At 44.9% G+C, this 72,089-nt stretch overlaps 1 protein-coding gene and 1 long non-coding RNA gene across 24 annotated transcripts; one reads left to right on the forward strand and one right to left on the reverse strand.

Annotated features, from left to right (window-relative positions):
- Positions 1–32,324: 32,324 nt before the first annotated feature.
- LOC125508602 (uncharacterized) lies at positions 32,325–36,070 on the reverse strand. Of its 18 annotated transcripts, none has more exons than XM_048673362.2 (5): positions 35,485–36,070; positions 34,217–34,322; positions 33,752–33,827; positions 32,852–32,920; positions 32,325–32,672 (listed from the first exon to the last, which is right to left on the reverse strand). In XM_048673362.2, exons 1-5 carry the CDS (start codon positions 35,693–35,695, stop codon positions 32,649–32,651), a joined length of 486 nt encoding a protein of 161 aa, XP_048529319.1. In that variant the 5' UTR covers positions 35,696–36,070; the 3' UTR covers positions 32,325–32,648. The 18 variants fall into 18 exon arrangements, 5 of the variants coding, with proteins under 5 accessions (XP_048529319.1, XP_048529316.1, XP_048529315.1 ...); XM_048673359.2 differs by having other exon boundaries at positions 33,752–33,855; positions 35,485–36,066; XM_048673358.2 differs by having other exon boundaries at positions 32,325–32,677; positions 35,485–36,065.
- A 102-nt stretch (positions 36,071–36,172) lies between these two features.
- Positions 36,173–41,139, forward strand: LOC147970628 (uncharacterized). Of its 6 annotated transcripts, XR_015604173.1 has the most exons (4): positions 36,173–38,629; positions 38,744–39,266; positions 40,189–40,221; positions 40,531–41,139. It is a non-coding gene; the product is annotated as an uncharacterized LOC147970628 (long non-coding RNA). The 6 variants fall into 6 exon arrangements; XR_015604171.1 differs by having other exon boundaries at positions 36,175–38,629; positions 40,189–41,139; XR_015604174.1 differs by having other exon boundaries at positions 36,192–37,239; positions 37,630–38,629; positions 38,744–41,139.
- The last annotated feature ends 30,950 nt before the right edge of the window (positions 41,140–72,089 follow it).

The following is a 72,089-nucleotide window of genomic DNA, read 5'->3' on the forward strand; positions in this document are numbered from 1 at the left end:
ATATGCAGATATGGCCTCGGAACGCTGAGACCGAAAGGTCGAGCGTGAATCATATAGTAGATATGATCAACATAGTGATGTTCACCATTGAAAACTACTCCATTTCATGTGATGATCGGTTATGGTTTAGTTGATTTGGATCACGTGATCACTTAGAAGATTAGAGGGATGTCTTTCTAAGTGGGAGTTCTTAAGTAATATGATTAATTGAACTTAAATTTATCATGAACTTAGTACCTGATAGTATCTTGCTTGTCTATGTTTGATTGTAGATAGATGGCCCGTGCTGTTGTTCCGTTGAATTTTAATGCGTTCCTTGAGAAAGCAAAGTTGAAAGATGATGGTAGCAATTATGCGGACTGGGTCCATAACTTGAGGATTATCCTCATTGCTGCACAAAAGAGTTACGTCCTGAAGCACCGCTGGGTGAACCACCTGCACCAGCAACTGCAGACATTGTGAATGCCTGGCAGTCGCGTGTTGATGACTACTCGATAGTTCAGTGTGCCATGCTTTACGGCTTAGAACCGGGACTTCAACGACATTTTGAACGTCATGGAGCATATGAGATGTTCCAGGAGTTGAAGTTAATATTTCAAAAGAATGCCCGGATTGAGAGATATGAAGTCTCCAATAAGTTCTTTAGTTGCAAGATGGAGGAGAATAGTTCTGTGAGTGAGCATATACTCAAGATGTCTGGGTACTGCAATCACTTGATTCAACTGGGAGTTAATCTTCTAGATGATAGCGTCATTGAAAGAATTCTCCAATCACTTCCACCAAGCTACAGGAGCTTCATGATGAACTATAATATTCAAGGGATGGATAAGACAATTCCCGAGCTCTTCGCAATGCTAAAAGCTGCGGAGGTAGAAATCAAGAAGGAGCATCAAGTGTTGATGGTCAGTAAGACCACCAGTTTCAAGAAGGGCAAAGGGAAGAAGAAGGGGAACTTCAAGAAGAACAACAAGCAAGTTGCTGCTCAGGAGAAGAAACCCAAGTCTGGACCTAAGCCTGAGACTGAGTGCTTCTACTTCAAGCAGACTGGTCACTAGAAGCGGAACTGCCCCAAGTATTTGGCGGATAAGAAGGATGGCAAGGTGAACAAAGGTATATGTGATATACATGTTATTGATGTGTACCTTACTAGAGCTCGCAGTAGCACCTGGGTATTTGATACTGGTTCTGTTGCTAATATTTGCAACTCAAAATAGGGACTACGGATTAAGCGAACACTGGCAAAGGACGAGGTGACGATGCGCGTGAGAAATGGTTTCACAGTCGATGTGATCGCGGTTGGCACGCTACCTCTACATCTACCTTCAGGATTAGTATTAGACCTAAATAATTGTTATTTGGTGCCAGCGTTGAGCATGGACATTATATCTGGATCTTGTTTGATGTGAGACGGTTATTCATTTAAATCAGAGAATAATGGTTGTTCTATTTATATGAGTAATATCTTTTATGGTCATGCACCCTTGAAGAGTGGTCTATTTTTGATGAATCTCGATAGTAGTGATACACATATTCATAATGTTGAAGCCAAAAGATGCAGAGTTGATTATGATAGTGCAACTTATTTGTGGCACTACCGTTTAGGTCATATCGGTATAAAGCGCATGAAGAAACTCCATACTGATGGACTTTTGGAACCACTTGATTATGAATCACTTGGTACTTGCGAACCGTGCCTCATGGGCAAGATGACTAAAACGCCGTTCTCCGGTACTATGGAGAGAGGAACATATTTGTTGGAAATCATACATACAGATGTATGTGGTCCGATGAATGTTGAGGCTCATGGCGGATATCGTTATTTTCCCACCTTCACAGATGATTTAAGCAGATATGGGTATATCTACTTAATGAAGCATAAGTCTGAAACATTTGAAAAGTTCAAAGAATTTCATAGTGAAGTTGAAAATCATCATAACAAGAAAATAAAGTTTCTACGATCTGATCGTGGAGGAGAATATTTGAGTTACGAGTTTGGTCTACATTTGAAACAATGTGGAATAGTTTCGCAACTCACGCCACCCGGAACACCACAGCGTAATGGTGTGTCCGAACGTCGTAATCGTACTTTACTAGATATGGTGCGATCTATGATGTCTCTTACAGATTTACCGCTATCATTTTGGGGTCATGCTTTGCATTCACGTTAAATAGGGAACCATCGAAATCCATTGAGACGACGCCTTATGAACTGTGGTTTGGCAAGAAACCAAAGTTGTCGTTTCTGAAAGTTTGGGGCTGCGATGCTTATGTGAAAAAACTTCAACCTGATAAGCTCGAACCCAAATCGGAGAAATGTGTCTTCATAGGATACCCAAAGGAGACTGTTGGGTACACCTTCTATCACAGATCCGAAGGCAAGACATTCGTTGCTAAGAATGGATCCTTTCTAGAGAAGGAGTTTCTCTCGAAAGAAGTGAGTGGGAGGAAAGTGGAACTTGATGAGGTAACTATACCTGCTCCTCTATTGGAAAGTAGTTCATCACAGAAACCGGTTTCTGTGACGCCTACACCAATTAGTGAGGAAGTTAATGATGATGATCATGGAACTTCAGATCAAGTTACTACTGAACCTCGTAGATCAACCAGAGTAAGATCCACACCAGAGTGGTACGGTAATCCTGTTCTGGAAGTCATGCTACTAGATCATGATGAACCTACGAACTATGAAGAAGCGATGGTGAGCCCAGATTCCGCAAAATGGCTTGAGGCCATGAAATCTGAGATGGGATCCATGTATGAGAACAAAGTATGGACTTTGGTTGACTTGCCCGATGATCGGCAAGCAATTGAGAATAAATGGATCTTCAAGAAGAAGACTGACACTGACGGTAATGTTACTGTCTATAAAGCTTGACTTGTTGCAAAAGGTTTTCGACAAGTTCAAGGGATTGACTACGATGAGACCCTCTCACCTGTAGCGATGCTTAAGTCTGTCCGAATCATGTTAGCAATTGCCGCATTTTATGATTATGAAATTTGGCAAATGGATGTCAAAACTGCATTCCTGAATGGATTTCTAGAAGAAGAGTTGTATATGATGCAAGCGGAAGGTTTTGTTGATCCAAAGGGAGCTAACAAAGTGTGCAATGCTCCAGCAATCCATTTATGGACTGGTACAAGCCTCTTGGAGTTGGAATAAACGCTTTGATAGTGTGATCAAAGCATTTGGTTTTATACAGACTTTTGGAGAAGCCTGTATTTACAAGAAAGTGAGTGGGAGCTCTATAGCATTTCTGATATTATATGTGGATGACATATTGCTGATTGGAAATGATATAGAATTTCTAGATAGCATAAAGGGATACTTGAATAAGAGTTTTTCAATGAAAGACCTCGGTGAAGCTGCTTACATATTGAGCATCAAGATCTATAGAGATAGATCAATACGCTTAATTGGACTTTCACAAAGCACATACCTTGACAAAGTTTTGAAGAAGTTCAAAATGGATCAAGCAAAGAAAGGGTTCTTGCTTGTGTTACAAGGTGTGAAGTTGAGTAAGACTCAATGCCCGACCACTGCAGAAGATAGAGAGAAAATGAAAGATGTTCCCTATGCTTCAGCCATAGGTTCTATCATGTATGCAATGTTGTGTACCAGACCTGATGTGTGCCTTGCTATAAGTCTAGCAGGGAGGTGCCAAAGTAATCCAGGAGTGGATCACTGGATAGCGGTCAAGAACATCCTGAAATACCTGAAAAGGACCAAGGATATGCTTATCGTTTATGGAGGTGGCAAAGAGCTCATCGTAAACGGTTACGTTGATGCAAGATTTGACACTGATCCGAACGATTCTAAATCGCAAACCGGATACGTGTTTACATTAAACGGTGGAGCTGTCATTTGGTGTAGTTCTAAACAAAAAGCGTTGTGGCGGGATCTATATGTGAAGCGGAGTACATAGCTGCTTTGGAAGCAAAAAATGAAGGAGTTTGGATGAAGGAGTTCATATCCGATCTAGGTGTCATACCTAGTGCATCGGGTCCAACGAAAATCTTTTGTGACAATACTGGTGCAATTGCCTTGGTGAAGGAATCCAGATTTCACAAGAGAACCAAGCACATCAAGAGACGTTTCAATTCCATCCGGGATCTAGTCCAGGTGGGAGACATAGAAATTTGCAAGATACATACGGATCTAAATGTTGCAGACCCGTTGACTAAGCCTCTTCCACGAGCAAAACATGATCAACACCAAGGCTCCATGGGTGTTAGAATCATTACTATGTAATCTAGATTATTGACTCTAGTGCAAATGGGAGACTGAAGGAAATATGCCCTAGAGGCAATAATAAAGTTATTATTTATTTCCTTATATCATGATAAATGTTTATTATTCATGCTAGAATTGTATTAACCGGAAACATAATACATGTGTGAATACATAGACAAACAAATTGTCACTGTATGCCTCTACTTGACTAGCCCGTTGATCAAAGATGGTTATGTTTCCTGACCATAGACATGAGTTTTCATTTGATTAACGGGGTCACATCATTAGGAGAATGATGTGATTGACATGACCCATTCTGTTAGCTTAGCACCCGATCGTTTAGTATGTTGCTATTGCTTTCTTCATGACTTATACATGTTCCTATGACTATGAGATTATGCAACTCCCGTTTACCGGAGGAACACTTTGTGTTCTACCAAACGTCACAACGTAACCGGGTGATTATAGAGGTGCTCTACAGGTGTCTCCAAAGGTACTTGTTGGGTTGGCGTATTTCGAGATTAGGATTTGTCACTCCGATTGTCGGAGAGGTATCTCTGGGCCCTCTCGGTAATACACATCACTTAAGCCTTGCAAGCATTGCAACTAATGAGTTAGTTGCAGGATAGTGTATTACATAACGAGTAAAGAGACTTGCCGGTAACGAGATTGAACTAGGTATTGAGATACCGACGATCGAATCTCGGGCAAGTAACATACCGATGACAAAAGGGGACAACTTATGTTGTTGTGCGGTTTGACCGATAAAGATCTTCGTAGAATATGTGGGAGCCAATATGAGCATCCAGGTTCCGCTATTGGTTATTGACCGGAGACGTGTCTCGGTCATGTCTACATAGTTCTCGAACCCGTAGGGTCCGCACGCTTAACGTTACGATGACGGTTATATTATGAGTTTATATATTTTGATGTACTGAAGGTTGTTCGGAGTCCCGGATGTGATCAAGGACATGACGAGGAGTCTCAAAATGGTTGAGACATGAAGATTGATATATTGGAAGCCTATGTTTGGATGTCAGAAGTGTTCCGGGTGAAATCAGGATTTTACCGGAGTACCGGGAGGTTACCGGAACCCCCCGGGGGCTTAATGGGCCTACATGGGCCTTAGTGGAAATAGAGGGAAGCAAGGGGAGTGTGGGGCGCGCCCCCCAAGGCCCAAACCGAATTGGTTTAGGGCAAGGGGGGCCGGCCCCCTCTTTCCTTCTTCCCCTCTCTCTTTCCTTCTCCCGAATCCTATTCCAACTAGGAAAGAGGGGGAGTCCTACTCCCGGTGGGAGTAGGACTCCTCCTGGCGCGCCCTCTCCCTGGCCGGCCGCACCCCCTTGATCCTTTATATACGGGGGCAGGGGGCACCCCATAGACACAACAATTGATCGTTTGATCCTTTAGCCGTGTGCGGTGCCCCCCTCCACCATAGTCCACCTCGATATTACTGTAGCGGTGCTTAGGCGAAGCCCTGCATCGGTAGAACATCAACATCGTCACCACACCGTCGTGCTGACGAAACTCTCCCTCAACACTTGGCTGGATCAGAGTTCAAGGGACGTCATCGGGCTGAACGTGTGCTGAACTCGGAGGTGCCGTACGTTCGGTACTTGATCGGTCGGATCGTGAAGACGTACGACTACATCAACCGCGTTGTGCTAATGCTTCCGCTTTCGGTCTACGAGGGTACGTAGACAACACTCTCCCCTCTCGTTGCTATGCATCACCATGATCTTGCGTGTGCGTAGGAATTTTTTTGAAATTACTACGTTCCCCAACATAAATATCTAGCAATAATGTAATTAGCATAGTGAGCATACAAAGGATTACTATTAGGAACACTTATTGCAGCTAACTGCTCATCAGGACAACTATCATCAATAGGTAGTGGGTCATCAAGCACATTTTCAAGCCTAGGCGAATTATCAGCTACGGGGTTCTTAGCTCCTTTTCTATCAATGATATGTAATCAAATTCTTGTAACAAGAGAACCCAACAAATAACTCTAGGTTTAGCATCTTTCTTTTCCATAAGATATTTAATAGCAACATGGTCTATGTGAACAGTTACTTTGGAATCAACAATATAAGATCTAGATTTATCACAAGCAAACACCACCGCTAAGAATTCTTTTTTAGTAGTAGCATAATTTCTTTGAGCACTGTCTAGAGTTTTACTAGCATAATGAATAACATTAAGTTTCTTATAAACTCTTTGTCCTAGAACAGCACCGACCGCATAATCACTAGTATCACACATAATTTCAAAAAGGCAAGTTCCAATCAGGTGGTTGAACAATAGGTGCAGATATTAAGGCTTTCTTGAGTGTTTCAAAGGCTTCTAAACAATCATCATTAAAAACAAAAGGAATATCCTTTTGCAAAAGATTAGGAAGAGGCCTAGAAATTTTAGAAAAGTCTCTAATAAATCTCCTATAGAAACCAACATGACCTAGGAAACCACGAATACCTTTGATGTCCTTGGGACATGGCATTTTCTCAATTGCATCAACCTTAGCTTGGTCCACTTCAATACCTCTTTCAAAAATTTTATGACCCAAGACAATGCCTTCATTAACCATAAAGTGGCACTTCTCCCGATTCAAGACAAGATTTGTTTGTTCACATGTCTGCAAAACTCGCTCAAGATTGCTTAAACAATCATCAAAAGACTTCCCATAAACAGAAAATTCATCCATGAAAACCTCAAAAATCTTTTCACAAAATTCAGAGAATATAGTAGTCATACATCTTTGAAAGGTAGCAGGTGCATTACATAAACCAAAAGGCATCCGTCTGTAAGCATAAGTTCCAAAGGGACAAGTAAAAGTAGTCTTTTCTTGATCAGGTTGAGAAACAGGTATTTGTGAAAAGCCAGAGTATCCATCTAGGAAGCAAAAGTGTGTGTGCTTAGATAATATTTCAAGCATTTGATCAATAAAAGGCAAGGGGTAATGATCTTTTCTAGTTACTTTGTTTAATTTTCTGTAATCAATTACCATTCTATAGCCTGTAACAATTCTTTGCGGAATAAGTTCATTATTATCATTAGGAACAACAGTAATACCTCCTTTCTTAGGGACACAATGAATAGGACTTACCCATCTACTATCAGTTGTAGGATAGATTATACTTGCTTCCAAAAGTTTTAAGATTTCCGTTCTTACCACTTCCTTCATTTTTGGATTCAACCGACGTTGGTGATCAACAACGGGTTTAGCATCAGGTTCCATATTAATTTTGTGCTAACATAGAGTGGGACTGATGCCCTTTAAATAATCAAGAGTATATCCAATATCAGCCTGATGCTTCCTTAGAACTTTCAATAATCTTTCTTCTTCATGTTCTGAAAGGTTAGCACTAATAATAACAGGATATATCCTATTTTCATCGAGATAAGCATATTTCAAGGTGTCTGACAATTATTTTAATTCAAACACAGGATCACCTTTAGGTGGAGGAGGACCTCCTAGAGTTTCAATAGGCAAATTGTGTTTAAGCAGAGAACGTTGTTCAAAGAAAACCTTATATATTTCATTTCTTTTGATGCATATGTAAATCATTTTTATGGTCTAGCAAATATTGTTCTAAAGGATCAGTAGGTGGAACAGCAATAGAAGCAAGACCAATTAATTCATCCTTACTAGGCAATTCTTTTTCATGATGATTTCTACTAAAATTGGAAAAATTAAACTCATGAGACTCATCACCAAAGCTAAGACCAACAGTTTGTTTCTTACAATCTATCTTAGCATTAATTGTATTCAAGAAAGGTGTACCAAAGATAATGGGACACAAGTCATCTTGTGGGGAACCAAGAACAAGAAAATCAGCAGGGTATTTTATTTTCCCACACAAGACTTCAACATATCTAATAATCCCAAATGGTGATATGGTGTCTCCATTAGCAAGTTTAATAATAACATCTATTTCTTCTATCTCAGCAGGTGCTATGTCTTTCATGATTTCTTCATATAAAGTGTAAGGAATAGCACTCACACTAGCACCCATGTCACATAAACCATGATAACAGTGATCTCCTATTTTAACTAAAATAACAGGCATGCCAACAACAGGTCTATGTTTATCTCTTTTATTAGGTTTAGCAATTCTAGCAGCTTCTTCACAAAAGTAAATAACATGCCCATCCATATCTTCTTCCAAGAGGTCTTTAACCATAGCAATACTAGGTTCAACTTTAATTGTTCATCAGGTTTAGGTGTTCTAATATAACTTTTTTTAACCACAGTTGAAACTTTAGCATGTCCCTTTATCCTAATAGGGAAAGGTGGTTTCTCAATATAAGCAAAAGGAACAACTAGATCAACATTATAAAGTATAGTTTCTTCTTTAACTGGTATTGGTTCTTTAATTTCTTCTTTAATAGGTGGGTGATATTTAAACCACTTCTCCTTAGGGAGTACAACATGAGTAGCAAATGAGTCACAAAAGGAGGCTACTATCTCAGAGTCAAGTCCATATTTAGTGCTAAACTTTTGAAAAGCATCAGTATCCATAAAAGATTTAACACAATCATACTTAAGTTTAATACCTGACTCTTTACCTTCACCGAGTCCCCAATCTTCAGAGTTGCGTTTAATTCTTTCCAAAAGATCCCACCGGAATTCAATAGTCTTCTTCATAAATGAACCAGCACAAGAAGTATCAAGCATGGTTTGATCATTACGAGAAAGCCGAGCATAAAAATTCCTGATAATAATTTCTCTTGAGAGCTCATGATTGAGGCATGAATATAACATTGAATTAAGCCTCCCCCAAGCTAGAGCGATACTTTCTCCTTCACAAGGCCAAAAATTATATATATATATAATTCCGATCATGATGAAAAAGATGCATATGATATTTTTTTTGGTGGAACTCCAATTTCAAATGATTCCAATTCCATGATCCATATCATCACATAGCCTATACCATGCCAATGCTTTTCCCTTCAAAGATAAAGGAAAAACCTTTTTCATCACTTCATCCTTGGGTAAACCTGCAAGCTTAAACAATCCACAAAGTTGTTCCACATATATCAAGTGCATATTAGGATGTTTGGTTCCATCTCCTGCATAAGGATTAGCTAGCAGTTGTTCTATCATACCCGAAGGAATTTCATATTCAATATTTTCAGTAGGAGCAGTAGGTTGAGGGGTTGCTAATTGTGGTTCCGAATGAGTTGAAAATACCCCGAACAAACCCCTCAAAGGATTGTTTTCCATAGTAACAAGTGACAATAAATTTCAGCACACTATATAAATGTTTCCTTACCAAATTCCACTTACCAAAGGCGCTTCACTCCCCGACAACGGTGCCAGAAAATAGCCTTGATGCCCACAAGTATAGGGGATAAATTTTAGCTCTTTTAGATAAGTAAGAGTGTCGAGCCCAACGAGGAGTAGAAGGAAATGACAAGTAGTTTTTAGTAAGGTAATGTGTGCAATTGCTGAAATTGTAAGTAATGGAGTAGTTTGATAGCAAGATAATTTGTAACGAGCAAGTAATGGTAGTAGTAACAAAAGTGCAGCAAGGTATCCCAATCCTTTTGAGGCAAAGGACTAGCCAAAACGGTCTCTTATGATAAGTAAAGCGTTCTTGAGCGTACACAAGAATTTCATCTAGTCACTTTCATCATGTTGGTTTGATTTGTGTTCGCTACTTTGATAATTTGATATGTAGGTGGACCGGTGCTTATGTGCTGTTCTTACTTGAAAAAACCTCCTACTTATGATTAACCTTCCCGCAAGCGTCCGCAACTATGAGAAAAGTATTAAGAATAAATTCTAACCATAGCATTAAACTTTTGGATCCAATTGGTCCCTTACGAAATAGCATAAACTGGGGTTTAAGCTTATGTCACTCTTGCAACCCAGCATCTAATTGCTACTCCACAATGCATTCCCTTAGGCCCAAATATGGTGAAGTGTCGTGCAGTCGACGTTCACATGACACCACTAAGGGAATAACAACATATACTATCAAAATATCGAACACATCAAGTTCACATGATTACTTGCAACATGATTTCTCCGTGCTCCAGAACAAAAGTAAATACTCACAAATGATAAAAATGTTCATACTCAGAGGAGTATTAAATAGCATAATTGATCTGAACATATAATATTTCACCAAATAAACCATATAGTAATCAACTACAAGATGTAATCAACACTACTAGTCACCCACAAGCACCAATCTATAGTTCCGGTAACAAGATTGAACACAAGAGATGAACTAGGGTTTGAGAGGAGATGGTGCTATTGAATATGTTGTTGGAGATTGCCCTACCCAAGATGGGAGAGTTGTTTGTGATGATGATGACGATGATTTCCCACTCCGGGAGGGAAGTTCCCCCGGCGGAATCGCTCCGCCGGAGGGCAAAAGTGCCTTCCCAAGTTCCGCCTCGAGGCGGCGGTGCTTAGTCCCGAAAGTCTCCTCCTTTTTTCTGGGTCAAAATGACTTACACACCAGAAGATGGGCACCGGAGGTGGGCCGAGGAGGCCACAACCCACCAGGGCGCGCCCAGGTGGGTTGTGCCCACCTGGCGGCCCCCTCTGGTGTTTATTGGCTCTAGTATTTCTTAAATAATCCATAAAAAATCTCCGTGATGTTTCAGGTCATTTGGAGTTGTGCAGGATAGGTGGCCTGACGTAGCTTTTCCAGGTCCAGATTTCCAGCTGCCGAAATTCTCTCTCTTGGTGTGTTCCTTGCAAATTATGAGAGAAAAGGCATTAGAATTACTCCAAAAAGCATTATTATGGATAAAAACATTATAAATAACAGTAATAAAACATGATGCAAAATGGACGTATCAACTCCCCTAAGCTTAGACCTCGCTTGTCCTCAAGCGAAAACCGAAATCGAAAAACATGTCCACATGCTTTGAGGGAGAGGTGTCGATAAAAACAAAATACAGACATAGAAGCATCATGTTGATTATTATAACAACAATAAAATTAAACAGAGGACTTTTATTGTAGAAGTTTTATCATATGCTTCTCATGAATAAGTAATAGTTCATCACACAATCTAAGTATAAAGCACAAACTCTATTAGAAACCAACAAACTATGTTCTTAGTCAACTTTGCAACTACAATTCATCATGTTTTTAGGAAGGGTCATGTGTCAGAGCCTTTAGGAAAGTCCACATACTCAACCATCATATAATCTTCTATGATTGCTAACACTCACCTCGTACCCATGAGCAAAATGTTTCAACCGGGCACATAGGAAGATAGGGGATTATGGTTTTGCATCCCAACATACTCACCTCAAGGGTGATGTCAGCAATAATAACTCATGCTATCTATATTCAACTGGACATATGTGCCTAGATCTTTCCTCACCAGATGATGCTTGCCAAAGGAGAAAAATAAAAGGAATAGAGAGGGAAACCTCGCCATTGGTAGTGGGAATGCCACTCTTTTTTGGTTGGACCGGTGCTCGGGCGATCGTCCCTTTGCCATCTGATAACCCACAAGTATAGGGGATCGCAACAGTTTTCGAGGGTAGAGTATTAAACCCCAATTTATATATTCGACACAAGGGGAGCCAAAGAATATTTGAAGGTATTAGCAGCTGAGTTGTCAATTCAACCACACCTGGAGATTAATTATTTGCAACAACATGATCAGTAGCAAAGTAATATGATAGTTTTGATAGTAGTGATAGTAGCAATGGTAACGGTAACAGTGATAGCAATAGTTTTGTAACAAATGCAACGGTAACGACAGCAGTACACCGGTACACGTCGGTGCTATACAAACGGTTTTTAACCCCTTTCCGCGACGGCATTTACCGTCGCCTAGTGAGTGACGGTGATAGGGGGGTCCTTCCCACACGACCCAGAAACCGTCGGGGATAGGGAGCCTTGATGCATATAGTTATCCCTATATAACCGTTTCCAATATCTCGAATATCCCAAATGCTTCATCCTTGCTACTCGTGTGTGCTCGCATTGCCATCGCACTCGGAGTTTTGTGGTTTTACCTAAAACCAGGCAGATTCCAAGCATAGGAGTTTTCCAGGCAGATTCCAGGCACCAGAGTTTTACGATGCCTGGCACATCACAAACAGTTCATGATTATAAACCGTGTACGATAGGTAGGCGATCACACACACTTAGTTTTCCCGCACCGTATGTGATAGTGTCTAGCATCACACACACATTGCAAATGACAACTATGTGCATTGTTACACACATTTCCTCTCCGTAAACCGTGTCAGATTATGATGTATATCGCACACGCTGTGCTTTTATTAACAGTGTGCGCCGTAATGACCCGCACACTGTAATTTCACCCTAATTTAATTGCTGCTATTTAAAATTGTACCTAATTTAAACTTGAAAATAGGCTATAGCTTTATTCATATCCATCAGGTTCAGACAACCAATGCATTATTCGTTTCGCAGGTACATATGTTTAAGAATTACATAAGCACCAAATAAAGAATGATGAACCAAGGTTCTATACTTGTACTATTATAGATGGTAAAGAAAGAGGCAACAGACATTCCGGTTGCTAAACAAGGTGAAGCAGAATGGCCCTATTGTGCTCTCCTGGATGCAGAAGGCATGCAAGACTCTAGTCCAACCCCCCCTTTTTTGACACCTGAAACAGTAGGAGCGCCTCCTACTGTGTAATTAAATTAATGAATGAGAGGATTTACATATGGTTTTGTACATGTCATCCCCTTTGGGGATGGTTGGGGGGGGGTGGAGGTAAACAAATCAAAGAGTAGCTACAAAGGAGGTGAGAAAGGAGGTGTGTTTTTCTCCAACCCTATGAGTTAGGAGAGAAAGATCCTATTTTAGTCTTGAAATCCAGGATGATTTCGTGGGTGTTATTCTTCTGAAGACTTTAATTTTCCTTTCCTTCCAGATGCTCCATGCTGCTTGTAGAAATATTGCCATTAACATTGGCTTGTTCCATGCTGTTTTAGCTGTGCTTATCCAATCTAAACGTGAACATTGAGAACTCCAGCAGATGGCAATATGAGACCAGCAATCCTTGCTGAAGGAATAATCAAAGAAAAGATGTTCAAGTGTTTCTTCCACGTTGGACTACCAGAGGGGGCAAGTATAGTCATTGCCAATGTTGTAGTGTCTTCGCTTCAGCATGTTTCTGGTGTTGAGTCTATCAGACAGAAGGAGCCACCCAAAAACCTTTATTTTCATTGTAACCTTAGACTTCCATAGCCAGGTATAAGTTTGATGGGCCCGAACCTCCCTGAAGTAAAAGTTATAGTGTTTGCTGGCCGAGTACGTCTGAGTCGCCCAAGTATAGTTCCAGCTATCATTCCCCGAGAGGCTATCTTACAGTTGAATGTAACGTACCAGCCGTTGAAGATCTCTAGTCTCTGCATGCGCCTGGACCGAAAGCGACAGATGAAACATTTCGCGCAAAGTCATGGCCCCCAAGAAATCTCTAACAGAAATATCCTCCTGGGTGGCAAAAGAGAAAGCCCGCGGATGTGTTTCTGCCAGAATACCATCCGTCCAATGATCCTTCCAAAAGAGTATGTCCTTCCCCGTGTGTACTTGGGCTTTGGTAATCCCACGGTAAATTGGCATTAGTTTCATCACATCCTGCCACCAAAAAGACCCGCAGGGATCAGCTGCATGTGGGATCTTGTTGCTATAATACGTGTTCCATATAAGGTCCACCCAAGGCAGGTCCCATCGGTTATAGAATTTGTGGAGGTATTTTAGCAGAAGTGCATCACTTTGTACCTTGAGATTAATGACACCGAGGCCTCCCGAAACCTTGGGTTGACAGACCATGTCCCAAGCCACAAGAGAGTTGCAAGAATCCCCATTCTCCGTTTTTTTGGTCCATAAGCATTTGCGTCTGATTTTGTCTAGTAGTTCAATAATGCTAGCTGGCAACTTGAGAGTACAAAGTGCAAAGATGATTAGGGAGGTTATGACCGAGTTGAGAAGTGATAGTTTACCCCCATAAGAGATCATGTTGAGTGTAGCAGAAAGCCTTCGTTCCACCCGACAGACAAGAGGGAAAAGGTCTAGCACTGATGGCCTGGTCGTCCCCATAGGCAAACCGAGGTAGGTGAAAGGCATTTTACCAACCACACACCCGAAGATGGTAGCAAGGCAGTTGTACGTGTCTTCATGACAGTTTATGGGGATCAGAGTTGACTTGTGGAAGTTTATTTTTAGGCCAATAGAGGTTGCATAGTCTGAGAGAATATCTTTGATGATCACTGCTTGCGATGTGCATGCTGGCATGGCTAGAATGGTGTCGTCCGCGTATTGAATGACTGGGTAGTCCGTTTGATTGGTCGAGGGGAAAGGCAGCTGAATTGCTCCTCTAGAGTAGGCGTCATTGATTATTGCTTGCAAGAGATCAGCCGCCAATACAAACACCAGGAGCGAAAAGGGATCGCCTTGCCGGACCCGCATTTACAATGGAATTGTCGACCAGGTACCCCGTTCAAGAGAACCGCAGATTTACCAGACCCAAAGATGCATTTCACCCAACCGACCCATTTGTCATTAAAACCCATATTCTTCATTATTGTTAGCATGGCTTTATGATCAATAGTGTCGAACGCCTTGGCAAAGTCAAGCTTAAGTAGCACAATTTCTTTATAAGAGGCCTGCCATTGGTAAATGTATTCAAATGCCCAAGCAAGGCAATCTTTGATGGTGTGACCTTTGAGGAATCCATATTGGTTTCTATGAATTATACGAAGGATCACTCTTTGCAGACGTTTGGCAAGTAGTTTGGTTAGGACTTTGAGGCATCAGTTTAACAAAGTGATCGGTCGATAGTCATTGACTGATGATGGAGCATTATCTTTGGGTATTAACGTGATGAAACCATCATTTATGCTTTCAAGGTTGAGATTACCATCAAAAAATTGATTGCAGAGCTTATAGAAGTCGTGCTTGATAATGTGCCAACAAGATTTCAGAAACACACTGAGGGAGTCCTGGATTAGGGGGTGTTCGGATAGCCGAACTATACCTTCAGCCAGACTCCTGGACTATGAAGATACAAGATTGAAGACTTCGTCCCGTGTCCGGAAGGGACTTTCCTTGGCGTGGAAGGCAAGCTTGGCTATACGGATGTTCAGATCTCCTACCATTGTAACCGACTTTATGTAACCCTAACCCTCTCCGGTGTCTATATAAACCGGAGGGTTTTAGTCCGTAGGACAACATACACATCTACAATCATACCATAGGCTAGCTTCTAGGGTTTAGCCTCTCTGATCTCGTGGTAGATCCACTCTTGTACTACCCATATCATCAATATTAATCAAGCAGGACGTAGGGTTTTACCTACATCGAGAGGGCCCGAACCTGGGTAAAACTTCGTGTCCCTTGCCTCCTGTTACCATCCAGCCTAGACGCACAATTCGGGACCCCCTACCCGAGATCCGCCGGTTTTGACACCGACATTGGTGCTTTCATTGAGAGTTCCTCTGTGCCGTCGCCGTTAGGCCCGATGGCTCCTACGATCATCAATGGCGATGCAGTCCAGGGTGAGACCTGCCTCCCCGGATAGATCTTCGTCTTTGGTGGCTTCGCACTGCGGGCCAATTCACTTGGCCATCTAGAGCAGATCGAAAGCTACGCCCTTGGCCGTCAGGTCAGATTCGAAAGTTTAAACTACACGGCTGACATCCACGGGGACTTGATCTTCGACGGATTCGAACCACTGCCGAGCGCGCCGCACTGTCACGATGAGCATGATCTAGCTCTGCCGCCGAACAGTGCCCTAGAGGCCGCACCCGCATCGGCTCCGACACTTAGTTCGGAGCCAACCGCGCGCGATCGAGGATGGGTGGTTGGACGCCCCCTCGGGGGCTGTGATCCCAACGGCGAGGTTGAGCCGAACACCAGCCCCGTACTCTACAAGACTCGTGACTCCATGGAGCCGGATTCTTCTCCGGACTCCGAACCCTCCGCGCCCCTGCCGATCGAATCCGATTGGGCACCGATCATGGAGTTCATGACCGCGGACGTCTTTCAGCACTCGCCTTTCGGCGATATCCTGAAGTCACTGAAGTCTCTCTCTTTATCAGGAGAGCCCTGGCCGGACTACGGTCAGCAAGGTTGGGGTACGGACGATGAAGAAATTCAAAACCCACCCACCACCCACTTTGTAGCCACTGTCGACGACTTAACCGACATGCTCAACTTCGACTCCGAAGACATCGACGGTATGGACACCGATGAAGGAGATGATGAAGAACCAGCGCCTACTAGGCCCTGGAAAGCCACCTCGTCATATGAAATATACATGGTGGACACCCCAAAAGAGGGAGATGGCGATGGAATAGCGGAGGATGACCCCTCCAAGAAACAGCAAAAGCGCCGGCATCAGCGGCGCCGCTCAAAATCCCGCCAACACAAAAACGGTGATTCCAGCACGAGAGATAATAATACTTCGGAGAGTGCCGAAGAAAACCCCCTCCAGCAAGGTTTAGCACAGGAGGATGGAGAAACCAGCCCTCATGAGAGAGCGACAGACAGAGAGGTCGAGGACGATAATTATATGCCTCCCTCCGAAGACGAGGCAAGCCTCGACGACGACGAATTCGTCGTGCCAGAGGATCCCGTTGAGCAAAAGCGTTTCCAACGCAGGCTTATGGCCACGGCAAGAATCCTCAAGAAAAAACAGCAACAGCTCAGAGCTGATCAAGATTTGCTGGTTGACAGATGGACTGAAGTCCTTGCGGCCGAAGAGCATAAACTCGAGCGCCCCTCCAAGAGTTACCCAAAGCGCAGGTTGCTACCCCGATTAGAGGAGGAAGCACTTGATGCGGCCGAACGGCCACCTCGTGGCCGCGACAGAGAGGCCTCCTGGCCCTCCGCTCAAGCCACACCCCGTACCAAGGCACGGGAATATGCGCCGGACTTACGAGACATGTTGGAGGACAAGGCAAGGCAAACACGATCGATCTACGGATCGCGTGGGCACCCCACGGCTCAAGGCGGTAACCGTCACACCGGCCACAAATTCGGCAGGGCCGAACACAGTAGACAAAGCTCATTGGAGCTACGTCATGATATCGCCCAGTACAGAGGCGCCGCACACCCACTGTGCTTTACAGACGAAATACTGGATCATCAAATCCCCGAGGGTTTTAAACCCATAAACATCGAATCATATGATGGCACAACAGACCTGTGGTATGGATCGAGGACTATCTCCTTCATATCCACATGGCCCACGGCGACGATTTTCACGCCATCAAATACCTCCCACTCAAGCTTAAAGGACCAGCTCGGCATTGGCTTAACAGCTTGCCAACAGGATCAATCAGTTGTTGGGAGGACCTCGAAGCCGCATTCCTCGACAATTTCCAGGGCACTTATGTGCGACCCCCAGACGCCGATGACCTAAGTCACGTAATTCAACAGCCAGAGGAATCGGCCAGGCAATTCTGGACACGGTTCCTAACAAAGAAAAATCAAATAGTCGACTGTCCGGACGCTGAGGCCCTAGCCGCCTTCAAGCACAATATCCGTGACGAGTGGCTGGCCCGGCACCTCGGATAGGAAAAGCCGAAATCTATGGCAGCACTCACGACACTCATGACCCGCTTTTGCGCGGGAGAAGACAGCTGGCTTGCTCGTAGCAACAATATGACCAAGAACCCTGGTAGTTCGGACACCAGGGACATTAGTGGCATGTCGCGTCGCAACAAGCAGAAGCGCCGCATTAACGGCGACAATGCTAAGGACACGACAGTTAATGCCGGATTCAGAGGCTCTAAATCCAATCAGCGGAAAAAGCCATTCAAAAGGAATCCTAGGGGCCCGTCCAGCTTGGACCGAATACTCGACCGCTTGTGCCAAATACATGGCACCCCTGAAAGCCGGCCAATCACACCAACAGGGACTGTTGGGTGTTCAAGCAGGCAGGCAAGTTAAGCGCCGACAATGAAGACAAGGGGTTGCATAGCGATGACGACGAGGAGCCCCGGCCGCCGAACAACAATGGACAGAAGGGTTTTCCCCCACAAGTGCGGACGGTGAACATGATATACGCCACCCATGTCCCCAAAAGGGAGAGGAAGCGCGCGTTAAGGGACGTATACGCGGTAGAGCCAGTCGCCCCAAAGTTCAACCCATGGTCCTCCTGCCCGATCACCTTTGATCGAAGAGACCATCCCACTAGCATCCGTCATGGCGGATTTGCCGCATTGGTTATAGACCCAATTATTGACGGATTTCATCTCACTAGAGTCCTCATGGACGGCGGCAGCAGCCTGAACCTGCTTTACCAGGATACAGTGCGAAAAATGGGCATCGATCCCTCGAGGATTAAGCCCACCAAAACGACCTTTAAAGGCGTAATACCAGGTGTAGAGGCCAACTGTATAGGCTCAGTCACACTTGAAGTGGCCTTCGGATCCCCGGATAATTTTCGAAGCGAGGAATTGATCTTCGACATAGTCCCATTCCGCAGTGGCTATCATGCACTGCTCAGACGAACCGCATTCACCAAATCCAATGCGGTACCACACTACGCATACCTTAAGCTCAAGATGCCAGGCCCTCGTGGAGTAATTACGGTCAATGGAAACACCGAACGCTCCCTCCGAACGGAGGAGCACACGGCGGCCCTTGCAGCGGAAGTACAAAGCAGCCTCTCCAGGCAGTTCTCCAGTCCGGCCATTAAACGTCTGGAAACCGTCAAGCGCGCCCGGAGTAACCTACAACAAGACCGCCTGGCACATTCCGAGCAGGCGTAGCAATGCAGCCCCAACCCCAACCCTCGCAAAAAGGCGACGCCAGTACTTCGCGTACATAACTACGCTCTAGAAATACCATGGGCATAGGGGGAGGGGCACCATCACGGCACGCCCAAAACACGGCTTAAACCGCACCAGGGGCTGCTGATTTTTTTTACTTTTCTCTTACTTCCAGGACTCTATTCTTCGGAAGGCCTGTTCAGCAGTTCAATTACCGCACAAACGATGCAAGAACCAGGGAAGCAGACAAGCCATGCCGCATTACGGAAATCCCAGGTGGTCTCTATCACGAGCAGTATACCTGTTTCGCATACTATTCCGCAGCTTGCCCCTGGAGCAGACGTGTTACATAGTCCAACTTTTCGTTTATCGCATTACTTGTATCGTTCTGCTTTGATCGCAACTATTTTTAATAAACAAAGCATAGCTTTTGTCTATTTTTGCATTATCTTTTTTAAATAAATGTTCCTTAACGACATGTTGCACCCGTACAACTTGGTACGGCCAAAATACGCCAGGGGCTTTTAACACCCCTCAATATGGTGTGAGAAGTCCGAACACTTCCACAAGTGGGGCACCCCGAACTTATAGCATTATATGCATCGGCTCCGAATCATGTCTTGGGTCAATAGTTGGGTTTGCCCGGCTCCTATGTTTTGGTGCCTTACATTCCGCTATATCGGCTAAGGTAGCACTAGGAGAACCACTGCGATTGTGCCCCAGTTGAGCTGGGCCGAGCACCTCAGTGGAGAAAGCTAAAACTGACTGTCATGATGAAGCAAGAGCTAGTCGTTGTTCGAGAGGTTTTTTCGAGTCCCTAAAGACTTATGCCGCTTAGGGCGAGGAGTCGGCTCTGTCCGGCCAAGGCGTGGATAGCGCCCCGAACTCGGTCTTCCGAATACTAGGGGCTTCGCCGAAATTTAAAATTATAGAATTCTATGGCTAAGTGAGAGTGTTCATGCATTATAGTCCGATTGCCTCGTTCGTTGGTCTGAGCACCTCCCTCGAAGGACCCAAATATGGGAAAAAGAGCGCCCAGGTTTATCCCCGAACACCCCAGCACTAGCGGCAAGGGGGCAGAAGCCGACAACTCGCCATCTCTCCGTATTGATAAACAGCCGCACAAAAGGTAATATTTTAAATTCAAGCAGCATTCTTAGCGCATATGAACAAGTTTTCAGCGCACAGGACAAAAACGAGCGAGTTTTACTCAAATATTACATCCCTAGTACATTCATCCGCCACAAGGCGGGCACCCTTCAGAACATCCTTATAGTAATTTTCGGGCTTGCGATGCTCTTTCCCCGCTGGTGGCCCGTCCTTCACAAGCTTCTCCGCATCCAGCTTGCCCCAGTGCACCTTCGCACGGGCAAAGGCCCTACGGGCACCTTCAATACAGACGGAGCGCTTGATGACTTCGAGCCTTGGACCTGCCTCCACCAGCCGCCGCACCAGCCCGAAATAGCTCCCAGGCAGAGCCTCTCTAGGCCACATCTGAACTAGGAGGCCCTTCATGGCTGTTCGGCCGCCTTGTGGAGCTCGACCAGTTGCTTCAGCTGGTCGCTCAGGGGCACGGGGTGTCCGGCCTCAGCATACTGAGACCAGAACACCTTCTCCGTCGAGCCGCCCTCCTCGGCTCGATAGAATGCGGCGACATCGGATACACTCCGGGGAAGATCTGCAAATGCCCCTGGAGAGCTCCGGATTCGGGTAACTATCAAGTAACTCACGTTTATGTGTTTACTTTGCATAAAGAATGCCTTACCCGCCGCTATCTTTTTCACCTCATCCAACTCCTGGAGGGTCTTCTAGGATTCGGTCTTGGCAGACTTGGCATTTTCAATAGTCGCCGCGAGCTCGGACGCTCGCGTCTTCGAGTCAAGCTCCAAACTCTCATGTTTCATCATGAGAACCTGGAGCTCTTGCCGCACCTTGCCAACCTCGGCCTCATACCTCTCCCGCTCGGTGTGCTCCGCGGCCGCACTCTTCTCGGCCTCGAGCAGCGCTTGCTTAAGGGTCGCCACCTCAGATGTGGCGCCTACAATAGCCATGTTAATCCTGTCATTTCTTGCAATTGCACCTTTTTTATATATACACATTCAACCAAGGTATTTCTTACCTTCCTTCTCCTCGAGCTGCTTCTTCGCACGCCCGAGCTCTTGCTCGGACTTCTCGAGGCTCCGCTTCAGCGTGTCCACTTCCGCAGTCAGTACGGCAGACACCAGCAGAGAAGCCTGCGTATGCATATTGACTCATTTTGTTAGACTCCTGCGAATTCTTTGATCCTCTATTCGGCTTTTCTTCCCGAACGCCCAACAGAGCATCAGGGGCTACTGTCTATGCGGTAATATTATTTACACATTATTTACTTACCTCAAAGCCTGTCAAAAGGCTAGTACAAGCTTCAGTCAGTCTGCTCTTAGCGGACTGAACCTTCTGGACCACCGCACTCATAACAGCGCGGTGCTCCTCGTCGATGGAGGCGCCTTGGAGCGCCTCCAACATATTGTCTTGCGCGTCCGGTTGGACGGGGGCCGCCGGCATGGTGGACTTGCTCCTCTTGGAAGGAGGTCCCCCGCCGGACTCCGGAACCTTTGAAGGTTCTGGAGCGGTGTCCGGCCTAGAGCCGGACTTGGAGCCCCGGGGGGTTTCATCCCCTTTACTCCTGGAGCCCGGGAGGTCGCCTTGCGGCGCCTCAGGGACCACCTCCTCCCTGCTTGGAACCTATTGGGACAACACCTCGGTGTCATCCATAGGGCGGGGGGAGGAAGCCGTCGGAAGTGAGTTCACATCCGACGGGTCCAGTGAGCCGCTCGACGACGTGTCGAGCCGGTCTCTGGGTGGGCTGCATAAGCATCTTCGACATAAGGGAAAGCTGTGCAATAAACGAGTACTATGAATTACTCTGGTATCCAGATACTTACGATTTTGCCAGGAGCTTGGCCCGGGGCTGCCACTCCTCTCCGCCGTCGTCGGCGTCGGCGGAGTAGTCCGGGGGAAGGGTTTTCCCCTTCTTGGACCCTCCGACCTCCTCAAAGAGGGCGGCCTTCCTTTTCTTCTCTCCTCCCGCTGGAGGGGGAGAGGTTTCTTCTTCTTCCTCCTCGTCTTCACGAGAGGAAAGCGCTTCGGGACCGTCGGATGATGAGTCCGACACCTCCTGGCGCCGGGCGCTCTTTCGAGTCCCCGTGGCCCTTTGCGTGGCCTTCTTCTCCGGCACCACATAGGGCGCCGGAACCAGCAGCTTCGCCAAGCGAGCGTCCACTGGGCCTTCGGGCAAAGGAGCCGGACAGTTGATCTGTCCGGACGTCACCTCCCAATCCTGTCAAAGATAAGGGAGCTTAGATCCCGCATAGAGTCAAACTATGAAAAACCGATACAAAAACAGCTTACCGCATGAGCGCGATGCTGAGTACTGAATCCGTGATCCTCGACAGCGGATGCGGGAGCCTCTACGCCCTTGAAAAGCATCCTCCAGGCATCTTCGTACGTCGTGTCGAAGATCCTATTTAGAGTTCGATGTTGCGCCGGGTCGAACTCCCACAGGTTGAAGGCCCGTCGTTGACACGGGAGGATCAGGCGGATGAGCATAACCTGGACTACGTTGACAAGCTTGAGCTTCTTGTCCACCAGGGTTTGGATGCATGTTTGGAGTCCGGTCAGCTCTCCTTTTTTGCCCCAAGACAGGCCTGTCTCCTTCCAGGAGGTGAGCCACGTAGGGGGGCCGGATCGAAACTCAGGGGGTGCGACCCATTCGGCGTCGCGCGGCTCAGTGACGTAAAACCACCATGATTGCCACCCCTTCAGGGTCTCCACAAAGGAGCCCTCGAGCCACAAAACATTGGCCATCTTGCCAACCATGGCACCACCGCACTCTGCCTGGCTGCCGCGCACCACCTTCGGCTTGACGTTGAAAGTCTTAAGCCATAGGCCGAAATGGGGGCGGATGCGGAGGAAAGCCTCGCACACGACGATAAACGCCGAGATGTTGAGGACGAAGTTCGGGGCCAGATCGTGGAAATCCAGGCCATAGTAGAACATGAGCCCCCGGACAAATGGATGTAGAGGGAAGCCCAGTCCGCGGAGGAAATGGGGGAGGAATACCACCCTCTCATGGGGCCTAGGAGTGGGGATGAGCTGCCCCTTTTCGGGAAGCCGGTGCGCGATGTCGCTAGCCAGATATCCGGCCTTCCTCAGCTTTTTGATGTGTCCCTCCGTGACAGAGGAGACCATCCACTTGCCTCCCGCTCCGGACATGACTGGAGAAGGTTGAGGTGGTAGTGCGGACTTGGGCGCTGGAGCTCGAGTGCGCAAGAATGGATAGGCAAAGGAGGAATAAGGCGTGGGTGAAAAGGTGGATCCTTATCCCCTTATATGGGTGGACGCGACTACATGTCCCCACCAGCCTGGTAAAACTTGCTTATCTCCAAGCGTCGTAATCAAAGGCGCGGTTGGGTTACCCATGCCCGTATTGATGAGAATCCCGAAATAAGGGGGCACGATCTCTGCTTTGACAAGACGTGCCAAGGAAACCGCCTCGCATGACGCGCTGAGGTGGGATAATTAAATGACTCGGATAAAGGCTTGGCCGTGGTGTGTCGCACCACGGAATACGTCAGCAGATTAGATTTATGTAAATATTATTCTCTCTATGGCAATATGTGGAAACTTATTTTGCAGAGCCGGACACTATCTTTGTGTTTAAAATCTTCTATGAAGTACTTGGAGGAGGAACCCGCCTTGCAATGCCGAAGACAATTTGCGCGCTGGACTCGTCGTCATTGAAGCATGGTTCAGGGGCTACTGAGGGAGTCCTGGATTAGGGGGTGTTCGGATAGCCTAACTATACCTTCAGCCGGACTCCTGGACTATGAAGATACAAGATTGAAGACTCCGTCCCGTGTCCAGAAGGGACTTTCCTTGGCGTGGAAGGCAAGCTTGGCGATACGGATGTTCAGATCTCCTACCATTGTAACCGACTTTATGTAACCCTAACCCTCTACGGTGTCTATATAAACCAGAGGGTTTTAGTCCGTAGGACAACATACACATCAACAATCATACCATAGGCTAGCTTCTAGGGTTTAGCCTCTCTGATCTCGTGGTAGATACACTCGTGTACTACCCATATCATCAATATTAATCAAGCAGGACGTAGGGTTTTACCTCCATCGAGAGGGCCCGAACCTGGGTAAAACTTCGTGTCCCTTTCCTCATGTTACCATCCGGCCTAGACGCACAGTTCGGGACCCCCTACCCGAGATCCGCCGGTTTTGACACCGACACGCACCGTTGAAGCCATTCGGGCTAGGTGCACGATCGGCTGGCATGAGCTTAATAACATTATCGATCTCCTCCATGGTGAAAGGAACACTAAGATCATCTAACCCATCAACTTTTTTAATGATTCTATCAAGATTGAATTTCATATCATGATGTGATGCTGAGCCCAACCTTTGCTTGAAACATGATCCTCCACAATGGTGTCGTTGTCAGTTGTCAGGGAGGCAATGTTGTTAATTCTCATCCGCTCAAAGGCCATCGCTTGAAAGAACTTTGAATTCTCATCTCTGAATTTAACCCAACGTATAGTGCAACGTTTTTTCCAATATTGTTGTTGATAAGATAAGAGGCGAAGAATATGTGACTTTAGAATCCCCCTAAAGTTTGCTTCTGGTAATGATAGTGGGTGTTTGTTTTCCAACTCATCAAGTTCAAAAAGTGCCTTATTGGAATTTTCAATTGCAATAGAAAGTCTAGAAATCCCTTTGCTCCAAACCTTAAGGGCATGTCTGAGAGCCTTTAGCTTTCTGCAAAGAACCGTGGCCATATTGTTGGACCGAATCTGTCTGTCCCAAACTTGCTGGACAATATCAAAAAAGCCATGATGCTGGACCCAATAAGATTCAAAACGAAACACCTTTGATCTTGGTATGGATATCTCAATTGTTACAACACAAGGAATATGATCCGAAACTGGTCTCCCTAGGGGTTTAACATGGTCTTGGGGTAGGAAGTGGTCCAATTGGAGCTAGTAAAGAACCAATCTAGTTGCTCTAAAAGGGGGTCGGTTTGCATATTGCTCCACGTGAACGATCGACCTTTAATAGGTAATTCAATGAGGGCTTGTGAATGGATGAAATCATTAAAGGTTATCATGTCATTAAGATTACCACCTGGTTTATTGTGGCTGTCTGGGCTTATGATGAAATTAAAGTCGCCGACTAACAGCCAATCTTCATTATCAGGGATGTTTAATTGGATAAGCCATTGAATGAATGCTAGTCGCTAATCCCCCTGACAGGGTCCATATACATTCACAAGAGTCCAACGGTGAGTGGACTGCATTGATTTTAAATTAATGACCTGAGCGAAATCATCAGAAGAAACAATATCTGCATGAAAAATGGAGTTGTTCTAGATTGTAATGAGACCACCAGAGGCTCCCCGGGAGGGGACAAAATCGAATTTATCATAGCTTCGCGGGCAGCAGGATTTAATGAACGCATTATCAAAAGAGGCCATTTTAGTTTCCTGCAAGCAAATAACAACACAACCACTAGAGTTGATGGCGTTGGTTAGGGCTAGCTGCTTGGCATCAGAGTTCAAACCCCGGACGTTCCAGCAAAGAACGTTCCAATTAACTGACAAAACCATAATAAAAGGTAGCGAGAGCATAAATAAAAGGCTAGGCAGAGGCTGAAGATGGCCCCGCCTCCTTATCAGAAAGAAGAGCTTCCTCCGAGAGCTCCGTGGCTGGAATGGCGCAAAGGGTTGTACCAATATGCTGAATCACCTGAATTGGAGTAGGCGGTGGTGGTGCAGTAGTTGTTATGGCTTCATTGTTGTCGGAGATCTTGACAGAGGAGGCAGAAGGCACAGTCCTTGGCTTGACCTTGGAGTTTTTGGTTGACGTGTCCGCAACAGAAGGCACTTTGAAACCATCATATTTGTCAGAGTGAGTACTCCTGCGCAGAACAATGGAACAATCTGGAGCCACAGTATTTCCACGATGCCCAACCGAAGCAAAACCAGATGTCTCAGACAAATCCTCTGTTTATGTCAGAGCAAGGACGGTCATATCATCAGCAGATGGCACTGAAGAGCCCAAACTGACATTAGAAGTAGATGAGTTCTCAAGCACAAGTCCCAAGCCCACCGATTCAGAAGCTGCAACCGCAGGGACAATGCTTGAAGCCATGTCCAGCAGGGGCAGACCAGTAGCAACAATTTCCTAAGCCGAAAGCATCCAAGCCGACAAACCAGGCATCAGGTTTGTGCAAGAGACCGAGGAGACAAGGTGAGTGGTCATGGAAGCTTGGGAAACCACAAACGAGCCACTATCTTCAGAAAGAACCACTTTCATGTCAATGCTGTTGTTTCTAAAACCAAGCCCAGAGCTCCAGGGGCCATAACTAGTAATGATTGGCATTATAGCAGCTGTGAGGAAAGTGTTGATTCTGACAAAAGGAATTCCAGGATTCAGTAGCATGGAGGAGACAGTATCTCCCTGGGACGTCATCTCAATATGCAAGCCCGCTGTGGAGAGGGAGAGATCAATTGTCAGAGAGTTGACACGGGTTGGTGCGACAACAACTTCAGAGGTATCTTCAGCAGACAGAACATGTTCAGTCAGAGTGCTTTCTCCAGGTATCACAACAGGGGCAGTAGCAGAGCTAGTTCCAGTAACCATGGAGTGAAGAACATTTGCTGGCACAAGAACAAAGCTGTCAGACAGAGTGGCACTGGAGTCGGTGCTAGTATAGGCAGAAATAGAGTCATTCCAAGCCATTCCAGGGCTATCATGAAGATTGTTGGCAGGCAGCACACCATCTTGCACCTGTAATCCTTCTGCAGCAAGCCATTGCTGAAAATTGTACAAAACCGATGGTGTGTGAGGAGGGGAAGGAGGCCATTCCCCCCAGTTAACCTGAAAGTGTACATCATTGGCCTGAACATCCTGTTGTCCACCTTGTTGCTGCACATCATTAGTAGCAGCGTTCTGTGCCATCCAGTTATGCAGTTGGGCTTGATAAAGCTGTTCAGCAGTGAGTCCCTGCCCATATAGGGGGTGTGGGATACCATCCTCCGGCGGTGGATCCTCACCAGCCGGCGGGACCTCAGGCAGGTGGAAATTCCAGTCGCTGCTTCTTAACATTGTGACACAAACAGTCCAGTTATGCCTCTCTCCTCCCATCTGACGCATAACGAAGCTCTTTGGCACGAAACACAAGCTAATCACACGACACTTGATCAACACAATCTTTCTGTCCGCTCTCGGGTTATGCCAAGTAATCAACTCCCCAAACTTATCAACAGATTTATGAATATAATGAGATGTCTGATAGTCATGAGGAAAACCAACATAAAGTATCCAAATCCGAGGCCCATAACTAGTCATGCGCATGTTAATGGCAGCATCATGAGGGACAAAAGAGACTACTGTGTTCATATTTTCATCATCCTCATCAAGCTCAAAGGTTGTGCCCACAACAGTATATCTAACCATAGAATCCACAAACCCAAAAATGCCAATGCCAAGCAGATAGTCATCTACCTCAATTGGGAAGAAGTTGGATTCATGGAGCATGCCCTTAATGGTATGGCGCAGATCTGCCTTGCGGTGGAACGGGACGAACCTGTTAACCTCAGCAATGGCAAGGAAGTCATGCCGCATCGGCGGGTTGGGGCCGATCACCATGTCATCGCGCACCTTCCGATCAGCGGGGCTGAGTTCAATGGTCATACCCTGTGGGAGGTAAGGGACGACATTGACCGGATAGTTCGCCATTGGAGCAGAGAGGGGAGCTTGGTGCGAGATAGGGGAGGAGGCGGGCTGGGTGATGGAATGCGTATCGGCAGCGGTCTTGGGAACCCAAACTCCCCCTTTGTCCTTTGGTTGGCTGGGCAGGAGGTGGCAACATGCCCAGGGTCGCCACACGATGAACATCGAATGGTCCTGCTTGGTCTCCCAGTGGTCGTGACAAGTTTGGTCAGATAATTAGACGGTGACTGATTGATTGGATTGCTAGCAGGACTTGCCAATACTGACTCTGCATTAAAGATATTGCCATCCCCAAGATGATAAGGATCGGCATTAGCCAAATTCGAATGAATAAAAGCCGGAGATATTTTCCTGCCTAGGGAGGGGATATTTTCCAAGAGAAGAATCAGTATGACGTTTCCTTGTAATTTTGGGCTTCCATATGAAACAAGGGGCAGAACCACAGGCCCAAGAGGTGTGGCCCAATCTTCCACAAGAAGAGCACTTAAAATAGGTCGGGCAATCAAAAAAATAGTGGTGTGAGGAACCACAAGTAACAGACCCGAACAACAAAAATTTTAGTGGGCTCAGGAGGTCTGATGGGCTCAAGGGCCATGATCAAAACAGGATAGGATTGTGACCCATTAGATAAATCGGAGGTAGCACCATCATTAGAAGGGCAGTTACTGGCTAGGTGACCCGACATATTACAATTAGAACATTTATTAATCCTCTTGTAAATGTAGTCCAGTGGCGGAATGTGCTTCAAGTCCCAAATGGTAGCAATATGCTGAGGTGAATAGCCAAAGCGCAGTTGATCCAGAATATAAATGATAATGAAAGTGGGAATTGAATTCCAGTAGGCTAGCTTAAAGCTATTCCCAACAAAACACCGATAACCCCGAACGTTGGTGGACCAATTGAGAGAAAAACCACCAATTTGAATATTCTTCTGTGAACATTGATGATGATCAATAAATCCTTGATAGCCAATTTGTCCCTCATTAAATGCGAAATTGCCAATTATGAGGTCCGGTAATTCTTCATTGCATTGAATGGGCTTAACAGAGTTACCAAAATTGTCCAGAATCGGCGTGGTGTCAACACCGATCGCCGGAGTAAGGATCTCCGGCGAGCAACCATTATGGAGAAATGTAGAGCTCTGCCCTTGGTTATTCGCTAAAAATAATCCTTTGGAACTGATGGCCATAGAAGAACGTGGCGCAACCGCAACAATTCTTTCATCAGCATGCCAACACTCATCATCAATAGAGTAGTCATGGACATGAGGCCGGAAAAGTTGAAAATGACATACAAAGTCGGGCCAAATTCTGTCTTTGAGATGATAGATGAAGTGACCAACCTTGTTAGAGGCCAGAGAAAACCGAAATCTTCGATCACCCAGACAAAAGATATTGAAACCAGAGGCTAGGCCACCAATACAGCATTCAAGAGCAATGCTCACAGATTCATCCGACAAGATGAAGGAAGTAGAGGAAAAGTAGATGACCAAGAAGAATTCCTTGGATCACACCGAAGGAGAGAAGTGCACCGTGGTGCCAAAATGACAACGCACCCGAGCCGCGACCTTAAGGCCCGGGTTGAAATCCCAATGAATAAGACCCTCCATCTAGTGATGGCCGGCCGCCAATCATGTAGTTTGAGAGGTAATCTTGAGTAATCTGCTTCAGGATCCACTGGAAAAGAAAAAAGATTCAGACATTGTCATCTAACACAACTCATTATGGGCAGTAAAAAGAAGGCTACATGGTTCTTCCTTACCATCCTGCAGTTCTCTGTTGTCTAGCATAAAGTGTAAACAAATAGTTTGATTAACGTCTTTGGACCCATTTTAATAACAATATTTATCAGTTTCCTCACTTGATGTTGGTTCATGAATATCTCATTGCCTCAGAAAGGGTCAAAGTGTGGAACTTTGGCAATGATATATGTACCTAAAAGCACCAAGTTAATATTATAAGCTAAACAACAATGGAAAAATGATGTAGTACAACACTCCCTCCATCCCATTATATAAGATTTTATTACATGTATACCTAGACATCATCAGAACATTAAGGTAACACTCTTCCTTGTTGCTATGTAGCCCGGGATTGCATATTTAGTCATTTAGTACAATGCATGTTGCTATGTAGCCTCAGATATATTAAATATGGCCCTAGTTAACCTACTGATAAATGGGTTACAGATATATTCAGTGAAATGTCCGATTTGACGATTAATCCCTTATCAGCCCCAGGCTATATGGTACCAGCTACTGGTATCCTGAACAGTGAGTACATATAAGCAATGCGATGAAACTAACCTCGATGAAAAACAACACTGTTCTCAATATTGTCCTGCATGAGTACATATAAAGGCATGTTAAGCACAACAGGCTAAACATCAACCAAATATATCCATGATAGACAACATAATCTACAGATGATAGCTTCAGTGTGCAGGCTTAAGCACACTAGTTAAGCAAAATAAGAAGTGGAAAGGTGTGTTAACTGCATGAGGCATAACATTTAAAAACAAGCAAATAGTCGTTCAAACTGGTATTGTGCAGGTCTAAAGTACACTAGTTATTGTTAAAAAATGAAAAGGCATGTTAACTGCATTATCCTTAACAACAACCAAATATCGTAATTCATAGTGGTATTGTTGAAACTGTTATTGATGAAATTGAACTGCACAACAAATAGTTGCACATATAGAGTATCACATCGCGAAGAACTGAAATAAACAAGTCATAAGGCCATCTCTAGCCGATCTTTTAAAAGTTAAAGGACTAAAACCCTTAGTGGATATATATATATATATATATATATATATCTGGGCTATTCTGTTTCGCGTAACAGAACCCTACTTGAACTGATGGTTTTACGCGGTTGTACTGATGATTTTCATCTCATTGAACTGATCGTCTTTTCGTCGGAATGGGGCGTGTAATACATCTTTGGAAAGCTCTTGACATCTACACTACAAATATATAGTATTTTTTTGCAAAATCATCACAGTTTAAGAGCAGTTTTGAAAAAAAACCGTTTTTTTCAAACCCGAAAACGCGAATTGTATTTTGGACTCAATTTTCAAACGGTTTGTCGGAATTGAGCAAATAAGATGGCGTTGGAAAGCTGGTAAAAATCCGCATCTTCCATATATCTACTATTTTTTCAAATTATATACAATTTAAAAGTAATTTGAAAAACGGTGAAATTTTAGGCGAAACATATTTTCGCGTTTTTTATCAACGGTTTGTCGGATTGACGCAAATGATACGACGTTGAAAAGCTATGGAAAATGCACAACTTTTTCGTATAGAAATATTTTTCTAATTCCTTACACAATTCGAATACGGTCAAATTTGATTTTGAACACGATTTTTTTAAAAAGTATGTCGAAATGGGGCAAATAATATACCGTTGTATAGCTATCGAAAATGCGAAAATTAGTCATGTTGTACGTTTTCTCTACTTCGCAACTGTTTAAGAGTAATTTTGAATAAGGTGAAACCTATTGTGTTGTTTTTTTGTCTAAAAACAGAGTACTTGTACTGATATATGTATGTGTTTGTACTGAGGTATTTTTAACAGTAGTTTCGAATGGTTCCAAAAAAGCGTACTTGAATGGATGCCCGTATGGTTTTGTACTGAGCGTGTTTTCCACATACTAGACTTTGCTCTGTTTTTGCGCTATCGTTTTTCTTATAACTTTTCAATGGTTTATGATATTATCGTTACTCTGAGCATTGGGCGCGGGGGCGCGGGCGATGACGGCGACGCTCGCGGCGGCACTCGTATTGATCATCGTCCCCGAATTTGCATGGTTTTATATCGTTGAACTGAACGACATTTTATGTAAAGAAAAGTATTGTGTTTTTTCCAACTCTACAATTTTTTCAACTTTGTTCCGGACTTCTCTCATTCCACGACCTGAACTTTTACCATTTGAATTTCCGTGGGGTTTCTTTTTGTTTGAGCTTTTTCCTAAAACTTATCTAGTACGTCATGTTGAACTTACAACGTTTTAAATTGTGAACTTATTGTGTTTTTACAATTCCAAAGCTAGCAAGTAGTAGGAGATTCACCCAACAAATGGGCTAATTACATGGAGCAGCCACATTAATAGTACTTGACCTTATAGAAGTGAAAGTTTTTGGTTTTAAGTCATATTTGTTTTCTTGTCCGAACTTATGGTACCATCATCATCGAACCTACATGGTTTGTGTAGCTGAACTAAAATAAACTTTTTACCCAAATAAATGTGTTATGTTTTTTCTTTGAGCATATATTCCTCGGGTCAATAGACGAACTTTCTCAAATTTCATAGACGAACTGACATCATTTTATTTTTTGAACTTATATGCTATTAATAATTAAACACTTTTTATTCTTGCACGCACATCAAGCTATCATGTATACCTTATTTAAAGAAGTAGCAATCATCTCATCATATATAAAATTGTTTTCACACATATAATACATGTACATGAATAAATTATACACCACACCAACTTCACATTTTCATACATGAATGACATACACCACACCGACTGCACATTTTCTTGCTATTAGAAGCCTCTTCAGATTTAAAGGTTTGTAACGGGCATAATAAATTAACCAAAAACCAAATTAAGAAGGTCAAAGTTCTTGAATTACAGACCAAAAAACAAGCAAACAAAGGATAAATAGAGGATTTCCACGGTCTAAGAGGGATCAATTGCAATACACTTTCACTCCATTTTTCACTCAGTAATAGCATGACTGAATAAGAAGTTCAAAACTAAAGCAGTAGCACTTTCACTCCATTTTTCCTTTCAGTATCGTTAGACACGAGCTCCTTGAGAAAGCTTGCGCGGTCAGTAGCACGTTGGTCCTGCAACTGTGTCGACGTGGAGAAGGAGCCTCCAGGTCAACCCGCAACTGGGTAACTTCTCTGCACTACAACAAATCAAAAGCAGTAAATGTACACATTTTGGACATACAAGCATAATGGAAATTTGTAGAAATAACATGGTGTATCCTGATACAAAGTACTGATGCTTTGGGAATTTTTGAACAGAGAAAATAATTGCAGGCGGCTCAAGCGTCAAGAGCAGAAGAGCATGGGCTCACCGGGGAAGGAGGTAGACAAACGACAGTGGTTGGCCCAACGCCCGGCTTGCCAACATGCTTCAGTTCGGGCTAGATTCATCAAAGATGTCAAGATTATAAGCACTATAAGAACAACCAAGATTGAGATAATACACTAAGCACCATGTCTAATTCTTATGTTAGTGGTTGGTCCAATAAAATTACGAGGTCAATGCTTCCATAGAAGTAACAAGATGCAAGCTTAGTTCTTAGGTTACAATTTTGTAAATACTAGTACTGCTACCAGCATTTACAAATACTAGTGAACTTGAACTTGTGGTCTATCGAGATCTGAACTAATTGTGTTACAAGCACTAACACAAAATCTAATGAAACTGGTATAAGTACATGTTAGAAAGATAATCAAGTTCAGGTATATTAATTGGGAGAGGTTCAAAAAGAAACTTCTAAAACATTTGTATTAAAAAGATGTGTACTACATAACATCTGGTGAGGAGGACCAGACTATTGAGAAATTAAGTACTTTTAACTTGTTCTAATCTAGAGTAGCCTGGAAAGAAACAACATATGTGTTGCATCAGTTTATGCACTAATACATCATTAGTTCATAACCAAAAGTATGGATGTCACATCCTAGAAACCTTTGCAATTGACATGGGGATGCTTCCATATGCACCTTCGATCATGCACCAAGACATTTCATTTTATGTTTTTTATAGTAGAACAAATACTAATTTTTATGCCAAGTAAGTTCAAGCAGAACAGAAGTGGAGGTTCATTTGTAAGAATAGAAAAGAACATGTGCTTCTTTTGATCAATATAGGCATAACACCTATCGTGCTACAGGAAGAACATGGGAACAATGAGGAAATTGGACTTGCAGTTCTTAAGTAGGTGAACTGAAAAGCATACAAAACATACACTTAAGAGCGGGATCCGGCCGATGACGTTGCGGCGGGCCGTCACCAGACACACGGCCACACCCCACCTCGCCAAACTGAATGAAATTTATAAATTGAACTGAACTGAAAGAAGAATTTGGACATCATGTGTACATCAAGAAATAAACTTGAGCAGTGCCAACTACTAAAGAAAAAGTTTGGTATATTGAGCTTAGAGATTGTATATCGGTGAACTTTTTCTCCCTACAGAATTGTTAATCAAATAGATGTACTGTTCGCAAGGTTTTATCAACATGATAAGTAGTAGCAGTACTACTCTAGGTGGCAAAGTAGTAGCGGAACAAAAGAAGACCACCATCAACAGTGAGTACTACCGTGACACCTAAACTATGTGTTGGCCACACTTGCTTTACATAGTACTACAAGATTTTTTTGAAAAAAGTACTAAAAGATTTGTGAACACGAGAGCATATAGAAGTTGTACCGAGGGTGTGAATTAGAGAGGCCGGAAGAGGATGCAGCAGCACGCACACACCACCAGACAAGTTCTCCTATCTCCAGAACACATGTATACATACACACATCTCCATCTACAACAAACAAAAGAAATTCATGTGTGCTCATATATGTTGTTTCTTTTGAATTCCCTATCAAATGATCAGTTTCAGTAGCCGAGAAAATTGGCTGAACCTCATAGCTACGAAGATGAATTTGATTTAACCTTCACACATAGAAAGTTTGAACTTCGCTCAAAAGCTAAATAGTTCAACGACAAACATACAAGCAGAAAACATGCAAATTTTGGTCCTGTTTAGACATATATCAGGAGAATATCTAGAGACCAGGGGCGGATCCACCATTGGTCATGGGTGTACAGATGTACACCCAAAATTTTCTGAAAAAAATCGTATATATGTATCACAGAGACAATAATCTACAATGTATAGGCCCATTAGTAGCCATTTCGGAAGCAACAGTGAGCTGTCTTCACGCATGCAGCCAGCCATCGATTTCATCTGCCCAGGGACTAGGCGGCGACACGTTGCTGACTTGCTGTGTGCCCATGGCGAGTATGGCGAGGGAGAGCTTGACCAAGCCACCGACGCCGAACGGGATGGAGCCTCCCATGGTTTTCACCACTACGGAGGACAAAGGCAAGCTGCGCGGTGCCGCGCCCACTGCCACCAACAGGGATTGCGATGCACCGAAGGTGGGGACAACCGGACGAACGGCGCGGCTGCAGTCGTCCATGCCATACCAGTGTAGCCAACAACCTCAATCTCTAAGCCCAAGGCAAATCCTTTTCCAATTCTGAAATTGCAATGTTCACAGAATGTGTTGTGAATTCCGCAACTAAGTGTGTTGCTTATTTTCGGATAGAGAGATATAGATCTATAGATGTCACATGAGTGAGGATCTGGTTGATTTAATTAGCATAAAAATAACAAATAAATTGTCTTTGAATTGTAGGCAGTATAACATTCAAAACTTAGGAGGAAGGACATTGATTTGAAAACTTTATGGAGTAGAGTGAACAATTTCGTTAATCTTCTAGTAAGATATTATTGCTATTGTGAACAATTTGTATTGCGTGAACTGCAACTCTGTTAGGGTGAGAAAAAAATTTGAATGCCCAAAGTTGAATTTCTGGATCCGCAACTGCTAGAGACCACCGCTCAAATTCTTGTCTATGAACTGTCAAGCAAGCATCAATTATACGAAGATGTGGGGATGAGATGCCGAAACACAGACCTTCAGGTGTAGGTGAAAAAGAACTGCCGACGAGCCAGTAGTGGACAGAGGAAGAAGGCCACATGGGAGGAAGCAGTGGGCAGTGGGTGGATGAGTCGACGGCATGCAGGGGCAGCTTCGAGCGGCGGTCAGCCATGGATGGAGTGGCACACAGGTGCATCACCACCCATGACCACCATCTTGCATCGCGCGTCATGCGTGTCCTCTGCATCCCTAGCGTGGGCGTCACCGCTGGATCCTCCGCCTCCTACCCGCAGAAGATGCAAACGCCGGATCTCATCGCCGGAAATCTTCACGCGGAGGTCATCGGTGGTTGAGGCGCGGTTCGCCATGGGGCGGGGATTACCGGCGTGCGGCGACGGGGCGAGGGATGGTGGCTCTCGGCGGTGGGGCGAGGGGTGGTGGCGCGCAGCCGCGACGCAAGGGGTGGTGGCGCGCGGCGGTGGGGCGAAGGTTGGTGGCGCACGGAGGCGGGGCATGGGGCGGCGACGAGATGGGATCGGGAAAGTAGGTGGTTTGGGGGGAGGGGGGTTAGTGGGTTGTGCGGGATGGATTTTTCTTTTCCTTTTCTATCGGGCTGGTTCGAGCTGGTGGGTTGGATTCGAGAAGCTGTAGTTGTGTCACGCGCGTGTCTATACAGGGTCGAGGGTAACAGAATAATATTCTGTTACCCCTCGACCTATAAAGGGCGTGAAGGAAAAAAAGGAAAATCTAGCCCACCCACTCCTGCATCCCCGTCTCCGGCTGGATTCCAGTGATGGCCAGCCCCACCTTCTCTCTTGTCTGGACCCCGGTGATGCCCCGCTCTCACCTTCTCCCCGGCTGGATCCCGGCGCCGCCCCGCCCCCACCTTCTTCCTGGCGCCGCCCCGCACCCCACCTTCTTCCCAGTGTCGCCCCGCCCCCACCTTCTTCACGGCGCCGCCCTGGCCCCCACCTTCTTCCAGGCACCGCCCCCACCTTCTTCCCAGCGTCGCTCCCACCTTCTTCCCGGCGCCGCCCCGCCTCCCACCTTCTTCTCGGTGCCGCCCCGCCCCCACCTTCTTCCCGGAGCCGGCCCCACCTTCCGGCAATGCGCCTCCCCATCTTCCGGCGCCGCACCGCCCCCACCTCCCGGCCACGCACCGCCCACGCCTCCTAACCGACGCCCGCCCCATACTACGCCTGGCCAAGCGCCACCGTGCCACCGGCCTGCTCACCGGCGAGGCCCTCCTCCCCCACTGCCACCATGGCCGTTCCACGCCATCACTGCAGGCCGTTCTACGCCACCACCGCATGTCGTTCATCGCAACAACACCCTGGATCCGCACCGACTCCCTTTCCCAGCGCGCCGCCACCGACCGGCTCCCTCCCCTAGAGCGTCGTAGCGGCCCCAACCCCATTTCCTTGCTGTGGCACAACGCCATCGACTGCGCCCTTCCCCATCTTCCCCTGGTGCCTTGTGGTGGAATCCAAGGGAGGTACAGGCCGTTCACAGCCGCCACCCCCTTAGTCCGTTCAGCACCGCCAACCAAGGCCGTTCAACGAGGGGCCGTTCGAAAGCAGCGGTCAGAAGCTTTCCTCTCGTTTTCTTCCGCCTCTTTAACATTTTTTCAATTTTGGGGACTAGTTGAGTGCATTTCAATGAGGCCTTCCATGTGCTGATCGTGTGTGCTTGTCCAAGTCGAGCGCGGACATCAGTCCAAATAGAATCAGGGCCACCATCTTCACCAAGGGCTGCACAACCGTCCAAGCCGATCACATACAACAGTCCAAGGTGACGCATGATCACTAATGGATTCTACATCTTTTTATTAGTTTGAATTCTGCAAGTCTCAATTCTATGGAAGCTTGCCGGCGATGCGTCCAGCATGCTTTCGGCAATAGTGGCACCACAAACAGCATTGGCAGCCAGCACACACACTGTATGCTCGACTCTGCACACCGCCGCCATGGACGTAAACTACACAGATTTTTTTTAGCAGTTTGGCAAAATAGAAGTTTGATATCAGTTCACCCTTGAGAGGTAGTAAGTGCGGAGCAGAAACATTGTAGTAGTTTAGCAAATAAGTTTACATGTACAATCGCTTCAGTAATCAGTAGAAGGCCACTTGATTTACTGTCTAATCTTGGAGATAAGTCCAATATCCTAAGTTTGTGATGGCAGGTCACTCGTCTGAAGGGTCCACGACACATGTGCCTCCTCGCTGCTCGTGATCTCCGCCTTCATCGGCTCCACTTCGCCGGAGCAATCAGTCCAGAGGAGGAGATGTAGCCGGTCCACCCGATCTCCGATGTCTTATTCCACCTCCAAATTTTTTGAGTTCTATTCTTCGTCATAGGTTCACTGCTATTACCTCAGTAGAAAAAGTGCCAAAAAGTTCAGTTCATACTATACTAAATGTCCATATTGTAGATAAATTTGCATTGTCTTAAATTTCTGGAAGCAAGCTTCAGTACAAGAAAAATGGATCAGTCAGTTCATCCATATGCAAACCCCCGTGACAAAACGTATCTCTATTGTAATTAGGTAAGGATGTGCAACATATGTTTAAGCAAAGCATGTATACCGTGTTACAAAAAAAACTTCGCTCGGTTCCATAGAAGATTGTGTGATTTTTTAAAATATATTTTAGAAAAGAAGTGTACACACAGTAGCTTGGCATTTGATAATTGCTTGCAACTCATACATTAATTTGATGATTATGTAATTACATCAGGGCATTACCGCAGGTCTAATAGTCCAGTGTGTATTTGATAATCAGTTCAAAGACTGTCGCATAGCAATTGTAGTTGCTTGGTATCTCACTGGATATCCCCTCTCATTATTAGCTGATGATGTGGATGATTCTGTTTGTTTACTTAATAGGACAGGGACATTTTCCTCTCTGATTCTTGATGTGCCGCTGCCGCGGTTTGTCTACCATGCCACAAGAAACTAAAATGCTTTTATGTTCATCTACTCCGCGATTGTTTTTCTGCTGCTACAAATGTGTGTGTACTGCTACAAATGTGTGTGTGCTGCTACAAATGTGTGTGCCATGGATCAAACCCATTTTGATCATGACATGGTCAAAAATTGATGATGGGCATTAGCAGGTTCTTCAATGCAGTGTCTGCGGTTCGATTTGATTTGGTTGGGCAGGAAGGGAGAAGCAACGCGGATGGTATGATGTGTTCCATTTCATCCATTTTATTGTTCTATGTGCACGCCTGATCAAAACAGCAGCACAATGGTCCTCCCTTCCACTAGTTTTTATTCCCTCTTTTTTTGGTTCTAGGCAGGATGCCATGGATGGAGAAATGTGAAGAAGATTTTCGTCAGGGTCGTCTGCACTGACTAGCTTCAGCCAGGAGGACAAAAAAGAACAGTAGAATGAATACTAGGTCACACTTCAATACATCAAAAGCCTCGTGCCATGCTTGATGGCCAATTCATCATTATAATCATAAATTTCTTTCAGTTCTGAAACATGTACAGTTCTAGGAACATTGTTGTGCAGACCAAAAGTGTGCGATGGATATTCTCTTCACAATTTTTGTGTTTTGGAGTAAATCAACATAGATTGTTGACACAGTAGCTTCTAATTTTTACACTGGATTTGGAGATATGAACAATGATTGATTTTGATCAGTACTTGGTTGTGTGATATTTTCTGAAACTAGGACGACCTTGACCTTCGTCTGCTTCTCGTTTCCACCAACATCCAGGACGACCTCGACCTACTGCCACTAGCTTTTGGTGCACCTCCTGTTAGCTGCTAGCTGTTACCCAGTGTTCTTGATGCCACCGCTACAAAGAAGGTAATAAAAAATATTCACTGCCGCTATTGTCTTGCAAGTTCAGAAATTGGGTTCGACATTGTGTGGGCATGCAGCATAATTCTAAGAAATTAAATATAGAAGTTCATATATAAAGCATAACTATGTTGCATACTCTGTTATAAGTTCTAAGGAAATAAATATAGAAGTTCATATTTCAAAACAAATGAAGTATTTTTGAAGTAAAACAAACTATTTCAAAGTACATAAATTATATTTAGGTATCTTTGTGTACTTCAGTATTAATGTACATGAACTTGTTCTTTTTATGTGAACTTATACATTTGCCCATCCGACAAACAGTTTGATTTGCACTTTTTTTGCCATATTTGACCTGTCTCTAGTTCCATCTCGTTTTCGAGTTCTTATGACCAAGAGCTAGTAAGATCAAACATGAATTTACACCAGTTCAAAAAACAGATTGTTGGGAAATAAGATTAAGACCAGAAACTAGAAAAGATGTACAAAAAAAGTTAAAAAGCATTTCATCGAGACCTATATAAAGAAAACAATTTGTTGATCTATGAATTTAAATAAAAACTTGGAAAAGTTCTAAAAAAATCACATAGAAAGTTCGAACTCCAAAACCTGGCAAGTTCATGGTAAAAAACAAAAATAGGCAGAAAAGGTACACCCCCATTGATTCATTCAAAAATAGAAAAGTTGGGAAGCTCACGTGCATACCTCTAAAAAGAGTTCAATATAGCAGTTCAAAAAAATTAAAAAATGAGTAGTTCTAAGTTAAAAATACAATATGTGAGTTCAATATAGCAGTCCAACACTGTTCCCATATATATGTGAGGTGCTTGCATGTTGGGGTGTTGCATCTCCGGCGAGGTCGCTGTAATGCACCAGCTCCACCACACTAACCTCATCTTTGGTTTATCTTCTGTATGACCTATAGGAGTTCTCCGGTGGTTGTTCAACAAAATTTGCTGTAAGTTTCTTTCTCATAGATTTTTATTCAATATATTTCTTGCTGATCCTCACACATTTGGTCACAGTTCGGTTTGTGTGTGTTACTCCACAATATATAATTTTCCGTTTAATTCTTATTTTCGTTCAGTTCAATATATAATTCTAGTTAAGTTCAATATATAATTTTAGTTTAGTTCAATATCTTGAGTATCACCTTTTTCTGCCATGAACTCATGCTATAATATGGGCAGCTAAGTTCACTCTGAATATGTTGATATTAAACCAGTAGTTGGCTCTAAACTCTCATATTCGTCTTAACAATTGACAGGTCTGAATATGTTGCCGCTGCCATGTTGATTTCCTGTTGCGACCTTGTTGATTCCCCGCCTTCGAACTGCTCCCTCAATCCCCTGCGTGGACCACCGTCGATTGTGGGATGCACCTTCCGTGCGCAACCATGTGACCATGTAGATGCACGTCTTCATTGAGTTGCTCACAACGCATATGTGTGTGTTGTGTTCGTGCGTGTGTGATCACGGCCATGCTTAGCGTTTTGGCGTTGTCTATGTGTGGTCTTGCGGGCGTCTCACCTCAAACGCATCCCAGGACGGTGCACGAGTTGCTGAGGAAACGCCCAAGCCTGTGGCCTCTCGACCACAACTTCGTCTCATGGAAGCTGTTGGATGTGGACATCTAGTACGAATTCAAGTCTAAGTGGCTCATCAAGGAGAAAAAGAAGAGGAACTCGAGTGGTTTCTCTGTGGAGAAGGGCAGAAGACATTTTGCTCTGAACATACTTGTTGATATGCCCATGAGAACGGGTACATTTTTCTACAGATTTTTGTGTTGCTGACGAGGGCTACACAACTTGTATTTACAAGTTGAACTTAAGCGTATCCTCTATCAAGTTCGTGGATGTGTGGATGTTATTTTGACATTGAACTGTTATGTGCTTGCAAAATCTGAAGTGTTGATCCATCAGCATTCGCAGCTTCACACCTCATTCTTGTATGTTATGTGTTTCAAGTGCTCAATGAAGTTTATGTTCTGAGGTCATGTATAACTACCTAGGCGTTCATGTATTACTAACCAGTAAGTACACCTGTTGCTTCTCTTGCTCGTCTGTGCTGCTGGTGAATAGTTCAAATTCTAGGCAAATTTTGAAACGTTCAAATTGATAAACGTGGTAAGTTCGAACGAAAAACAAACCCTTTGCCAATTTCACTGAGAAAAAAAGGAGTTCATGTATTACTAGTGCTCTCTCTGCTATCCTTACTATTTGTCCCTTTCTATTTTGGTGATGTCCACAGATTGACAAAAAAATTGTAGTGGAGAGTTCATGTATTACTAGCACATGAGTTCAAATTATAAATGTTCAAGCAAAAGGAAACCCCATGCAATTCAAATGGTAAAAGTACAAGTCCTAAAAGAAGAGAAGTCTAGAACATCGTTGTAAAAAATGTTTAGTTTAAAAAAATAATAAAAAACATTTTCTTTTTGAAAAAAATATCATTCAGTTTGATGATACAAACCATGCAAGTACACGGGCGACGATACAGTAAACCGTTGAAAACTTACGAGCAAAAAACATTACCCAAAAACAGAGCAAAGTCTAGTTAGTGAAAACGTGCTTAGTACAAACCCATGCAAACATCAGTACAAGTACTCTTTTTTCAGAACAATTCAAAATTACTGTACAAAAAATAGCTCAGTACAAACAGACACATATATCAGTACGAGTACTCTATTTTTTAGACGGGAAAACAACATGATCCATCTTGCCGTATTGAAAATTACTCTTAATCGGTTGCGAATTTGAGAAAATGTTCAACATGACTAAGTTTCGCATTTTCGGTAGCTTTCCAATGGTATATTATTTGCCCCATTTCAATAAACTTTTTAACAAAATCGTGTTTAAAACCAACTTTAACCGTATTTGAATTCATGTTTAAACCGTAAGGAATTAGAAAAAACTTTCTATACACAAAAGCTGCGCATTTTCCATAGCATTCCAAGGCCGTATCATTTGCGTCAATCCGACAAACCGTTTGTAAAAAACAGCGAAAATACGTTTCGTGCAGAATTTCACCATTTTTCAAATTACTTTTAAATCACATAGAATTTAAAAAAATAGTAGATATATGGAAGATGCGGATTTTCACAAGATTTCCAAAGCCATCTCATTTGCTCAATTCCGATAAACCATTTGAAAATTAAGTGCAAAATACGATTCGTGTTTTCGGTTTTGAAAAAAAAGGTTTTTTCAAAACTGCTCTTAAACCATAATTTTTTTGCGAAAACAAATTATGAGATTGTAATGTAGATGTGAAGAGGTTTTCAACGATATATTTCACGCCCCGTTTTGACAAAAAAATTGCAAAAAAAATTTGAACTAAAGAAGACGATTTTTAACAGAAACAGAAAGCATCAGTTCAACCGCTCGAATTTCATCAGTTCAACCGGTTGAATTTGTCGGTTCAAGTAGGGTATATTCTGTTACGCGTAACAGAATAGCCTAGATGTATATATATATACTCCAGCAATTTTTGGCCTTTTCTAGTCGATCCCCTAAATTTAACGTTGTAAGCTTCAATTTCATCAAGTTCAAAGCAGGTTCAACCGATAGTAGCATGCATTCAAACATAAACATAGATAGTTTTGCATAACTGAACATAAAACATAAATTTAAACTAAACTAAACTACTTTTGGTCGAAGTAGAGGTCGAGCCAATCTTCCTCGTCATGTACGGTGTGCCGCACGCCGGGTCCGGGTCGGTGCCGTCGTCGGGGTCGTTGGGGAAGGCACTCCTCCACTCGTCGACGTCGATCTCCTCGTCCTCGTGGCCCACCTCGACGCCCTCCGCGCTGCCGTCGCCGCCGCCTTCGACCTCGTCATCAGAGGAGAGCGCGATAACCTCGCCGCCCTCTGCGCTGTCGTCCTCGCCGCCTTCGACCTCGTCATCAGAGGAGAGCACGATAACCTCGACGCCTTCCAAGCCGGCAAAGATCGCCCGCTCCACCTCCATGAGCTCCGGGTGCTGCCGGTGGAGCTCTTGCATGTAGGCCTCGTCGGCGGCCTCGGCCTCGAGGCGCTCCCATGCCTCGCGGTCCTCTTGTGTGATGAGGACATGACTACCTTGAATACGACCAAAAATATTGCATACATGTATATTTGTGAGGTTATTTCTAATGCAAAGTATGCAATAATTTATTTATGTCATCCAGGACAAAAATACTTCACAGACTTTTATGCCAAGTCTAATTGCAGGTGTATGGGACATTTGTGCAATCCACATATGAAGATATGGGAAAAAGAGAAGTTTATGTGCTGTTCAAAAAGTCCTCTCACGTCACTTTTGGGCCAAGAGAAGATAGAGTCCAAGTCTCTCACATTCTGGATTCAGATTCGGACTGCACAGACATACCTGACTCAAAACACCAATAACTCTTTCATACGAACTCTGAATTGGGTGACTCTTTTTTTGTTGGAAAGTAGATTTTGTGCACATGCTGACACAATTGGATTCACCTTCATATTCGTCTAGAGCGTTGAGTTATGGATGAAACAATCTGACGTTGCAGTAGAATTCGAGTCAAACTACAAGTCCAAAGGTGTTGCATCACCTCCACTTGGACCCATGAGCCTTGTACGACCTAGGGTTGGTTTTCGGATGCCTTGGGACGTCCTCCCACCTCCTTGGCCGCCACCACTTGCTCCTATATAAGTAGATCCATCTAGTAGCTTTTTGCTTGGAATTTGTTTAGTTAAAAGTTAGCCATTGCAACTTCGTGTACTTCGTTTGTGTCCAACGCCCAGACCAAGACCGTTTTCGGATCCCCACCTTTATCAATACTTCATCTATATTCGCAATATTCAGATTGCATTATCATATTCTTGCTTTTTCTTCGATTGCATGCATGAATAGACCTTCATGGTCAGGCTGATCGTGCTTCCAGCATCGTCAGTAACCTCGAGAGATTGGTTTAGCGATTGCTAAGGTGCAATGTCGTGCACATTTGTAGTCAGATCGTCAAAGTCGACTCCACCAAATCGATAGCTATCATCTCATCGAAAGATCGGGACACCCTCACCTCTATCACCGCGCCATAGCCGAGCTCACCACCCCTGGTTCCGGTGGAATGAGGTCGACCGGACGTGTGCCGAAGGGGAAATTGAGCCTAGCCACGGTGCCGTGGTAGCGGACCTGCCAGCGGTTGTACTCCATGGCCGCGAGCTCAGCCGTGTGGAAGCTACCGAGGCACCGGCGAGTGTGGGTCTCTCGATCTGTAATCTCGGCGGCCCAAGTTCCCCACCGCCGCTGTCGGACCCCGTGGTAGGACCTCGTCGGCTGCCGGGACTGAGGGAGGACGGGGAAGTCCTCAAACCGGCGTAGGGGCGCGGCGGCGGGCGGATCGGGGGACCAGCGACGGCGGATCGAGCCCGCGGAGGACGACGGGGACACATCGCCGGCGTTGGGCGAAAAGGCCGCGATAAACCTCTTTTTAGCCATTGGCTCCTCAAGCTCCCTGGCACACAGGCAGAAGTTGAGGATGGAGGCGCCGGCGATGGAGGCGCCGACGATGGCGGCAACCTACCAATGGTTTAGAGGGTTGTGTGTGTCTTTGTGAGCGGAGGTTTGGGGAGTGTGTGGTGTGTGTGGAGGGGGGGGCAAGGTGGTGTTTGAGGAAATACCACGGCAACTAAAAATTTTACTAGGAGGGAGTAATAGGGCGGGGCTACTAAAAATTTGAATCAAGGGTGAGCAGATATTTTTGAGATTGCGAGGGATGCAGAGGCGGGAGTAAAATGCCGGGACTACTGAAATTTTGAATCAAGGGACTGAAGCAAAGCGGGAGTAATAGACATCGCACACGGTCCACACATACTAATCTTGTGCTATCAAACATTAAAACCTTCTAGGCAGTAGATATTTTTGAGATTACGAGGCAGTAATATTTTCGAGATTGCGAGGGATGCAGAGGCGGGAGTATTTGGGGAGCGAGCTAGTGTGCTTGACACGCCTGCTATGGATTGTAGCCGACGCACCTTCTTGCATAAGCCATAGGCGTACTATACATCGACGGTGCTCCAGGATACTTTATACTACATCTCACATGGTTGGTGATAATAAACTGTGTGGGATCTACTTGATTTTTCATCTTGATTTGAATTACATAATGGGGTCACAACGACAATGGACGGTGTTTGAATTGCTAGACCTTTTATCTGCAGTGAACATGCAACTATATGTGTGTCATAAAAGAATTAGAATTACTCAGGGTTCGTTTGGACATTTTATACATTAAACTGGTTTTCTAGCAATTTCAGGTGCACAATTCAAAACTAAACTACATGCACATGCTTTGGTGCATATAAATTGGTTGAAAAGTCAAATCTGTGTCCTTGCAAGAAATGGGAATGAATTTCAAACACCAGGGCTCTGTTGATTGCTGGCAAAACATTGAGATACCTTGTTTTTAAATTCTAGTAAATCCAGAACACGTCTGAAATTCATGAAACTTGGCATGGTATCATGGAGCGACATCAACATGCCTTGGTAAAAAAATTGTCCCATTTGGGGCAGGTTTGGGTATAAGCTTCTCACAAACCAGAGCTTCTCACAACAAGCCTGATGGTTTCGGCATGGAACGTGCCACCTTTGGGGACGAAATGATATCCTTTGCCTCTTATTGCTTTCAAAAAATTTCTAGTGTCAACATCGAACAACATGAGTGTTGTGTTAAGTTTTGGAATTTATCGTGGTTCGTTTGGACATTTTTATACATTAATTGGGTTTTCTAGGCATTTTATGTGCATAATTCAAATTTTAAATACATGCTCATGCTCCAGTGCATATAAATTGGTTGAAAAACCAAATCTGTGTCCTTGGGTGCATGCTTAGGTCCCATGCAAGAAATGAGAATGGATTTCAAACACCAGAGTACTGTTGATTGTCGGAAAAACGTTGAGATACCTAGTTTTTAAATTCTATTAGATCCAAAACTCGTCTGAAATTCATGAAACTTGGCATGGTATCATGGAGCGGCATCAACATGCTGTGGTAAAAAAATTGTCCCATTTGGGGCAGGTTTGGGTATAAGCTTCTCACAAACCAGAGCTTCCCACAACAAACCTGATGGTTTCGATACGGAAAGTTCCATCTTTGGGGACGAAACGATATCCGTTGCCTTTTATTGCTTTCAAAAATTTTCTAGTGCCAACATAGAACAATAGGAGTTTTGGAATTTTCCGGGGTTCGTTTGGACATTTTAATACATTAACTGGGTTTTCTAGGCATTTTATGTGCATAATTCAAATTTGAAATACATGCACATGCTCCAGTGCATATATATTGGTTGAAAAATCAAATCTGTGTCCTTGGGTGCATGCTTAGGTCCCACACAAGAAATGAGAATGAATTTCACACACCAGGGAACTTTTGATTGCCAACAAAATGTTGAGATACCTGGTTTTTAATTTTTCATAAATCCAAAACTCGTCTAAAATTCATGAAACTTGGCATGGTATCATGGAGCGGCATCAACATGATGTGGTAAAAAATTGTCCCATTTGGGGCAGGTTTGGGTATAAGCTTATCACAAACCAGATCTTCTCACAACAAGCCAGATGGTTTCGGTACGGAACGTGCCAACTTTGGGGATGAAACGATATCTGTTGCCTCTTATTGCTTTCAAAAATTTTCTAGTGCCAACATAGAACATGAGTGTTGTGTTAAGTTTTGGAATTTTCCGGGGTTTGTTTGGACATTTTTATACATTAACTGGTTTTTCTAGGCATTTTATGTGCATAATTCAAATTTGAAATACATGCACATGCTCCAGTGCATATAAATTGGTTGAAAAATCAAATCTGTGTCCTTGGGTACATGCTTAGGTCCCATGAAAGAAATGGGAATGAATTTCAAACACCAGGGGACTGTTGATTGCCGACAAAATGTTGAGATACTTGGCTTTTAAATTCTAGTAAATTCTAAACTTGTCTGAAATTCATGAAACTTGGCATGCTATCATGGAATGGCACCCGACATGTTGTGGTATTTTTCGTGGCCATTTTGAGAGAAGGCGCACTCGAATAACAGCCAACAAAGGCATTTTGAAAAAATAGCTGCCACTTTAATATCTCAAATGTTTTTATAATTCAAACCGTGTGCGTTCTGTTAACCATTCACGTGACCCCACGTGTCTTGGTTTTAATGGCTATAGGAGGTGCCGTGCGGACAGTTGCTTGACTGAACGGGAGGCGTGCGAGCGCAGTCCGGTGCGCAGGCTCATCGGGAAGCGTGCAAGCTGTTCAACGCAGGATCTGTGTATCTCTTCAACCCAAATGGTTCAGATTACGGTATGCAAATTAGAGCCAGACTTTGGCGCTAAGCCAAGAGACACTGCGATTTGTCAAAATATGCAGCTAAAAATCAATAGCACTATCTATTTTTTTGCAACTAAAATTCAGTAATTAAGCATAGATTCCATTCATAGTGATTAAGCAGTCATTCTCACAAGAAGCGAGACATCCTTGGACCGCCCCCCGCCTCGCTCTCACTAGTCTGTATTAATGGCGCGGCCAAGTGGCCGCACCCCCCATCCTCGCCACACACACAATCCTCTTTCTCCGCCCGCATCCTCGACGTCGCTCTGAGTCCTCAAAGCCGTCAGTGTAGGAGGATGCTGATACGTCGATTTTGCATCATGATTTTATATCGATATTTATTGCATTATGGGCTGTTATTACACATTATGTCACAATACTTATGCCTATTCTCTCTTATTTTACAAGGTTTACCTAAAGAGGAAGAATGCCGGCAGCTGGGATTCTGGGCTGGAAAAGGAGCAAATATTAGAGACCTATTCTGCACAGCTCCAAAAGTCCTGAAACTTCACGGAAGACGTTTTCAGAATATATAAAAAATACTCAGTGGAAGAGATTCACCAGGGGGGCCACACCCTGCCCACGAGGGTGGGGGGCGCGCCCTACCCCCTTGGGCGCGCCCCCTACCTCGTGGGCCCCTGGTGGCCCTCCGGTGGCCATCTTCTGCTATATGAAGTCTTTCGATGGAAAAAAATAAGAAGCCATCTTCTCGAACGAAACTCCGCCGCCACAAGGCGGAACCTTGGCGGAACCAATCTAGGGCTCTGGCGGAGCTGTTCTGCCGGGGAAACTTCCCTCCCTTAGGGGGAAATCATCGCCATCGTCATCACCAACGCTCCTCTCATCGGGAGAGGGCAATCTCCATCAACATCTTCATCAGCACCATCTCCTCTCAAAACCCTAGTTCATCTCTTGTATCCAATTCTTGTCTCCAAGTCCGGGATTGGTACTAGTAGGTTGCTAGTAGTGTTAATTACTCCTTGTAGTTGATGCTAGTTGGTTTATTTGGTGGAAGATCATATGTTCAGATCCTATATGCATATTAATACCCCTCTGATTATGAACATGTTTATGCTTTGTGAGTAGTTACGTTTGTTCCTGAGGACATGGGAGAAGTCTTGCTATTAGTAGTCATGTGAATTTGGTATTCGTTCGATATTTTGATGAGATGTATGTTGTCTCTCCTCTAGTGGTGTTATGTGAATGTCGACTACATGACACTTCACCATTATTTGGGCCTAGAGGAAGGCATTGGGAAGTAATAAGTAGATGATGGGTTGCTAGAGTGATAGAAGCTTAAACCCTAGTTTATGCGTTGCTTCGTAAGGGGCTAATTTGGACCCATATGTTTCATGCTATGGTTAGGTTTACCTTAATACTTTTGTTGTAGTTGCGTATGCTTGCAATAGAGCTTAATCATAAGTGGGATGCTTGTCCAAGTAAGGGCAGTACCCAAGCACCGGTCCACTCACATACCAAATTATCAACCGAACGTGAATCATATGAGCGTGATGAAAACTAGCTTGACGATATTCCCATGTGTCCTCGGGAGCGCTTTTCTCTATATAAGAGTTTGTCCAGGCTTGTCCTTTGCTACAAAAAGGATTGGGCCACCTTGCTGCACCTTATTTACTTTTGTTACTTGTTGCTCGTTCCAAATTATCCTATCACAAAACTATCTGTTACCACTTGTTTCAGTACTTGTAGAGAATACCTTGCTGGAAACCGCTTATCATTTCCTTCTGCTCCTCGTTGGGTTCGACACTCTTACTTATGGAAAGGACTACGATAGATCCCCTATACTTGTGGGTCATCAGATGCCACCGAAGCGCCCCATCGGAGGGAGTGGCGATGCCGGGGCTGCTGAAGCACCGGAGCACGGCATGAATATGGAGACAGAGGTTTCCGTCACTACCGACGAGGTGTAGAACAAGACTGCCAACAAGTGGAGGTGGGTCAAGAAAGAACCTCAAGCGACTCTAGCAGGGCTAGACTTCATCAACAACCTCTCCGATGATATGTTGATAGTCATCATATCCCTCCTCCCAATCAAATATCTGGCAAGGACAGCCGCCCTTTCCCGGCGGTGGTGCCCCCTATGGCTCCTCACCCCTGTGGACCTCCTCGATGCCCACGAGCTCTGCCATGGCTATCACCAAAGCTTGGATGCGTTCTCCCAGATATTCGGCAGTCACCATGGCCCAATCAAAGGCCTTATCACGGGCAAGTTCCGTTCCAATGGCAAGGACCGAGCCAAGCTTGATGAGTGATACTGATCCCCCGCCATAGATCAGCTCGAGAAGCTCATTTTTAATGATGGGCATATGCGCTTGCTGCCAACGTCCGTGCTCCGCTTCGCGCCCACGCTGCGCCTCGCCAAGTTCATGAACTGCCACCCCATTAATGATGCGCCAGCTCTTTTTCTACCACGACTGAAGCACCTCGAGCTCGTCGCTGTCTGCATCCCAAAGGATGACATGGAGCGCCTGCTCCGCGTCTGTACTGCACTCGAGCTCCTTCATCTTCAGGCGATGAATTGGTTGAGTACCTTGCACATCCCCTCCAGGACTCTCCAGACTATTTATGTGTGTTGCTGGTGCTGCAACGAGAGATCACAAAAGGTAGACCACAATATGGTCATTGAGGACACACCTTCACTTGAGAGATTACTTGTAGTTGATCAACAAGGTCCAACAAGAATCAATGTCATTTCTGCACCAAAATTGACAGTGGTGGGCTACTCGTCTGTAAAATACTACTACTTCCAGGTACAACAGTCGCCTTATACGTCTCCTTCTTGATATCAACATTATTTCTAGTTTTGAAGATGTATGTTCATCTGTCATCCAGCAAAGCTTCACCCAGATTCTGGGCACAGTGAAGGTCTTGGCACTAGAATCTGTCGGCCCCAACCTGGACCAAGATGTCAGTTGCCTGAGATGCTTTCCGTGCCTGAAGAAGCTGTATATCGAGGTGATGTTCCTTTGCTGTTAAATGTTAACCATAAGGGAGTTCAATTTTTTGCACCTTTTCCCAAGTTTACAATGACAATGTACTACGATTTCTGAAGGAATTTTGGAGGATTTCAGGACATACACCCCCACCCCATATTGGTTGCTTGATTCATATGGTTACAATCCATAAGCATTTCTCCTTTGGATTCATCTATACTAGTTTTCTTAGGGAATTTTTCATCCAATCCAACCTCTTGTGAAGAAGGCTACATGTTTCTAGATTGTAATCAAATGTCCATGTTAATCATGTCAGATCGAAGATGGCATGTTGATGCATTTTACAAATCCCGCAAACCAAATAGGATTGTAGTAGTGTTCAAAACTGCATGTAGGCACTAACACATTCTCTTCTTTTGTAGATAATAATAGGTCCAGAGTTGGATAATGTTTATAATGACAATCAATCGAATGCCTGGATCTGCATCTCTCAAATATTACTTTGAACTCCTACCGAGGGACCTTACCGGAGATTACACTCGCCAGGTTCTTTCTTGCCAAAGCAAGGGTGTTGAGGGTACTGAGGTTGAACATGCATTTAATTAGGAAAGATGAATGGTATGTTGATCAGAGCCAGCATGTACTGCAGAATGGAAGAGGCTCCAAAAAAGCTAAACTTCGTATTGGAAGAGCATATGACAGAGTAATTGGAAGTCATTTTGTCAAACCCATACATGACTTGTCAGTGGCTGATCCCTTTGCAGAAATGCGAAGTATGCAATGTGTGAATTTGGGCATTGTAATCTTTGAATTTGAACCTTGCAATATTTATGGCTTTTGCTATATTGAACTGTTTCTGTTCTCTTGTCTCAACGCAAACAGTCCATCCGAGTGAACTGCATGTCGTATATCGCACACATCTTGATCTGGCTGACCGTTTCTTTTGGGGACAATTGCATTTTTGCCCCTAGTTGGTTCCTACCCACGGGCTTTGCCCTTACTTTTCAAGCTTGCTCAATTTTGCCCTTACTTTTTTCGCCGAGGTCCCTCGAATGCCCTTTGACCGTTTGACAAAAACTTTGAAAATTCATAACTAATTCATATGAACTCAGAAAAATGCAAATAAGATATCAAAATGTTCAGATAAACATTACCTTTATGTGCACATGATTTGCATTCAGGACAAAAGCACCCTTTAAACTACCTGAGGTAATTAATGTTATTAACATTATTAAAAATAAAAAGGTAAAAACAATATTTTTCATGAATAAAAATTACATGCAAATGTAGGTGATGTTTTCTGAACATCCTGATATCTTTTTTGCATTTTTCAGGGTTCGTATCAATTTTCTGTAAAGTTTCCAAATAATGGTCAAAGTCATTAGAACATTCATAACAAGATGATATGAACTCGGAAAAATGCAAATAAGATATCTGGATGTTCAGAAAACATCACCTACATTTGCATGTAATTTTTATTCATGAAAAATATGGTTTATACCTTTTTATTTTTAATAATGTTAATAACATGAATTACCTCAGGTACTTTAAAGGGTGCTTTTGTCCTAAATGCAAATGATATGCACATAAAGGTAATGTTTATCTGAACATTTTGATATCTTATTTGCATTTTTTTGAGTTCATATGAATTAGTTATGAATTTTCAAAGTTTTGGTCAAACGGTCAAAGGGCATTCTCGGGACCATGACGGAAAAAGTAAGGGCAAAACTGAGCAAGCTCGAAAAGTAAGGGCAAAACCCGTGGGTAGGAAGCAACTAGGGGTAAAAATGCAATTGTCCCTTTCTTTTGTGTTGCCTAATCACAAATAGTTCATCCAAGTGAACCGGATGTTGTACATCACACACACCTTGATCTGACTGACCGTTTCTTTTGTGTTGCCTAATCACAAACAGTTCATCCGAGTGAACCGTATGCTATACATCGCACACACCTTCATCTGGCTGCCCGTTTATTTTGTTCCTCCTCATCGCAAATGGTTAATTGCACTGAACCGTATGCCCTGCATCGCACACACAACTGAAATCTGAACCATGTTTGATGCATCCTCCATCGCAAACATTTTGCACCTTTTTTGACGGTTTTTTACACCACCGTTTGCGATTATTGCATCGCACATAGTTTCATCGAAGGATCTCAGATCGTAGTGTCGCGTTAGCAGCATCCTGCAATAGTGGTAGTAACTTAGCAAGAACAATATAAGATAAAATCGTAGGCATTGGACCGGTGACTTGTTGGACGATATTGATCATGATATAGTTATAACCTAGGGCGATATGGCACTAGCTCCAGTTCATCGATATAATGTAGGCATGTATTCCATAAATAGTCATACCTGCTTATGGAAAGAACTTGCATGACATCTTTTGTCCTACTCTCCCGTGGCAGCGGGGTCCTATTGGAAACTAAGGGATATTAAGGCCTCCTTTTAATAGAGAACCGGAACAACGCATTAACACATGATGAATACATGAACTCCTCAAACTACGGTCATCACCGGGAGTGGTCCCGACTATTGTCACTCTGGGGTTGTCGGATCATCACACGTAGTAGGTGACTATAACTTGCAAGATCGGATCTAGAACATGGATATAATGGTGATAACATAAACGGTTCAAATCTAAAATCATGGCACCCGGGCCCAAAGTGACAAGCATTAAGCATGGCAAAGTCATAGCAACATCAATCTTAGAACATAGTGGATACTAGGGATCAAGCCCTAACAAAACTAACTCAATTACATGATGAATCTCATCCAACTCTTCACTGACCAGCGAGCCTACGAAGGAATTACTCACTCCTGGTGGGGAGCATCATGGAATTAGCGATGGAGAAGGGTTGGTGATGACGAAGAACGAAAATCCCCCTCTCCGGAGCCCCAAACGGACTCCAGATCTGGCCTCCCGATGAAGAACAGGAGGTGACAGCGGCTCCGTCTTGTGGATCATGATAATTCTTTCTCCCTGATTTTTTCTAGAAAATAGGATTTTATAGCGTTGGTTTCAAGGTATGCGGGGCCACCAAGTGGGGACAACCCACCTGGTCGCGCCAGGAGGGGGGCGCCCTGGTGGGTTGTGCCCACCCAGATGCACCCCTCGGTGGATCTTGGCTCCAGAAATTCTTGTTTATTGTATAAAAAATCCTCACAAAGTTTTGTTCCATTCCGAGAACTTTTATTTCTGCACAAAAACAACACCATGGTAGTTCTGCTGAAATAGCGTTAGTCCAGGGTTAGTTTCATTCAAGTCATGCAAATTAGAGTCCAAAACAAGAGGAAAAGCATTAGGAAAAGTAGATACATTGGAGACGTATCAACTCCCCCAAGCCTAAACCTTTGCTTGTCCTCAAGCAATTCAGTTGATAAACTGAAAGTGAAAAAGAAAAACTTTTACGAACTCTTTTGCTCTTGTTTACATAACTAAGCTTAAACAACACCCAAGTTTTCAGCCAACATTATAACTAGGCATGCCGACAATAACTCTTAAAAATTATATTAACTCATATCAATAACATAATCAGCTAGCGAGCAATAATAATATATCTTAAACGGCAACACGTTGTCAAAACAACCATGATATAATATGACAATAGTGGTATCATGCTAGCCCTTTCTGAGACCGCAAAACATAAATGCAGAGCACCTCCAAAGTCCAAGCAGCGACTAAACATTGTAATTCATGGTAGAAAAGATCCAGTCATGATGCACCCAACATTAGCTACACACAATGCATAAGTCATGATAGCAGTGCTCTCAGGTTCTGGTGCTTGTTTTAGAAGTTGATGACACAACATAAAAGTAAATAGAAAGTCCCTTCGCAGAGGGAAGCAGTGATTTGCAGAGGTGCCAGAGCTCAAGTTTTTAAATAGAGGTAAATGATATTTTGAGACATGCACCCTTCTCATTTACTTCACGACTATCAATTATCAATATCTTCCATGCTAAGCACGCTAGTGGCGGTTCCGAAGCGATAAAAGTAAAGATTTTGACTCCATTGGGAGTTTTTCTTTCATTATTTTCTGTTTGCAGTTTGGGACTGGGCATCCCTATTACTGCCCTTTTCTCATGCGATGGCGAGTGAATAAACACTCGACATGAGAATAACCCGCTTAACATGGAAGATACCAACCACCTCCTGTCATTCCATGAATGATTCAAGAACACAAAAAGGATATTTATTAGATGTGTTTTAGAGGTGGCACATGCAAATTTACTTAGGCGGCAGGGTAATACGACATATAGGTAGGTATGGTGGACTCATCTGGAATAACTTTGGGTTCAAGGTTTTTGATGTACAAGCAGAATTCCCACTTAGTACAGGCGAAGGCTAGCAATTAGATTGAGAAGCGGCCAACTAGAGAGCTACAACGGTCATGAGCATGCATTACGCATAAGTAACATTGGACACTAGCACGAGTAGGATATGAACACCATGAATATAAATATCATAGAGGCTATGTTGGTTTTGATTCAACTACATGCATGAACATGTGCCAAGTCAAGCCACTCAAACATTCGGAGGAGGATACCATATCATCATACTACATCACAATCATTTTAACGCAATGTTGATATCCAAGATAAATCATTATTCACTCCTAGCTACTTATGCATGGCATGAGAAACTATAATCTCTAATTGTCATTGCAAACATGTTTAATCATAATGTGCTGAATCATGGATACTAAGTTAAACATATTTACACAAACAGAACAAGTCGAGTTCATACCTGTTTCTCTCTACCACGGCCAGTTCATCGAATATCGTCATTATTGCATTTCGTGGACTAAGCTGGAATCTGCAAACATTTTATTCAACAGGAGAAGACAAGGTAAAGTGGGCTCTTTATTAGATGAGTAATTATTCATATGAGAGCCAATCAACATTTTCATCATGGTCTTCTCCTTGGTACAACTCGAATAAATAGAAAGGAAATTCAGAGAAACACACTGAAATATTTTTGGAGTTTTTGGTTTTCTTGAACAAGCAAATAAAAGGGAACAAAAATGAGAAAAACTATTACACGAAAAAGCTTCCAACAAGCAAAAGAAGAACAAGGAAATCTTTTTGTGTTTTCTTTTTAATATTACAACTAAGAATGCATTGAAAGTAAACTAACTACAACTATTTTTTTTGTTTTTCTAAAGTTTTTAAACACACAAGAAGAAAGCGAGAAAATAAAATTAAGCATGGATGATATAATGAAAAAGTGTGAACACCGACAGATGAAATAAGTGAACATGAATGTAATGTCGGTGAGAAACACGTACTCCCCCAAGCTAGGCTTTTGGCCTAACTTGGTAATCAATCAGAAGCCTGGATAGTAGTTGGTGTACTGAGGAGCGGGCATCCACTGATCCCACTACTGAGGCTCTTCCTCCTCCTGTGCAGCTGTAACACCCACGATGCGGCTATATCTCCCACGTGTCGGAGCACGACTTAGAGGCATAACCACATTGTAGGCATGTAGCAAGAGTGGTAATCTTTACACATCCCATGTACTGAATAAGAAAGGGATAAAGAGTTGGCTTACAATAGCCACTTCACACAATACATAAATATAGCATTACACCCCTAATGCTTAGATCCCCGATCGCCCAACTGGGCTCCACTACTGATCAACTGGAAACGAAAACAACACAACGAACACGATCTTCATCGAGCTCCCATCTGAGCTGGGTTGCGTCACCTTCACTGGTTTCATTGGCACCTACAACTGGTTTTGGAAGTAATCTATGAGTCACGGGGACTCAGCAATCTCACACCCTCGTGATCAAGACTATGTAAGCTTATAGGCAGGAAAAGGTAGTGAGGTGGAGCTGCAGCAAGCACTAGCATATATGGTGGCTAACATACGCAAATAAGAGCAAGAAGAGAAGCAAAGCACGGTCGTGAACTAGAAGTGATCAAGAAGTGATCCTGAAACTACTTACGTTCAACCATAACTCCAAAACCGTGTTCACTTCCCGGACTCCGCCAGAAAGAGACCATCACGGCTACACACACGGTTGATGCTTTTTAATTAAGTTAAGTTTCAAGTTCTCTACAACCGGACATTAACAAATTCCCACCTGCCCATAATCGCGGGCACGACTTTCGAAAGTTCAAAACCCTGCAGGGGTGTCCCAACTTAGCCCATCACAAGCTCTCACGGTCAACGAAGGATATTCCTTCTCCCAGGAAGACCCGATCAGACTCAGAATCCCGGTTACAAGACATTTCAACAATGGTAAAACAAGACCAGCAAGATCACCCGCTGTGCCGACAAATCCCGATAGGAGCTGCACATATCTCGTTCTCAGGGCACACCGGATAAGCTAAGCGTACAGGAGCCGACGTAACCCAAGTTGCCAAGGGATGGCCCTGCACGGTGCTCTAGTTTGGACCAACACTTAGAGGAGCACTGGCCCGGGGGTTTAAATAAAGATGACCCTTGAGTCTGCAGAACCCAAGGGAAAAAGGCTTAGGTGGCAAATGGCAAAACTAAGGTTGGGCCTTGCTGGAGGAGTTTTATTCAAGGTGAACTGTCAAGGGGTTCCCATTATAACCCAACCGCGTAAGGAACACAAAATCAAGGAACATAACACCGGTATGACGGAAACTAGGGCGGCAAGAGTGGAACAAAACACCAGGCATAAGGCCGAACCTTCCACCCTTTACCGAGTGTATAGATGCGTTAATTAAAATAAGAGATATTGTGATATCCCAACAATATCCATGTTTCAACATGGAACAAACTCCATCTTCACCTGCAACTAGCAACGCTATAAGAGGGGCTGAGCAAAGCGGTAACATAGCCAAACAATGGTTTGCTAGGAAAGGTGGGTTAGAGGCTTGACATGGCAATATGGGAGGCATGATATAGCAAGTGGTAGGTATCGCGGCATAGCAAAAGAGCGAGCAACTAGCAAGCAAAGATAGAAGTGATTTCGATGGTATGGTCATCTTGCCTGCAAAGTTCTCCGAGTTGACGATTGCTTGATCCTCGTAAGAGTACTCAACGGGTTTTCGATCACGTACTCGTCTCCTGTCTCTAGCCAAAGCAACAACACGAGCAAAGGAAACGACAATCAACCACGTGCAATGCGCAAGCAACATGATGCAAAACATGACATGATATACGGGATGTGATATGCAATGCATATGCAAGCTCCAAAAGGAAAAGATTGAACCAAGCCTCAACTTGGAAAACCAAGTGTGCCGCTGGAAAGATGAGTTGATTTCGGTCGAAATCAATATAAAGATCACCGGAAACGGATTCATGGTTTGCAAATGGCAAGCAAAACAATAATGACACAAATCTGCGATTAACAGCACGATGACATCTAGAATGCAACAAGAAACTAAGCTACTGCACTCCAACATAACAACAAAACACATGGAAGTGGTCTACTCAAGATGCTTGACAAAAGATGAACACTGAGCTACGGCTAAATCACACAATAGCAGGTTCAAACAAGCATGGCAAAAGTGCAAAAGATAACAGCATCACAAACTTTGTGAATATAACAACATGCCAGGAATTAACATCAGGAAGCAAAGTTTAGAGCAAGATAACAACAAGCTACAGGAACATATCATAGCAAACAAAGGCATGTCATGAATATACTCAAAGCATATAACAAAAGTCCCTTACTGACCATAAGTCAAAAAGGATCAGAAGATAAGATGGCACCCATGTAAACATAGCATGTTTCGTTAACAGATTCAGACTTGGCAGAAAACTGGACATGGCATCAACAGAATTATGAAGGCATGTTTGCGAGCTCGATGCAATCAACACAAGGCATTGCATGACAAGCTAAGCATACTACCAGCAAGAATACATGATCAAGAAACTAAACATGGCAAGAACAATCTCATAGCATGCATGGATCAACTACAACAACCTTGGCAAAATTGAATAACATGTAAACAATCTGCCAGGAATATTTTATAGCAAAAGTAGAGCAAGATTGAGTCATGCTAGGGTACTCCATAATTGCAAAAAAAGATATGGATGGATAGAGCATAAAAATATCTAAAAATCATCCTTACTGAACAAGCACAAAAGAGGCATGGATCACTCTGTAGCAACATGAATACATGGCATAAAAATAACATCAGGGAAATGACTTAGAAGAATTCTAAGTCCCTGAAATCAGCAACATCACGAGAGCTACTTTGCATGCTTGTGCTAGTCACCACATTGATCACAAAAATACATGGCATACACCCCTGTAAATATGGCATGGCATATAACAAAACACATGTAGAGCTCATGCTCATATGCAGCACACAATAATCATGGAAAAAATGACAAATGCTCATAAACTGATAAGAAACATCACCTAACATTTTATAGCACTCTTGCAACAACAATTAGGGCATCAAGATAGACTCAAATGAGCATGGCACAATGGAACAAAATGAAGAACACCTCCAGATGAACATTTTGATATACCATACACCACCATAGCATGAACATGCGCAAAGATACACCACTCACAAGATGCATGCATGATATGACAATCTCAGGACTTAGCAGTTTTTCCAGAAAAAACAGATGAGCGCTAAATAGTTAAAACACGCGCAGGGCAAGGGATTTGAGGGACTCGCTCACCATGGGCTCGGCCCAGTCGGGGAAGAGGCTAGGAAGAGGCGGGCCGGCCGGTGCTGGGCCTGGGAGGCCGAGGCCCACGTGGCAGCGCCGGTCAACAGGGCGGTGGCTGTGCGTGTGCTCGCACGCACGCACGGACGACGAAGGGCGCGCCGGCGGCGGTTGGCGGCGGCTCGACGGGAGGACGACGACGAGGGGCGGCGCCGGAGGGTCAATGAGGCTGGGAACGGACGGATCCGAGGGAAGGGGTCCCAGATCCGGCGACGAACGGCGGTGGTGACGAGCTTCCAGGGCGGAGGCGGCTCCCGAGCTCGGGCAGTGGCGCCATGGCCGAGCTCCTGGTGAAGGTCGCCGACGGCGGATCCGGCGAGCCGGACGAGGTGGCGATGGCGCTCGGGAGGAGCAGGGCGATCGCGACGGATGGCGGAGGGACTCGGGCGGCGGCGCGGGGCGCGGCCCAGATCTGGCCCAAGGCGGGCCGTCCTCGGGCCCCGGCGGGCGCGGAGGAGAGAGAAGGCGGCGGGGCAACGTGGTAACACGCGATTGGCTCGGGCGCGGAGGCGGACATGTCCGGCGGTGGTGGAATTTGTCCGGCGACGCGATGGAAGGAGGCTAGGGTTCATCCGCGAAATTTCGGGGGAAGGCACATATATATAGGTAGAGGGAGCTAGGAGAGTCCAAATGAGGTACGGTTTTCGGCCACGCGATCGTGATCAAACGCCCGAGAGGATGGAGGGGTTTTGGATGGGTTTTGGGCCACTTTGGAGGGGTGTTGGGCTGCAACACACACCAGGGCTTTATAGTTCCCTGGTTAACCGTTGGAGTATCAAACGAACTCCAAATGGCATGAAACTTGACAGGCGGTCTACCGGTAGTGTACCAAGGCCGCTTGGCAAATCTCGGTCCAATCCGAGAATGTTTAACACCCACACACGAAAAGAGACAAAAGGAGGCGCTGGAGGACGTAGGAGCGCCGGATTGCAAAACGGACAACGGGGAAATGCTCGGATGCATGAGACGAACACGTATGCAAATGCGATGCACATGATGACATGATATGAAATGCATGACACGCAAACCAATGACAAGGCAACAACAGCGAATAACTGGAAGACACCTGGCGCAACGGTCTCGGGGCGTCACAGCAGCCTGATCGTTCCGGTAGGCGGTGATGTCCGCAGGCATAATCCTATATCTGCCCCTAGCAATAGGATCAAAAAAGCAGGAGTAGGCAATGGAATAATATCACGAGTGTTAACACTGAAAACCAGGTTATATGGAATAGGGATGTTAGGAGATTCGTTGTCAGTAAAATGGTGGTGATCCATGGCTGCGCGGTCTAGGTAAACCTTGGTCAAAGGATAATCATGAAGGCGTATCTCAACCTCGAAGTGAGTCGCCAAACGAGTAGCGAAAATCCCACCATGTATTTTACCCTTGGACCTATTAATGTGGAGGCGACGTGCCACAGTAGCTCCCAAGCTATAAGTGTTGTCGCCCTCTAATGCACAACACAAAACAACAAGGTCTGGTGAGCTAAGTGCACCCACCTTCTCTCTAGCAAGCAAGCATTTTGCAATGAAAAGAGCAAAGTAATGAAGAGCAGCAAAATGCAAGCCAATGGCAATGATAGCTGACACCCCTCTCTCATCTCCCACCGTCAAGGTACGATAAAAGGCCTCAAACTCTACCGGCCTAGGCTCAACTAAGCTCCCATCAGAAGGGATCATGCATATGTTACAAAATTCAGTAAGTGGTATCTTATGGGTTTCAACATATAAATCAAACCGCACCTCAGGAGGATTATTCCTAGGAAGGAAAGTAAAACTTTGGACAAAGATGTTTGTGAGGAGATGATACTGTTCGCATTCAGCTGCGATGAAGTCGGTGAGGCCGGCATTAGTAGCATATTGTGTGAAACTCCTGAAGGATTCCGGCCTCTTCCATGAACGGGGTGTGTGGCCATTCGCATGACCATACTTCCGCCAACCTCTGAGGATGGAGATCACTGTCAGATGACTCCCCAATAACACCCTTGGAGTTCTTCTTGGAACCAAACTTCCTAAAGATATTCATGGTTTTCCTATGAACAAAAATTCTGAAATTTATTAGCCCACAAAATTTTCTCAACAAAACTTCACAAGAATGATACTAACTACTCATAGGGATACATAGAGGACATAGAAAGCATTCAAACTACGTAGAACTCTTAAGAATTCAACATGCAAGCTCATCTACAGCAGCACCAAGAGTAGCTAATTATTCAAAATATAAACCACTAAAAAACTAATTGGACAAACGGTGGAGTCACATACCAAGCAACAATCCCCCGAAACAGTTTCAGAAATGGAGCTTCGAGCAAAGAGATCGGAATTCACGATTTTGAGAGCAAGAACACTGGAGAGAGAGCCATGGAGAATTTTTTTCTAGAGGTAGGTGATGATGTGGTGTAAAGAGATAAGTGAGGGGGCCCGCGTGGGGACCACAACCCACCAGGACACGCCTGGGGGTCCTGGCGCGCCCAGGTGGGTTGTGCCCACTAGTGCACCTCCCTCTGATATTATTTGCACCAGAAATTCTTAAATATTCAGAAAAAATCATATTAAATTTTTAGAGCATTCTGAGAGAACTTTTATTTTTGGGTTATTTTTTATTACACGGGAAATTCAGAAAACAGACAAAACATGGCATTAATAAAAACAGAAAACAAAGAGTAGGGACAGAAGGTAGTGCTTACTAAATTCATCGACTTCACACCTCTGAAAATGATCCATTAATAAGGTTGATCAAGTCTTATTAACAACCACTTTCAATTAGCATGAAATCGAAGAACTATCGTAAATCACTAAGTTGCCTCAACGGGGATATGAATGTCCCCAACAATAAGCATTTAATATTTCTTTTTGACAGTAGGTAGCGGTATTTGGAAACTTCCAATAGTGATTGTCGGAGATTTTTCAATAACATTAATACCATTCACTAGGAATTGTTTCTTCAGAAAGTGCATCGTATGCTCATTACCATTGATGTGAAAAGTGACCTTGCTTTTATTGCAATCAATAACAGCCCGTGCAGTATTCAAGAAGGGTCTACCAAGGATAATCGACATGTTGTCGTCCTCTGGCATCTCAAGTATAACAAAGTTAGTCAAAATAGTAACATTAGCAACAACAACGGGCACATCCTCACAGATACCGATAGGTATGACAGTTGATTTGTCAGCCATTTGCAAAGATATTTCAGTAGGTGTGAGTTTATTCAAATCAAGTCTTTTATATAAAGAGAAAGGCATAACACTAACACCAGCTCCTAAATCAGACAAAGCAGTTTTCACGTAATTCTTTTTGATGGAGCAAGGTATAGTTGGTATTCCCGGATCTCCAAGTTTTTTAGGTACTCCATATTTAAAAGTATAATTAGCAAGCATGGCGGAGATTTCAGCTTCCGGTATTTTTCTCTTATTGGTGATGATGTCTTTCATATACTTTGCATAAGGAGGCATTTTCAAGATATCAGTCAAGCGAGTACGCAAAAAGACTGGCCTCAGCATTTCAGCAAAGCATTCAAATTATTCTTCATCATCTTTCTTTTTAGTTGACTTAGGTGGAAAGGGCATATGTTTTTGAACCCATGACTCTCTTTCTTTACCATGTTGTCTAGCCACAAAGTCTTTTTATCATACCTTTTATTCTTAGGTTGTGGGTTATCAAGATCAATAGGTGGTTCTATCTCAACATCATTGTCTTGTTCTTTTTCATTATTAGGTTGAGAGTCTTTATGAACATCAGCGTTATCTTTTTCATTATCACTAGGTGAATGTTCATTACCAGATTGAGTTTCAGCATCAGAGATAGAAGCTTCATTATCATTATCAGGAGGTTTCTCTATTTTAGGTTCACTAGGAGTATGCAGAGTCCTATCAATTTCCTTTTTCTTTTTATTAGAACTAGGTGCAGTGGTGTTGTTCCTCTGTGAATCATGTTCAATTCTTTTTGGGTGACCCTCGGGATAAAGTGGTTCCTGAGTCATTTTACCTCCTCTAGTTGCAACTCTAACAGCAAAGTCATGTATATTATTATTCATTTCATCAAGCAATTCTCTTTGTGATTTAGCAACTTGTTCTAACTGAGTTTGAACCATAGAAGCATGATTTCCAACACCTCTAACATCATTTGAGATTCTAAATAACAAGTCACTCAAGCGAGCAATCATATGAGAATTGTATTTCAATTGTTTCATAACATTTGCATTGAAGTGATCTTGCTTTCTAATATAGTTTTCAAACTCATAAAGACATTGGATAGGATGCATGTCTTTATCATTGAACTTCATTAAATAATTTTCCTCTACCACCTTAGGCAGTGGTAGTGAATTAACCCCATGTATTTCTTCAATAGAAGGTAAATTTTTGACATCCTCATCTTTAATAACCTTTTCCTTCATAGATTTCTTTGCCTCTTGCATATCTTCAGGACTGAGATATAATATACCCCTCTTCTTCGGAGTGGGTTTAACCGGTTGTTCAGGAAGAGTCCAATCATCATAATTTTTCAATATGTTATTTAATAATTCTTCATCTTGCCCAACAGTTCGTTCCCTGAAAACACAGCCAACACAACTATCTACGAAATCCCTAGAAGCATCGGTTAGTCCAATATAGAAGATATCAAATATTTCATTTTTCTTAAGAGGATGACTAGGCAAAGCATTAAGTAACTGGCAAAGCCTCCCCCAAGCTTGTGGGAGACTCTCTTCTTTAATTTGCACAAAGTTAAATATTTCCTGCAAGGCAGCTTGTTTCTTATGAGGAGGGAAATATTTTTCAGAGAAGTAACAAATCATATCCTGGGGACTACGCACACAACCAGGAGCAAGAGTATTGTACCAAGCTTTAGCATCACCCTTTACTGAGAACGGAAATAATTTGAGAATAAAGTAATAGCGAGTTTTCTCATCATGAGTAAAAAGGGTGGCTATGTCATTCAACTTAGTAAGATGTGCCACAACAGTTTCAGTTTCATAACCATGGAAAGGATCAGATTCAACCAAAGTAATTAACTCCGGTTTGACAGAGAATTCATAATCCTTATCATCAATAAAGATTGGCGAAGTAGCAAACTTAGGATCATATTACATTCTAGCATTCAGAGATTTTTCTTTATACTTGCATAATAATTTCTCTAGATCACCTCTATCCCTACAAGCAAGAATATCTCTAGTTGTCTCCTCATTCATAACATAACCTTCTAGTACCTTAGGCAACTCATATCTAGGAAGGCCAGTTCTAGCAGGTGTTTCAGTAGTTTCAGTTTCAAGCTCATCATCAGATTCAACAACATCATGTTGTATTACTCTAGCAATTTGTTCATCAAGAAAGTCGCCAAGTGGCACATCATCATTATCAAGCAAGGTAGTAGCATCATCATAAGAATTATCCATAGCAAAAGTAACATCATAAATAACTTGCGACATATCAGAACTAATAGCATGTGGTGGTGTTGCAAGTTTACTTATAACAGAAGGTGAATCTAAAGAAGAACTGAATGGCAGTTCCTTATGTCCCCTCGTCTTAGAGGGATAAATATTAGTCTTACCATCCTTCAGATTCTTCATAGTGATAAATTTATAATAATCCCAAGTGACTCAACAAATATAGCTATGCTCCCCGGCAATGGCGCCAGAAAAAGGGCTTGATAACCCACAAGTATAGGGGATCGCAACAGTTTTCGAGGGTAGAGTATTCAACCCAAATTTATAGATTCGGCACAAGGGGAGCCAAAGAATATTTGAACGTATTAGCAGCAGAGTTGTCAATTCAACCACACCTGGAGATTAATTATCTATAGCAACGTGATCAGTAGCAAAGTAATATGATAGTTTTGATAGTAGTGACATTAGCAATGGTAACGGTAACAGTGATAGCAATAGTTTCGTTACAAATGCAACAGTACTGATAGCAGTAGTAACTTAGCAAGAACAATATAAGATAAATTCGTAGGCATTGGATCGGTGACTTGTTGGATGATATTCATCATGAGACAGTTATAACCTCGGGCAATACGGCACTGATGTCTACTACACAACCTTCTTCTTGTAGACGTTGTTGGGCCTCCAAGTGCAGAGGTTTGTAGTAGCAAATTTCCTTCAACTGGATGACCTAAGGTTTATCAATCCGTGGGAGGCGTAGGATGAAGATGGTCTCTCTCAAACAACCTTGCAACCAAATAGCAAAGAGTCTATTGTGTCCCCAACACACCCAATACAATGGTAAATTGTATAGGTGCACTAGTTCGGCGAAGAGATGGTGATACAAGTGCAATATGGATGGTAGATATAGGTTTTTGTAATCTGAAAATATAAAAACAACAAGGTAACTAATGATAAAAGTGAGCACAAACGGTATTGCAATGCTTTGAAACAAGGCCTAGGGTTCATACTTTCACTAGTGCAAGTTCTCTCAATAAGGATACCCTAATTAGATCATATAACTATCCCTTAACATGCAACAAAGAGTCACTCCAAAGTCACTAATAGCGGAGAACAAATGAAGAGATTATTGTAGGGTACGAAACCACCTCAAAGTTATTATTTCCTATCAATCCATTGGGCTATTCCTATAAGTGTCACAAACAACCCTAGAGTTCGTAGTAAAATAATACCTTAATTCACAAATCAACCAAAACCCTAATGTCACCTAGATACTCCAATATCACTGTCGGATTTCGGGTTCCGGCAAAACCCTTGAGGTTCGAACACTAAGGTGCGCACAAAGATCTCTCCCCCTCTCTAGCTCACGCACTCTTCGATCTCACAACCTAGCTCGACAAACCCAAAGAACACGAGACACAAGATTTATACTGGTTCGGGCCACCGTTGTGGTGTAATACCCTACTCCAGTGTGGTGTGGTGGATTGCCTCTTGGGCTGAGGATGAATAGTTACAAGGGAAGAACAGCCTCGTGAGGAGAGGTGTTCTTGTGTTGGGGTGCTTGTGTGGTTTGGGATGGTCTGGGTCTCAATCCGTCGCCTCCCTTGGTGGTGGCTAGTCCTATTTATAGAGGCCCTGGTCCTCTTCCCAAATATTGAGCGGGAAGGGATCCCACAACGGCCAAATTCGAAGGAAGACAACTAGTACAAGCTATCCTGACAAAACTGGTCTTCGCCTGCCAAAGGCTCTGGCGGTGACGCCGTCTTGGGATCCATGATGACCTCTATCTTGCCGTCCTGCTGGTCTTGGTCTTGTTGCACCGATATGGAAACCTTTGCCTGATGCCTCGGGACTCCTCGCCCGCGCTTGCCCCTTTACACCAAAGAGGAAACGAGGACACTGCGCACGCTGGCGCCCGTCTGGTTCCAGTCACCACGGCTTGCATCACAGGAACCTCGCGAGGTGCCCCTTGCCTTGATCTCTCCGCCCCTCGCGAGCCAGCCTGGTGAGGCCGCTCCTGAGGAGGTCTTGTGTCGTCCGCCTGGCGAGGCCTGGCCCCTCGCGAGGGTCTTGAATGTTTGCTGGTGAAGATGGGCCGTACGGGGCCGCTGGTGGAGCCACACTGCGGGCCACAGGCAGGCAAGTCTGGGGACCCCCATTCCCAGAACGCCGACAGTAGCCCCCGGGCCTAAGGCGCGCTCGGGCTTGGCTTCGAGGCGAAGCTAAAGGGCAAGCACGGAGCATCGCGGGCCCCATCAGCCTACGTCCATGGTTGGCGTGTGGCGACTGATTGGACATGGGCGTCTTTGCTTGCCCACGCAGCCTCGGCAACTGCCCGACTCGACGGGTCCTTGCTGCATGCAGAAAAGATCATTATTACCTTGGATCATGGAGGTCGGTTGTTGGCCTCCCCTTGGCTATAAATGGGAAGTGGGGGCGGAGCCCCCTTCACCTGTATCTTCCTTGCTTCTCCTGCTTCTTCTCCTTCCTTGCTCCTCTCCTTGCTGGTGTAGTCATGGCACCGATACGGAGGTTCTCGGCCATGGATAAGGGCAAGTCTCCCCTCAACGATCCCGAGCTGATCCCGCCGTAGAAGAGGAGGTCCCATCGTCGAGAGATGGTCGTGAGGTCGGTAGTGTCGCAGCCATGGTACGAAAGGCCACCTCCCGGGTACCCATTGCCCTTGTATGCTCACGCTGAGGATTCCGGAGGGAGGAGCGATGAGCGCCGCCGCCCGCGCCAGGGCCGTGGCCGCCGTGCCGCGGAGGCGCACACCGTTGCCCCGGGGTCCATGCAGCGGACTCCTCGTGCAAGTTCGTGCTGTGGGCGACGATGCCTTCGAGCACTTGGAATCGCCTTCCACAGTTCTTCACCGCCTAGATGCCGCTGAGGGGCCCTCTCGAGCTTTGGCTGCAGCACGCTGACTGCGACGCCCCGACGACTGGAGCGGAAGTTGAAGCCGTCGCCTCCGGGAGGATCTTCATGACTCGAGGTTGGGGCGAGGTCGCCCGAGCCTGCCACGCGAACGGTGCCCTCGCCATCCACTTCAAGTATGACTGCGCCTCCACGCTGTTCTTCAAGGTCTTCGACGAGGAAGGCCGCCACTTGGAGTGTTGCCCTGAAGGGGGTCGCTAGAACGGCACAGCGGCGGGTGCCGGGCCTGCCACTGGCCTCGCCCGCAGCTCCTCCAGCGACAGCGGTGACTCCTGGTGGTCCAGCAACTCTCTCGAGCTACCAGAGACGAGCGACGATAGCTACGTGCCCTCGAGCTCTCGTCGAGCCCGGAGCAAGGTCGTCGCGTCTGGCCGCCATTGATCTGGATGCGGTTGGCGCCGGCCTTCCGTGGCCCACTTTTGATGATGGCATCGGCGACGTCCGGTGCGTGTAGATAGAGCTCCTGGGAATTCCCTTCCTTTTGTTCCCTGCGAGGAATCGAAATGAACCCCGCGGGGTGTGTAAAGCGTCTGTAATGCCTTTTGTTGGTATTATCCTTATTGTGAAAATTTGCGAGCACATGTCCTGCTGCGGCTCGGTCTCCCCTTTCCAATCCCGCGCAGCTTGGTGCTCTACGCTGACAGGTCCCGGTCCCCAGGCAGGCTGCAGCCATCGCTGGTATGCCAGGTCGCGATGCCGTGGTCAAGCCAGGAGGTGAGCGGCCCAAGGTCAAGTAAGAGCTCCTCAGGCGCGATGCTCAAGAGGTCCCCTTTGGCACGCAAGGAGCTACCTGAGGATGGGAAAGGGAGGCGATGTTGCCGCAGCAGAGCAGTGAAAAGGCGAGAATCTTATGTCGTAGCGCTGGTCGGTCCAGGTACAAGACTTATCTTGGCGTTCCGGAGCCGGCTTCCCGTCCCGCACCTGACTTGGGTGTCGGCCGCTGCTGGGTAGCTAGGTTAGGGCCGCGCGGGCCTCTCCCTCTTCTCCATGCTCTTCCCGGTGCTCTACGTCGTCAGGTCCCGGCCCTCGAGCGAGCTCAGCCGCCGCTGGTATGCCAGGTCGCGATGCTGTGGTCAAGGCCAGGGGGTGAGGGCTAGAGAGCTAGTAAGAGCTCCTGAGTTGCGATGCTCAGAAGCCCCCCTTTTAACGTGCAAGTGAATTGCATGGGAGAAGAGAGAGAGAGTCGGCGGCACCGCCCGCTGTAGTCCTCAGGAAGTTCCTGCAGGTCAGTGCGAGGAGGGGAGCAAATCGCCGCGGTGATCCCCCGTCCGTTGCTGGCTCCTGGGAGGGGACTCCCTGCTGCGGAGAGCCCTCGGGGCGTGTACAGCCCCGCCCTGGCATGTGGCTTGCATGGCTGGGTTAGGCGAGGTGTATCTGGGCACTCGTGACCCAGCGCGGGACTCACGAGGTCCTACCTCAAGGCGGGTTGCGCCTGATGTCCCACAAGTGTAGGGGATCTATCGTAGCCTTTTCGATAAGTAAGAGTGTCGAACCCAACGAGGAGCAGAAGGAAATGATAAGCAGTTTTCAGTAAGGTATTCTCTGCACGCACTGAAATTATCGGTAACAAATAGTTTTGTGATAAGGTAATTTGTAACGAGTAGCAAGTAATAAAAAGTAAATAAGGTGCAGCAAGATGGCCCAATCCTTTTTGTAGCAAAGGACAAGCCTGGACAAACTCTTATATAAAGGAAAGCGCTCCCGAGGACACATGGGAATTATCGTCAAGCTAGTTTTCATCACGTTCATATGATTCGCGTTCGGTACTTTGATAATTTGATATGTGGGTGGACCAGTGCTTGGGTACTGTCCTTACTTGGACAAGCATCCCACTTATGATTAACCCCTATTGCAAGCATCCGCAACTACAACAGAAGTATTAAGGTAAACCTAACCATAGCATGAAACATATGGATCCAAATCAGCCCCTTACGAAACAATGCATAAACTAGGGTTTAAGCTTCTGTCACTCTAGCAACCAATCATCTACTTATTACTTCTCAATGCCTCCCTCTAGGCCCAAACAATGGTGAAGTGTCATGTAGTCGACGTTCACATGACACCTGTAGAGGGATGAAAACATACATCTCATCAAAATATCGAACGAATACCAAATTCACATGACTACTTATAGCAAGACTTCTCCCATGTCCTCAGGAACAAACGTAACTACTCACAAAGCATATTCATGTTCATAATCAGAGGGGTATTAATATGCATAATGGATCTGAACATATGATCTTCCACCAAGTAAACCAACTAGCATCAACTACAAGGAATAATCAACACTACTAGCAACCCACATGTACCAATCTGAGGTTTGGATACAAAGATTGGATACAAGAGATGAACTAGGGTTTGAGATGAGATGGTGCTGGTGAAGATGTTGATGGAGATTGACCCCCTCCCGATGAGAGGATCGTTGGTGATGATGATGGTGATGATTTCCCCCTCCCGGAGGGAAGTTTCCCCGGCAGAACAGCTCTGCCGGAGCCCTAGATTGGTTCCGCCTCGTGGCGGCGGAGTTTCTTCCCGAAAGCTTGCTTATGATTTTTTCAGGGTAAAAGACTTCATATAGCAGAAGATGGGCATCGGAGGGTCACAAGGGGGCCCACGAGGCAGGGAGCGCGCCCAGGGGGGTAGGGCGCGCCCCCCACCCTCGTGGACGGTGGGTGGCCCTCCTCAGGTACTTCTTTCGCCCAATATTTTTGTATGTTCTGAAACGTGCTCCCGTGAAGTTTCAGGACTTTTGGAGATGTGCAGAATAGGTCTCTCATATTTGCTCCTTTTCCAGCCCAGAATTCCAGCTACCGGCATTCCCCCTCTTCATGTAAACCTTGTAAGATAAGAGAGAATAGGCATAAGTATTGTGACATAATGTGTAATAACAGCCCATAATGCAATAAATATCGATATAAAAGCATGATGCAAAATGGACGTATCAGCGCCTGGTCTTGATTCTTGATGGCTGTGGCATTCCTGCGAGATGGTTAGACAACCCGCGCCGAGTGGAACTCCTGAGGCTATCGCACGAGAAGGCCAAGTACCAATGACCCCAGGAGGTGACATGAACGGGGCCGGCCCACCACACAGAGCTCAGCCGTTGGATTTATCGACGCTGCAGGGACGGGCCCGAGTACAGACACCATGCCTAGCCTTCTAATGCGAAGGATCCTGAAGAAAGACAATCAGCGCGCGGCTCCCATGGTAGGTGACAATCGAGCAGGTGATATCCATAGGTAGATTACTCATGAAAAGCAACTAGCTTAGGTAAATGCGAGAACGATACATGCCACTGGGTTGGACCCGAGCGGCCTTGGGTTAATGCAGCCCGAGGGGCACTCCCGACAGAGTGAACTGAAGATGCAAGCAGATACATGCCGCGGGGACGGACCCACGCGGCCTGGGGATGATGCAGCCCAGGGGCGCTCCCGGCTAAATGAACTTGGAAAGATGTCACCTGGTTTGGTTGCTGAAGGGGTGTTGGGGTAGCTGAAGACACGTAGCGAAGAAGTTGCTTCTCACGAGCCACCGGGGCCCTGAGCCTTGAGAGGCTGTGAAGCCCGGATAATCAAGCTACAGTAAACTCTACTAATGATGCCACGTCACCTCCGTTACTGTCGCTAATCTTGCAAGTCAGTTCAAAATGATTTGAATTCATATTTGAATTTTTGTCAAACACCAAAAACTTTCAAACACTAAAACAAAATGTACGGTATGTGACTTAATTAAATTTACTAAATTAGGTACAAACTATGCATTTTTACAAAACTAAAATGTTAGGTAAATAAAGAGAAAATAGAAAAAAAGGAAAGTATAAAAAACAGAAAATCAAACTAACAAAAATAAAAAGGAAAACACCCCCCTCCTGGGCCACGGCCTAGCAGGCCACCAGGTCGGCCCAGTCGGCCACCAGGCCAACCCACCCCGCTCTCCCTATAACCCCACCTCGGTAACCCTAGCCCACTACCCCGCCACTCGCACCACTCCCCCACGATCCCTCCCACACTCTCTCGCACGACCCCCCCCCTCGATCTGGATCAGGAGGGGGCACACGCCGCTCGTCCCCGACATCGCCCATTCGCCGGTGCCCCGACGCCCGTCGCCTCCCTGACCCCGAGCCCTAACCGGTGCCCGCTACCTCGACGCGTCACCCTGGCCTCGCCGCTCCGTCCGTGGCCGCACCGTCACCGGATCCCACCAGACTGCGTCGACGGTCTCTCGCAGCACTCGCTTCCTCGCCGGCCTCCCCAAGCCACGCCGCCCCCTCTACCCGGCAACGCCAGTGAGGGCCTCGACTCGCTCCGCCTAACCCCGTTCCCCTGTCCCCGCCATAGTCGCCCACGACACGCCCCACTGCGACCATGGACACCCCACGCCCGGCACTGTGACCACTCGCGCGCCGGCGTCCTGGCCTCACCTGCGCCCGCCCACACGTGTCCCCGCCGGCTTCGCCCCGCGCCGTTCCTCCTCTGACTGCGCCCGCGCTCACTACGGCCACCGCACCGCCCCTCTCCCCGTTGCGCCCCACACCAGAGCTGCCCTCCACCGGCGCCGCCTGCTGCTAGCCCCT

The sequence above is a fragment of the Triticum urartu genome, chromosome 5A (assembly GCF_056163025.1).
Source record: "Triticum urartu cultivar PI428250 chromosome 5A, HENAU_Tu73, whole genome shotgun sequence".
NCBI classification, from domain to species: domain Eukaryota; kingdom Viridiplantae; phylum Streptophyta; class Magnoliopsida; order Poales; family Poaceae; genus Triticum; species Triticum urartu.

Excerpts from the sequence above, each read along its gene's own strand:
- LOC125508602 (XM_048673358.2), bottom strand. The coding sequence starts at position 35,695 with ATGCAGAGGACACGCATGACGCGCGATGCAAGATGGTGGTCATGGGTG. Across the intron at positions 34,323-35,484 it reads TTTTTCACCTACACCTGAAG|ATGGAGATGTGTGTATGTAT; the intron begins GTCTGTGTTTCG and ends TGTTTGTTGTAG. Across the intron at positions 32,921-33,751 it reads GCCGGATCCCGCTCTTAAGT|CCCGAACTGAAGCATGTTGG; the intron begins GTATGTTTTGTA and ends TGATGAATCTAG.